This window comes from Nicotiana attenuata, unplaced genomic scaffold, assembly GCF_001879085.1.
Source record: "Nicotiana attenuata strain UT unplaced genomic scaffold, NIATTr2, whole genome shotgun sequence".
NCBI lineage: Eukaryota > Viridiplantae > Streptophyta > Magnoliopsida > Solanales > Solanaceae > Nicotiana > Nicotiana attenuata.
Window position 1 is genome coordinate 97,348 of NW_017672763.1, and position 72,089 is coordinate 169,436.

The window sequence follows — 72,089 nt, forward strand, 5'->3', positions numbered from 1 at the left end:
CAACTATCCAGATGAATTACTGCTATCACAACCAGCAAAGGATATAAGTTTCTGTATTTTTATTGGAAATTCATATTCCACTTGCATCATAAGAACAATGGATACATCAGGAATTATTGTCACCTTTTTATTGCATATTCGCATAGATATATTTAAACAACCTGACTTTGGGTCACCCAAAAAATATTTTGAATATGCTATTTCGAAAGTGGTTATCAAAGTAGTCAATCTCCATCTGAAATTAAATATAACTACATGTGCATCTCGGTGAGTGATTATAAACATAATTTGAATGGCAACATGTAGCTTATCTTATAACACAATATTTGACATGTCAGAAGAAAAGAGGATACTTTATAGCTATTCACCAAAACAAGTTTAATTAATTATCGCATTGTTCATTTTCCAAGCCATCACTGAAACATTGAATCTATCTATGAAGCTCTATTTAGAATTTATTTATTTGCGTACTTTGTTGATGCAGTTGTTGAAGTTCATTATCTACTAAACTCTATGACGAACTACTGTTCATGTGGTGGATTTTGTATCTCTCTTTTCAGTTGATAATAAGTTTTGTTAAGGCCAATCAATTCTTGGTAAAAAATTAAAAAAAAAATGCAATAGTTTGTATTTTCTACATTTGACCTTTTAACAGCTCTGTTTCACTGTTTGATTTATTAGTTCACAGTAATTCTTTGCGTCATTTGGCAGTGGCTGCTTAAAATGGTTTTAAAGTTCTTATGAACCATCATATTGCCTTATCTTGAGTAAGTGCAAGCCGCTCTCCCTCTTAATTTGTTCAAGCACTTTTGCCTACAAATTTTACTTATTGTTGGCACTAAATCACACTAGATTAAAATCTTTTTCAGGAAATCACACAGTTTTTTGTTTCATTAGAGGGGCACTTAATTCTCACTATCTGGGAAGAAGATAACATCATCTAGATTAAATAGCATCTCTTTCGCTTAAATTTTTCTTCGATCGCTTTTGAAATCGCATAATACAAAATATTGTATTTTTGATATAATACATATACTACTTTTCGCATACTTCTCTTAAAAAACCCTATTTCCTTTTGGCATGAATGTTATCTGCTCTAATTAACTTTGAATTTCTGCTGATCTCTCCCCCTATTACAAGATATTGCCATTGATAAACTTGTGATGCATAACAATGAAGTTGTAACGACCCGGCCGGTCGTTTTGAGAATTTAAGCTCCGTTCGGCAGCGCACGGTCTTGAACAGCTTCATAATACGAGTATCGACTTGCGTGCATGGTTGAATTCAGTTAATGGATGACTCAGAGTCAAATTGGAAGAAGGAATCTAGTTTGGAAGTTTGAACGGTGACAATTTGACCGGAACTGGACTTTTGAGTAAACGGCCCCATAATGGATTTTGGGTGATCTGAACAGCATCGTATGGTGATTTTGGACGTAGGCGTGCGTTCGGATTGTGTTTTGGAGGTCCGTAGCTAATTTAGGCTTGAAATGCTGAAAGTTGAATTTTTTTGAAGTTTCCGGTTCGATAGTAAGATTTTGATATCGGGGTCGGAATGGAATTTCGGAAGTTGGAATAGCTCCGTAGTGTTGAATGTGACGTGTGTGCAAAACTTCAGGTTATTTGGACGAGGTTTGATAGACTTTTTGATCAAAAGCGTAATTTGAGAGTTTTGGAATTCTTAGGTTTGAATCGGATGAAAAAGTGGTGTTTTGATGTTGTTTTGAGCGTTCTGAAGGTTGGAACAAGTTTGAATGATGTTTTAGGATTGGTTGGCATGTTTGGTTGAGGTTCCAGGGGCCTCGGGTGTGTTCCGGGTGGGTCACGGGTCATTTTTCCCTATATTTGAAATGTTGTTCTGCTATCTGGTGTTTCCTTCTATGCGATTGCATAGGCATAGCCGCGATCGCGTAGTACAATGTCAACCAGCCATATTTTCCTTCTATGTGATCGCATGGATTTGTTCAATCGCGCAGCACAAAATTTGGACAGTAGCATTTTTCCTTTTATGCGATTGCATCGATTTTCCCGCGATCGCATAGCACAAAAGTTGGACAGCAGCATTTTTCCTTCTATGCGATCGCATTGATTTGTTCGCGATCGCGTAGCACAAAATTTGGACAGTAGCATTTTTTCTTCTATGCGATTGCATTGATCTGTCAGTGATCGTATAGCACTAAATTTGGACAATAACATTTTTCCTTCTATGCGATTGCGCGTGTGGCGAGACAAGGTGGGAACATTATGATGCACGTGTGGCGAAACAAGGCGGGCACTTATTATGTTATTATTTGCATACGTGGTGAGACAAGGTGGGGTATGTCAGGGATCGATTGTGAGGATTTGTGATGGCCTGGGGGCATTCTTGTTTTTAAATATTGTGTTGTGGTACGCTTACCTGTATGAGCTTCATCTCGTGGATGTTGTGAGGAAACATCTTACGTGTTGTCTGTTCTTTTCCTTACGCTTATTAGCTGGTAGGAACTATGTTAAAGCACTTGCACAAGCATACACGTAGTTGAACACTCCTATTGGATGTGAAGTGCTCCTGATTTTGCTGAGTATAGATGTACACCTTTGTTTACTTGTTATATATGTGAGAGTGGCTCTAGTTAGGAAGTGAGTTGTCAGCATGACCATGAGGTTGATGGGGGCACAGGATGCCAAGTGTTAGATTTCAGGTACTGGGACTCGTGAGCTGTAATTTGTCCGAGATTCGGTACTTCGTGAAAATTCTTGGATAAAACCTGATGTGGACACTGTCGTAGTAACTGACTTATTGCATACCTTTACTGTATTGTGAATTTAGGATTTGGGTTTGTGTTTTTGCTCGCACTTCTATGTCATTATTCTTAGTATTTTCGTTGTTACTTGCTGTTTTCTTCCCTTATTGTGATTGTAGTATTGTTAGCCATTTCGTATAGTCTTTATATATATATCATGTTCTGTTGTTCCTATATTTGTACAGTTTATTGGACCGGTAGGTGTCTTGACTGTTCCTCGTCACTACTCCACCGAGGTTAGTCTTGATACTTAATGTGCACCGCTGTGGTGTGCTCATGCTACTCTTCTGCATATTTTTGTTGTGCAGATCCAGGTACTTCCACTCAGTCTTATCATCCTTGAGGCGAGGCGCTTCTGTAGAGACTTCGAGGTATATCTGCCGCGTTCGCAGACCGATGAGTCCCTTTCTACTTTTTTGTAATAGTATAGCCCTTCAGTAGTTTTCCTTTTGTTAGACATTTCTGGAGTTAGAGCTTCTTATGTATCTCTTTGCTTGTGATTCATGGAGTTCCGGATTTTGAGATTGTTAGGTTGAGATTTTGTACCGTTATGTGCCAGGCGGCGTCTTAAACACTATTTTATTTTACTATTTTGGTTTTTAAATTATTTCTTCTGCAACTGTGGTTTATAGTCCGCATTGTTAGGCTTACCTAGTCGCAGAGACTAGGTGACGTCACGATGGTTCACGGAGGGCGAACCGGGGTCGTGACAAGTTGGTATCAGAGCTCTAGGTTCATAGGAGTCATGAATCATAGGCCGGTTTATTAGAGTCTCGCGGATCGGTATGGAGACGTCTGTACTTATCTACGAGAGGCTATTTAACCGTTAGGAAAATTCAATTTCATTTGATTTCCCTGTCGTGCGAAATTTTTGACATCACAACCCTAAACCTCTGTCTTCCATTCTTTCACAGATGGTGAGGATACGTGCTGGCAGAGATGATCAGGCACCCGCGCCCCCTACTAGAACCGTCAGAGGTCGGGGCCGGGGTAGAGGTCGAGGATGCGTACGTGGTGTAGCCAGAGCACCCACACGAGCTGCCACCGAGGTACCACCAGCAGTTTCAGCCGGAGTCTAGGTACCTGATGCGCCTACTGCTACTACTACTCAAGCTGTTCAGGAGACTCTTGCGCAGTTCATGAGCATGTACACCACTTTGGCTCAGGCCGGGTTGATTCCCTTGCTACAGCCACATCTCAGGCCGGGGGAGGAGCATAGACTCCGCCCGCTCGCTCTCCTGAGTAGCGAGTGCATGTTGATCAGGCCCCAGAGATTATTCCTGTACAGCCTGTAGTCCCAAGTTAGCCCGAGGATGGGTCAGCGGCTTCAGAGGATGAGCAACGGAGACTTGAGAGGTTCAAGAAGTATGATCCTCCTGTATTCAGTGGGTTAGCAGCAAATGATGCCTTGGGATTTCTGGAGGAGTATCACCGTATCCTCCGCACTATGGGTATATCAGGATTGAGTGGGGTTTCTTTCACTACCTTGTCTTTGACGAGATCTGTGACTTATTTTGCGCACAAGGGAGAGGAACATCAATGTAGAATCTTCCCATGGTCTATTGGATTTGATCCCAAAGAAGAAACAACAAAGGCAGTGGTATGGATATCACTACCAAACCTTGCACCAGATCTGTTTGCAAAAAAGGCTATATTATCAATCGCATCAGCAGTTGGCTACCCTATTGCAATTGATAAAGCTACTCAAACAAGATCAAGACCTAGCACTGCTAGAGTTAAGGTAATTCTTGACCTCTCTGATAAGTTGCCGAAGAGGGTACATTTACAACTTGTTGATAATTCAACTGGTAAGGTTTTGGAGGTTTTCCAAGAGGTTATATATGATAACTTACCTGCATATTGCAATGTTTGCAAGCACCAAGTTCATGAAGAGGAGGTTTGTCGTTTAATTTTGAAAAAAATTTCAAGAGGAAAACAGTTGGAGGCTCCTGAAGTTGAATCTGTGGGAGATAAGTTTCAAGGAGACTTAAGGCAATTATTGAATGAAAAAAGAGGATTTGGTTCAACAAGTATGAGTTAGCATTCCTGGGAGTTGTATATATCCCACCACTGCAATTCAAAACCTCTGAATACTAGTGTCATCGATCAGAAGGCAGCATGTATGTTCTTTAATACTCTTGATTAGTCCTATTGTCCCACCAAAAGTATGTCAGGTTCCACTTTTTTCTTGATCTTCAAAAGTAGAATCTTTTTGTTTGGACACAACATTTCTAGAGTTGGATTAGAACTTGGTATGCCATCATATAATATTCAAACAGTATGTTAGGTTACAACCTCTTTATCAAATTATAGAGTTAGACTAAAACTTGGATAACAAAGAAAACAAGGGAACATCTTCTAATATTCATTAAATTTGACTTGAGATGAATAAGACAAGACATTGCAGGTGCAACTACTACAGGTTCTAAAGAAACTATTTCTAGGCTAGCACATAATGATACTGCTTCTAATTGTGCAACTACTGGAAAAGAACTACAGCAGGCCATGACTGAAGGTGCAAATTTTAAAGGGTTTACTGCTGATTGCATGATAAACGAAATGCTAGTGAAGTCCAACAAATTCGCAACAGAGTTTGTGAAGTCACTGGGAAGACTACTAGACAAGAGAAAGGGGCTAGAAATTGGTCAATAGTGTCACCTAGTAAAAAAGCTGCTACAGCTCATAGAAAACAGAAAAATACAGCAGAAAACAATATATTGCATATCAGAATAACCAACAAGACAGGGAACATCGAACATCGATAGCAAACATCGAATCTCATGGTTTCTAACACAAAATCAAAACCTAGCAAATAAATCCCCCAATTTCGCAAACTAAAAATCATAAAATATATCGCATAATACAAACAAAACAGAAGCAAAATAATGGGTTTATCAGAAATATTATCAAAGAAAGAAAATAGAACGAGCAATGAAATAATTTTTCAGACTAGGGAAGAAAAAAAGCAAAATCGAACAGTAACAACAAACATCGAACAGGTAAAAACCCGACAGCCTATCTTAGAGATTGTGGTATGTTAGCCGATAATGGTCGTCCTTCACCAGAAATAATCGTCCTTCGCCGGAGCTGGTCGACAGAGTTCGCCGGTATGTTCTAGGTTGATGAACAAAGAGAGGGGTGTTTGAGATTTTGGGGGAATCACTGTCTGAGAGTGAAGTCGATATCTTCTAGGTTAGTTTTGTGACAACCTAGTCTGAGAGTGAAGTCGATGAACAGAGAGAGGGGTGTTTGAGATTTTGGGGGAAGTCGATTTTGGGGGAATCGCTGTCTGTGTTTTAGAGTGGGGTGTTTGAGTCCATTATTTTTGTTTTTTAATAAATACCTAGGAGGGAAACTAAGGAGGGAAAATTAAACCGCCCCAATAGCTTTTTATTTCACAAAACCGTTCCCACAAACAACCCTATATGCATCGCATATCAAAACCGTCTCCATCCATATACTTATGGTGACAGTTAATACACTATTGGAACAGTTATTGTTCAGAAGTGTGGTGGAAGCCTTTTGACTTTATTGGGACGGTTGAAACCGTTCCAAAATATGATCTATTGTAACAGTTATAAGACCATTGCCCAAAAACCATTCCAATAAATTCGTTTTCTAGTAGTGAGCAGACCCTTCTCATCGCTTCCAAATCATATTGGTATATCTTGCAGTACCAACATACTCATCACACAGCCATCCAACCATCACTTCCACCAATAGGGACACTATCGAACATATAAGTTCAAAAACACTTGCTCACACAATCAGCACCTCGGCGCTCAAACTATAGGCAAAAATCCGGCCTCAAGTCCTCCAGACTGGCCCAACATCAACTCTCAGAGATCACATCTCGCCCCTCGATTAGGGAATCACCAGCCATCGATGCACATCTGATACTGAGAGCTCATGTGCGCATACGAACACGTGGAAGGAATTTCAAGAGTTACTTTTCAAACTGAATCGAGGACGCACGAAAAAATGAAAAGGTCCTTAGCTTCTAGATTGCTTGTGCTATTTAAGGATGAACTATATGACTTGAGTGATCAATTAAGTTATGAGAATAATCGGTCATATATATCTGAATGGCTTGTACTGAAGAACATGAGCGATCCATAATGAAGATGGGACTGTTCTTTTGCTACGACATAAACGAGTAATTACTTGCCCGTAGTCAAAATCAGATACAATGGCTCCAAGCAATTACTTGCCAGCTTTCTGCATTCTCTTGTTCGTTGTAGCAGCCACCAATATTGCTTCTGCAAACAACAATTATGGAAATGGACCTAATTTGCTTGTTCCTAAGCCGTAGTATGTTCAGTTGTTGGTTAGAATGTTGTTTTTTGTAATAGCATATTTTGTTGTCGTTTTGGTTCAATAGCTGTCAGACATAATACTGTTTATGTGATGTTGTTTTGGTTCAGTAGTTGTCAGCCGTAGTAGGTTCTGCATAAACGTATTTTCAAATGGTATTTTGAGCAGGTTGAAAATTTTGTGATAGTCATATTTACAAAGGAAATTTTGCCGAAATATTTAAGAATTTAGAGAGAGTGAAAATTTTTGAGTTATCAAATTGGTCATTCAATTACTTTGTGATTAAATTATTAGCAGTCATATTGTTAAGCATTCCTGGTGTCATGCCAAGATCGACACCCATGCCCACTTTTGCTAGTAAAGGCATATGAATATGTGGTTGCATTAGTCCTAGAGTAGACAGTACTGGAGGCGTCATCATTTGAGACTCCATCTTTCTTGTATTGCTTATCAACTGAATTTGTGCTTGAAGCTGCTTTAAGTACTTTATGACTCAATTATCCTAAAATTTTTGTTTAATTATTTCTCATTGTCTTTTGTAAGTGCAGTGATTGCGGATGAAAGCAGTGACAAAGACCTTACTTGAGTGTTGTTGATCGTTGTTAGACTTTCTATTATTATGTTTAAGGATATTTTAGTTTATAATTTTTTGTATGCAAACTCATCTATTTTGACTTTTGAACAGTTGACCAAACAATGTATCCATATTTTGTTTTTGTACATGGATAATGCTAGTTGGATATGGTGTAAACACTTTCATAGAATAGGAAAATATTTCTCAATTTGCTTCCATAAATTTTGGAAATTATAATTTGTTGCAATAGAAATATAACCGATCTAATAGACCTAGCAAATAATAAGAGCAGCCCTTAATAACCGTTCCAATTTGTCACAATATCTGTTGCAATAGTGTATTGATAAATGTTCCAATATATTACAAAAATTGTGGCAATATATCATGCAAAACCATTGCAATAGACTTAAAAAAATCAATTGTATTATTATACCGCGACGGTTTATAACCGTCCCAATGGAAAAGAAGACCGTTCCTATATATAGGACAATGGTGGCAGTCCAAACCGTTACAATATCCCTATCTATGAAGACGGTTTTCAAACCGTTGCAAATAACCGTTCCAATAGACCTATTGTAACGCCGAATCCCAGAAGGCGTCCAAATCCGTCCCAATAGATCTATAGGGACGGTTAGCGTATCTATTGCAGCGGGTTTCGAAGGGTTGCCATAGCTGTAATTTCTAGTAGTGGCTGGAGGTTAGAAGAACTATTAGGTGCTTGAATTCCATCTTGATTCGAGGTATAGCCCCGAGTTATGGGCGTGTGAAGAATCTTTTCATGTTTCCTAGTTGGGAGTGAAGCAAATATCACGTTGCGGTATGAATTCAGACTCAGGAAAGACTAAGTTACTGCGTAATAGTTATGACGCTGGAAGGTATTGATAACTAGGGATTTTGCCGTATTTTATGCCCCTTCTTGCTTACGCTTTGATTATAAATTGTTACAAATAGACCCAAAAGGCTCATAAGTTGTGCTTGATTGCAGGTTTGATCGACAAAGTGACGAAATGTCAAAGATCGGCTCAAAAGGAGTAAAATCTGCACAAGTACCAAAGACAAGGCAAACTTAGGACATACAAGCCTAGTGCGGCCGCACTACACTTTGTGCCGTCCGCACTAGGGAGATTCAGAGAACATGGATTCAAGGCAAAACACCTAGTGCGGACGCAGTCCATTCTGTGCAGTCCGCACTAGGTAGATTTAGAGAGTTGGCAAATTAAGATTCAAGGCAGTGCGGCCGCAGTCGATCTTGCGCGGTCCGCACTGAAGCCTCCGCGGACGCGCAACCATTTCATGCGGTCCGCGAAAGAGAACTTTAGAGAGTCGAAAATGCCAAGGTTCAAGCCCATGCGGTCCGCGGTCATGTTTGTGCGGACCGCGCTATCTGCCTCCACGGCCGCGGTCCATTCTGCGCGGTCCTCGGAGCCCAAGTTCAGAGAGCCAAGATTTGAAATTCAAGAGCCTAGTGCGGCCGCAGTCCATTTTGTGCGGCCGGTACTGACCCCGTAGGGGAATTTTTGTCCAGTTTTTCGAGCTTAGTATAAATAGAACATTTTTCCATTTTTAGGGCATCAATTATTTTCTTTCAGCTGCTGCGCTCGTGAGAATACCATTTGTAGCCATTTTTGGCATCTTAGCTTGGGATTAACGATAGATTCTTATATTTTAATTTAGTATTTAGTTAATATGCCGTTTTCTTCATCTATTTCTCTATTTTCTTGTTCAAGCATGAGTAGCCAAACCCATTAGCTAGGGTTGTGGCTCAACCCTAGTGTGGGTAATTGATGAGTGTTGTGATTTAAGGTTAGATTGACTATGGGTGTTTGTATTTGGGTCAATTTTATTGTTTAATTTATGAATTGGTGGTTGCAAACACTGATTTGTGCTAAGTTGACTTGGTTCTTCTTGAGAAAGAGAGCCCAAGTCTCCAAAATTGACCCAACAAGGAATTGGGCTGGACTCAAGAGAATTGATAGTCCCAATTAAAGGGTTAAACCTCGAGAGAGTAATTACCCAACTTGAACCCTAGTTGCTGGAGCTAATTTGCCTACCCATTTGATCTCGAGAGAGTTAATTGGGTAAAATCACTCTCTCTACCGAGAGGTGTGAGAGTGGGTAAAATTGTGCAACGGTTATACATATTTCCCCAATCGTGTCAATCAAGCCTTAGAAGCAATTACCCGTCAATTAGCCGCCTAGGTAGAAGTCACTACCCTAGTGCCCCTTAATCCATTAGATACAACTCTTAGCAATTATCTCTTAGCATAATCTAGTTTTAATCTTAATTTGTAGTTTGAAAATAGTAGTTTATAAAAGAAAACCCAAAAATGAAAAGAAGATCAATTAAGAGCATACACGCAATTCTAGTCTAAGTAGATACCCGACTCCTCTTCTAGCTCTCTGTGGATTCGATCCCGACCCTCATATCGGGTAAAAGCTATTGCGACCCTCTTCTCCTACTTTGTAGTAGTGTGGAGTTGGCTGCGATCACTTTTTGGCGCCGTTGCCGGGGAGCTAACGGTTTTGGCTATCTATTTAGTAGTTTTGTGTGTTGTTCTTCTTTACTTCTTTGTTACTAATTTGTTTGTGTGAATACAACAGGTACCAAATGGCTTTAAATGCTAATGACCCTCTTGAAAATGTGCTTGCAGGGGAGGAGGTAGATGAAATTGGAGAGGATGAGGTGCCTCTTCCACCTCCCGGACCACGACGAGGCCGCCAGGTCAATGCTAATGATAATATTCCAGACCCTCCTCCGCCACCTCCAAGAGCGGCTCCCAGAGTGCTACCGAATCAAGGATATGCAAGTGCTATTGTTCCTCCCCGAATCCGGGTGGGGAACTTTCAAATAACTAATGTGATTTTGACCTTACTTGAGCAGCGTGGGTATTTCACGGGCGCTGCGGATCAAAATGCCTACAAATATTTGAAAGGGTTCGTGGATACATGTTGGGGTAGCAAGCAAACAAACGTGTCCGAAGATGCTCTTAGGTTGAGACTTTTTCCGTTCTCACTTCAGGGAAAGGCATTGGATTGGTTAGAGAGACTCCCCAATCATTTCATCACAACTTGGGATGAGTTGGCGGATAAATTTATTGCTAAGTTCTTCTCACCCGGGCATATGGCGACACTTCGAGATGAGATTTTGGATTTCAAGCAAGAACCCACGGAACCTTTGCATGAGATTTGGGAGCGGTTTAGAACAATGGTGAAAGAATGCCCAAACAACGATATGACCGAGGCGATGATTCAACAAACCTTCTATCGGGGCATCAATACTACAAATCAATGCATAGTCAATCAATTGGCCGGGGGTAATTTGATGAAGTTGTCTTATGACGAAGCTTGCGATATTATTGATGAGATGGCCGACACTTCTTCGGCTTGGCAAAGTAGGGCCAATGTTCCTCAAGGCGACCCTACGATTATTCATTTGCATAACGAGTTACACGACCATGGGCAAGCTATAGCGGTGTTGACAACTACTATGAATCAATTGGCTAAGGCACAATTGCAACAAGTCCAAAACCTCGCCAAGTGAATGCTATGGAAGGTGTTAGTATGCTTACCAACAAGATAAGGCAAAGAGGGCAACAAAACCAAGGGAATTCCGAGCAATTTGGTGATGATTGTGATGGGTTTCAAAATGATGGCTATGATGAGCCAAATAAAGAGGTACAATATGTTAACAACTATCAAGTCAATAGAGGCAACTCTTCAAATCAACAATGGCGACCTCAAGGAAATTGGGGCAATCAACAACAAGGTGGTGGCAATTGGAACAATAACAACCAAGGCGGTAATTGGGGGAACAACAATCAAGGCAAACAAGGGAACTGGAATGGAAATAACAACAATTGGAACAATAATGGTCAAGACGGGTGGAACAACAATGGAAACCAAGGCAACCGGGGGAAAGGCTTTCAAAGGCCCCCGATGTACCAACAACCGAACAATCCGCCTCTGTTTCAATCTCAAGGATCTAGTTCTTCGGGTAATGATATGGGAAGAATAGAAATGATGTTCGAACAAATTATGAAGAAGAACCAAGATTCCGATGCTCAATTGGCTTCCCACAATACCTCTATCCAGAATTTGGAGGTGCAATTAGGCCAAATCTCTCAATCGTTGAATACTCTCCCTAAGGGTGCTCTACCAAGTGACACGGTAGTGAACCCGAAGGGAGGTAATAATCATGTGATGGCGGTGACAACAAGAAGTGGGAGAGGCGGTGATGTGCATGCCTCGAAAGATAAGCAAGTTGTGGATGATGATGTGGAGTTGCGAGAAAATGATGAACCTTTGATAGTTGAAGATGTGGTTGAGAATGAGGTAACCAATGATGTGAGGATTGACATTAATGAGGCCGAGGTGGAAACTCAAGATGCCGTGAACCCGTCTAGGGAACACGTGATTGACATGCCTGAGCCGGTGGTTCCCAAAGCCAAGGCAACTTGCCTAGCCACCTTCACCTTATCCTCAACGGTTAGCAAAGCAAAAGAGTGACAATCAATTCAAAAAGTTCATAGATATGATGAAAAGCCTTACAATCAATGTGTCTTTAGTGGAGGCACTTGAACAAATGCCGGGCTATGCAAAGTTCATGAAGGATTTGGTTACAAAGAAGCGTTCCATGGATTGTGAAAAAATAAAAATGACTCACCAAGTTAGTGCAATAGTGAATTCTATGGCCCCGAAACTTGAAGACCCCGGAGCTTTTACTATCCCCTGTACTATCGGTAGAGCGGATTTTGCCAAGGCCCTTTATGATTTGGGGGCTAGCGTAAATTTGATGCCTTATTTGGTCTTCAAGACTTTGGGAATTGGGCAACCTAGGCCAACCTAAATGAGACTTCAAATGGCGGACCGTTCGATGAAGCGACCTTTGGGCATAATTGATGATGTGCTTGTCCGGGTGGACAGGTTTATATTGCCGGCTGACTTTGTCATTTTGGATTGTGAGATGGACTTTGAAGTCCCAATTATTCTAGGGAGACCTTTCCTTGCAACGGGGAAGGCTTTGGTTGATGTTGAAGCGGGTGAGCTAACTTTCCGAGTGGGAGATGAGAAGGTGGTCTTCCATGTTGGCAAATCCATGAAGCAAACCAATAGCACCGAGGTGTGCTCTTTTGTGGACATTGTCACAGCTGTGATAGTGGATGACACAAGTTCTATGATCAACGTGGAGGATCCCCTTGAGGCCGTGCTTCCAAGTCTTGATGACAATGATAATGCAAGCAGAGTGGAGTGTGTCAATGCTCTACATGGGATGGGCTCTTATTCCTATGAGCCAAGAAAATTGTCCTTGGATCTTGAAAACCGGAAAACTACCCCAACAAAACCATCAATTGAGGAGCCACCGGTGTTGGAGTTGAAGCCACTTCCTCCACACCTCAGGTATGAATTCTTGGGCTCTAATTCAACTTTACCAGTTATTCTTTCTTCTTGCCTTACTAACATGCAGGTTGAGGCCACTTTGGAGGTGCTTCAAAGGCGAAAAAGGGCAATTGGATGGACTCTGGCGGACATTCGGGGAATAAGCCCCGCATTTTGCGTGCATAAAATTATCATGGAGGATGATGCAAGGCCTTCCTTAGAACATCAAAGGAGGCTCAATGAGGCAATGTAAGAGGTGGTGAAGAAAGAAGTGATCAAGTGGCTTGATGCGGGTGTGGTGTATCCAATCTCCGATAGCTCATGGACTTCTCCGGTGCAATGTGTGCCGAAGAAAGGTGGGATGACGGTGGTGACAAATGACAACAATGAGCTTATTCCCACTCGAACCATTACAGGGTGGAGAGTTTGCATGGACTACCGGAAGCTAAATAAAGTGACCCGCAAGGATCATTTTCCCTTGCCATTCCTCAATCAAATGCTTGACCGCCTTGCGGGGAGAGCTTTCTATTGCTTTTTGTATGGGTATTCGGGCTATAATCAAATCTTAATTGCCCCGGAGGACCAAGAAAAGACCACTTCCACATGCCCATATGGTACATTTGCTCTCTCCCGGATGCCATTCGGGTTGTGCAATGCTCCGGCGACCTTCCAACGTTGCATGATGGCTATTTTCACTGTGGAAGACATATTGGAGGTCTTTATGGATGATTTTAGTGTGGTTGGTGATTCCTCTGAAGAGTGTTTGAGAAATTTGGATAGAGTCTTGGCCCGATGTGAAGAAACTAATCTCGTTCTCAATTGGAAAAAATGCCATTTGATGGTTGAAGAAGGTATAGTGTTGGGTCACAAGATTTCTAAGCATGGGATTGAGGTAGACAAAGCTAAGATCGAGGTGATTTCGAGGCTTCCTCCCCCCACTTCTGTCAAAGGGGTGAGGAGTTTCCTTGGGCATGCCGGGTTCTACCGGCGATTTATCAAAGATTTCTCGAAGGTTGTGAATCCCCTTTGCAAGTTGCGAGAGAAAGATGCTAAGTTTGTGTTTGATGAAAAATGCATGGAGGCCTTTGAACTTCTTAAGCACAAGTTGACCACCACCCCGATCATTACCGCACCCAATTGGAGTTTGCCCTTCGAGCTAACGTGCGATGCAAGTGACGTTGCGGTTGGGGCGGTGTTGGGTCAACGAGTGAACAAAATGTTCCATCCCGTGTACTATGCAAGTAAGACTATGAATGAAGCTCAACGGAATTAAACGGTGACGGAGAAGGAATTATTGCCATTGTATTTTGCATGGAAAAATTTAGGCCATATCTTATGGGGGCCAAGGTAATTGTGCACACCGACCATGCCGCCCTTCAGTATTTGATGACCAAGAAAGATTCCAAGGCAAGATTGATGAGATGGGTGTTACTTCTTCAAGAGTTTGACTTAGAAATAGTGGACCGAAAGGGTTGTGAGAACCAAGTTGCGGACCATTTGTCCCGCTTGGAGGAGGAAGGAAGGCCATGTGACGGCCTAGAGATAAATGACACATTCCTCGATGAGCAACTACTCTCCGTGTCATTGTGTGACATGCCATGGTTCGCGGACATTGCCAATTTCATTGTAACTGGAATTGTCCCGTGTGAGCTCTCTTCTAACCAAAGGAAGAAGCTCAAACGGGATAGTTTGGATTTTGATTGGGATGATCCGTACTTGTTTAAAATTTGCACGGATGGTGTGAGACGAAGGTGTGTCCCGTAGGGTGAGCATTTGAGTATTTTGGAGGGGTGAGGACGGCTTCAAAAGTTTTGAGTTGTGGTTTCTATTGGCCGACCTTGTTCAAGGATGCGAGTGATTTAGTAAAAAGATGTGATCAATGTCAACGAGCGGGCTGGATTTCCAAGAAAGACGAGATGCCTCTAAACACAATTCTTGAAGTTGATATCTTTGATGTTTGGGGTATCGATTTTATGGGCCCTTTTGTTAGCTCGTGTGGGAACATTTACATTCTTGTAGCAGTTGATTATGCGTCAAAGTGGGTTGAGGCCGTGGCCTTGCCCAACAACGAAGCTAGGAGTGTGGTGGCATTTCTAAAAAAGAGCATTTTCACAAGGTTTGGTACACCCCGGGCAATCATTAGTGATGGAGGATCGCATTTTTGTAATAGAGCTTTTGATGCCTTGCTCTCCAAGTATAGTGTCAACCACAAAGTCTCTACACCTTATCATTGTGAGCACGTGATTTTTGCCTCGCTTGAACTATTCCTATAAAATTCTTAAAATTAGGATTATTCTTTATTATTTGAATTTCTGGGAATTAATTGCGGGATTTTGTATTTGTTTGCATTTTGTGTTCATTTTAAGTTAGTATAATTTATAAAAAATACAAAAATATAGCACCTTTGCATTTAGGACTCAACTATATATTTTTAGGTTTACTAGCTAATTAACATTGCAAAAATAAGAAGAAAATAACAAAAATGGTTCTTCTTGCATTTTTTTACTTTTAATTCTCAAATTGGTTTTAGTTTGTTCGAAATTAGGAATTAATTCTTGGGAAATTAATTAGTTTAGTTGTAGAAATAAATCAGGTCTTTATTTTTGATTTTGTATTAAACAAAAATTAAAAAAAAAGGAGATAGAAAGGAATTAATTGAAAAAATGAAATTAATAAAAAAGAGAAAAACAGGCTGCTTGTTTAAAGCATTTGGGCCATTATTCAAATTCATGAGGCTAGCCCAATTGAAACACCCATGAACCAACCCAATCCAGCCCAAATGCCCGGTCCGACTCCCCCAACCATCGAAACGACGTCGTTTTGACTTAAACAAATCCTAGCCGTCTATGTTTTGTTGATCCAACGGACCGCAACTCACCTATCCCAGATATATAACTGTCCAAAGACGCCCCCTACCCCCCTCCGTCGTCTCTCTCAAACCCCCCTTCCAAAACCCTAGAGAAGCCAGCCGCCCTAATATCCTCTGTCAAACCCGCCGGCGGCAAGTCTCCGATCTCAACCAAAATAACTTCACAAAATCGTCTTGACCTCCTCATCGCAAATACACCATCGTTGTTCCTCAAACATACCCATAATCCCTCGAATCTTCGCCCAAAAATGAAAACCCTAGCGCCGCCACAGTTCTTCGGTGGCGGCACCGCCTCCAAACCACCTAAAAATAATACCCCATAACCCCGTGCCTCCCTCACGCCTAATATGTCATTAGTTTCCTTCGAAACTATCCAGAATTATTCAAATCTTAGATCTGAGTTCGAGCTTTAACAGTTCAAAGCAATTTCCGTTGAACCTGGTGACCTGCATCGACCCAAGCCTTTGTTCTTCGTGATTTAGGAGTTGATTCACTACAAATTGATGATGTTCATTCGTTCCTAACGGAGAATAAGTGATTAGCATCAATTTCATGTGAATCAGAACATCAAGCGTAGTTTCGAGTTTAATCAGTGAGTGTTCTTAAATTTCTTTTCCTTTTTATTTGTAAATTTTCCCTTTAATGCATAGCTTTCTGATTTTGTTTTTCTTTCGTTCATCTTCAGTATTTCTTCTTATTTTTGTTTGANTTATAGATAGGAATCTTGTAACTCATACTTGATAGGCATAGCTATTGATATTCCTTTTTGGTGTAATAAGGAGGTTAGCAAGCAGTAGCAGCAGCAGTAAAATCACAGCCCCAGGTAGTCCCAGCTACCAAAACTTCCAGAACTACACTGACCTGATTCCTTTATAGCCAAGGATATGTAGGCAACCTTTGAAGCAGGGTTTGGTCAGACGGTTTTCAAAGATGCTTCTCACGGAGTGCCAAGCAGGCAAAAATCTCTCATGTTTGCTCATTTTTCTTTGCCCGAAAACCCTTCATGTCTCCGAGCAAAGAGGGGCAGCTGTGAGCACGTGATTTTTGCCTCGCTTGAACTATTCCTATAAAATTCTTAAAATTAGGATTTTTCTTTATTATTTGAATTTCAGGGAATTAATTGCGGGATTTTGTGTTTGTTTGCATTTTGTGTGCATTTTTAGTTGGTATAATTCATAAAAAATACAAATATATAGCACCTTTGCATTTAGGACTCAATTCTATATTTTTAGGTTTACTAGTTAATTAACATTGCAAAAATAAGAAGAAAATAACAAAAATGGTTCTTTTTGCATTTTTTTTACTTTTAATTCTCAAATTGGTTTTAGTTTGTTCGAAATTAGGAATTAATTCTTGGGAAATTAATTATTTTAGTTGTAGAATTAAATCAGGTATTTATTTTTGATTTTGTATTAAACAAAAATTAAAAAAAAAAGAGATAGAAAGGAATTAATTGAAAAAACGAAATTAATAAAAAAGAGAAAAATAGGCTGCTTGTTTAAAGCATTTGGGCCATTATTCAAATTCATGTGGCTAGCCCAATTGAAACACCCATGAACCAACCCAATCCAGCCCAAATATCCGGTCCAGACCCCTCCCATAAAACGACATCGTTTGGATTATAATCAATCCTAGCCGTCTAGGTATTTTGATCCAACGAACGAGAAGTGGCAATATTTTAATATATATGTCCAAACCTCACCCCACCCCCCATCCGGTCATCTCTCTCACACCCCTAGATACACCACCGTTAACCACCGTCCTCCGCCGTCCGCCGCCGGCCGGAAATCGCCTCCGCCAGCGGCAATTCTCCGATGACTCCCAAATTTTCACCCCTGCTTTCCCTTCACCTCCCCTTTCCAAATCCGACCTCCGTTTCTTTCAAATCTCAACCAAACGCGTCGAATAATTGAAACCCTAGCCCCCGCCTCCGCCGTGTCCGGCGGCGCCGCCCTCAAACCGCACAAAAATCACATCCTAGGGTCTCTTCACCTTCTTCTTTCCAAATCCCAAATCAATTTTCTTCAAATCTAACCAGAGTTGCTCGAATCCTAGATCTAGGGTTCCGATTTGGGGTCTTTGGGGATTTCAGCCTGCCTGGGTGTTTCTCAGTGGTTGCTTGATCCTTATATGATGTTATTTGCCTATTTTTGGCAAAGAATAGGCAAATAACATCATTTGGGTATCAAGTTCAAAGACAGTCGAGTTCGATTCTAACTTCGCGTAAGTTTTTCTTCTTGTATTCTCTTTTACTGTTTTGCTTATTTTTTTTAGCTTTTGTTCTTATTGAGTTTTCTCCGGTATATAATTTAGGAAATTTTTAGTAGAATTGATTCTGTCCTGCTCCTTGTTTGTTCTAGGATCTGAATTTTAGTGGTTTTAGTTTGGTATTAATTAGTATTTTTACTTGTCTCTTCGTATTTTGTTTGCTTAGTTTTGTTTTTAGAGTTTTTAGTTTCTGATCTCATGTCCTCTTCTGTTTACATTAACTCCATGTAATTTCATTTGTTCTTAATTTTGGCTTGATTGATATTAGAACTAATTCTGGTTGTTCAGGTTCAATTCTATAATTGGTTTTGATTTTGATACTTAAAATAGGATAATTAGACTATTAGTTCAATTTTAGGTTTTCTTTTATTATAATTGAAATTGTTTGGTTATAGCTAAATGATTCCAGCCCCTGGATAATTAACCATGGTTATTTGACCAAGGTAAGAGGGATGAGGGTCAGTTTGACTAGGTTATGTAATTTAGGGGTAAGGACAAGGGTAGTATATGTATTTCTAAATAGAGAATAATGCAGTAATTGAAATTGGAAACCACTAGAACCTTCTAGATGGGTCCTAATTTGAAATTCAGGAAGTTAGTAGTGTTACTTGGCCAACAAGCCAATAACTAAAGGATTAAATAGTCAAAAAACTGAAAATAAAAGAGGGACTTAGGATGTAAAAGGAAAATCTGATGCTGCCCTAGTTTTGCCTATAAAAAGGCATACCCCTTGCCTTGTTTCACAAGTTTAGAGTTTTAAAAATCTGAAAAAGTTTTAAAAAGTCTTAGAGATCCAAAACCCTAAAAAATTCAAATTCCAAATCTAGAGCTTATAGAAATCAGAAAATTCAAAATTCAGATCCAAAAACTACTGAAAAAAAACTATTGAAAATCCAAAAAAAAAATTCTGGTAGAAGTAGATAGTTTAGATACAAAACATTAGATCCTAGAAACCAAAATCCTGAAAAATCAACAAAAAATATAGTATAAAAATCCTTTCCAGATCTGGTTTTTGTTCAACTGCATTGGTTCCTCAAGGTGGTTTTCAAATCCTGCTGGTGTATTTGGTTAATTGAAGTTCCTTTGAAGTCAATTGCATCTTGTTCCTTTTCCTGGATTTTTGGCACTCAATTTGTGAGCTGTGTTGCTGCTGGTTTTAACTGCTGATTCTGCTCCGCTGATTCTCATTTCTTTCTCTTATTCACTCTCCAGGCACTCCTTGATCCTTTAGGAATTGCTACACAAGCATACAAGATGTAACTTGTTTGAATTTTTCTATGAAAGGAGGAGCTACTTTCCTTCACATTTTTCATGTTAAACACATGTTTAGAATTCCTGAAGAGTAATAGCTTAGTATAATAGTATTTAGCTCGACATAGCTTGTTTTAGCATGGTTATAATGTGTTGGCATTGATGACCCTTGTAAGCACGTGATTTTTGCCCTATATGAAATACTCCTACAAAATCCAAGAAAAACTGATGGACTATGTATATGGACTCTTTTATGGAAATGTCTAGCTTTACATTTTCATATGATTTTGCAATTGAAAGCTTCAATAGCGTCCTTCTTCATTTCAGTACATGAATCAATTCTAAAAATGTGTTAAATGAAGCTGGATTTTATTTTATTTTAGAGAGTAAAATTTCAGAAGCAAACATGTTGATGCGTCAGTATACATGTGACCTGGATATGAGCATAAGGTCCGGATTGAATTGAAATATGCATATCCCTGTCGGTTGGCCCATTTTTATTTGATTTACTTTAGCAGTAAATTCCTTGAATTAAAACCAAGTCTCTAATGTCATGTTCACTATGTTAGTCTTACCGCCTGGATTGCCTGGGTTCATAATCACTGGGCCTAATGTGGCCCAGCTGCATAATAACAAGCCAAACAATTTCAACCTTTTAATTAGTTTTACCCAATTGAGCCTGCGGGGCTCGATCTTGAGCCCCAAGTCCTGCCTGATGTCGATTTGGGCTTGCTCTAAGGCCCAGGCTTTGAATAACTTTACAAAAATAAAGCTGAACAGTCCTCTTTTTCTTGGGCTGGTTCTGAAGCCCAACATGCTGAAAGCCCTATTGGACTTATTGAAGTTATTGGATTTGATGATTTAAAATTGAATTACAGACCTTGGGCCTTCCACGATAAGTAGCAAGTTTGAATTAAGGGGGTCTTCAATAATGGAGGTTCTCTTGTTTAAATTTGGACTTGATCTTGAGGCCCGGACCTTTTAATACTTTCAATAATAATTAATTTGTAGTGCTAATTAATTAAGTTGTTTTAGAGACAATCATTAATAAAAAATAATAGTTCATTTTAGGATATCCTTAAAATAATTTGAGGTGTGCCGAGCCAAACAAAATCACAAATTGCCCGACCCTCTTTGATTACTTCATTAAAAATACTTAGAAATCGGGACGTGCCATTTAGCGAATTTTCATGGCCTCCCGCAAAGTTATTAACGCGTTAGCCACTTTAGGCGCGTTCTTTAATAAATCTACCTTTTTAAACTCGGGTGTGCATTTCATGTGACCCAAATCCAAATCCAAAAACGTTGATTAAAATGTGTCGCGGATCCGGGTGCATTTCATGTGACGTGATCCAAAAGCATGTTTTAAACGACGTTCAATTTCTTTAAAATTAAGTAAAAGCGGTAAGTAATTTTAAAATTTCACTGTAGGATGACATGTATTAAAATCAGATATCAAGACATTTATAATAGTTTAAGCGACCGTGCTAGAACCACGGGATCCGGGGGTGCCTAACACCTTCCCCCGGGTCAATAGAATTCCTTATTCAGAATTTCTGGTTCGCAGACTCCATCCGGGAAGTCGAAATTTCCTCGATTTGGGATTCAAGATAAACTGGTGACTTGGGACACCAAAAGCCAAACCTATCCCAAGTAGCGACTCTGAATAAATAAATAATTCCATTTCGAATAATGTCACATAAAATGGAAATACTCCCTTATACACTATCCTTCGGGGTAGGTGTGTAAAAAAGGAGGTGTGACAATCATCCTCAAGCAAGTGGCCAGGTGGAAGTGTCAAACAGGGAAATCAAGAACATCTTATCCAAAACTGTCAATGTGAATAGGACCGATTGGTCTAAAAAGTTGGATGATGCTCTATGGGCTTACCAGACCGCTTACAAGACCCCAATCGGCATGTCACCGTACCGGTTGGTATTTGGGAAAGCATGTCACCTACCAGTGGAATTGGAGCATAAAGCTATGTGGGCCTTGAGGAAGCTTAATCTTGAGTGGGATGTTACGGTCAATCTTCGTGTTGACAACTCAATGAACTTGATGAATTTCGTTTCCATGCATACTTTAGTTCGTCCTTGTATAAGGACAAGATGAAGTACCTTCATGACAAATATACTCGTGGAAAGGAGTTCAAAGTTGGTGATTTGGTCCTCTTGGTCAACTCTCGTCTAAGGTTGTTTCCGAGAAAGCTGGAATCTAAGTGGAGTGGACCATTTGAGGTTGTGTGTGTGACCCCATTTGGTGCTCTAGATTTGAAGAACAAAAGTGGTGAAGTCATTAGAGTGAATGGGCACCGTGTCAAGCATTATCTTGGGAAGTTTGATGATAGCCATGTGGTGGCTGTGGTTCATTTCAAATGATGTGATGGTAACCCGCGTCGTGCCACGACGAGGCGCTTCTTGGGAGGCAACCCGTGTGTTTTTCTTTTTGTTTTCTTTGATTTTCTTGGTAGTTAGGATTGATTTTTGGGCTAATTGGTTGTGAGATATTGCGGGGATTGAGTTAATGCAGTGCAGGACATAATTGCAAAAGTATTAAGTCTCTGAAGTTTCTGGTGCAGCCGCACTGGTGTGAGCAAAAATGAGGAATCTCTGAAATTTGCCACCGCGGCCGCATGGCATTTTTTGCGGACCGCGGTGGACCTCTGTGGCCGCGGTTAGTTTTGTGCGGACCGCAGAGGTTTCCTTCTCATACTTCTTTTGAACAAACAAAGTGCGGACCGCGGTCCGTTTTGTACGGCCGCGCTGGTAGGTGAGTATGGGTCCCACGGGCTTTTCTATAAATAGACCCCAGGGACCCCATTTTACCCTTTTCGCGAATTTCACTCTCAGAGACCTAAAACACTATTCATCCCTCTTCTTTGCTCATAAATTCTTGCTTGCATTGTGTTGACTCACTTCTTCTTAATATCTCGTAACACTTCACCCATTTAGTTTAGTTTTATTGTTTAATTTCATTTTACTTTCAATATTATTATCCTGTAGCTTCTTTTCCTTCCCGTATGTCTTCAATTTTTAGGGTAGTTAGTTTTAAATGTTAATTTTTGTAGACTTAGTAAGCATAATTGAACTGGGTAATTGAGTAGGGACCATATCTAGGTGAAATTTGAACTAAAATGCAAAATCCCAAAACCCTAACTCAGTGCCAGGTTTGGGCATTCACCGCGGACCGCGGTCGTGTTTGTGCGTCCGCGGTAATCTCATCCCGGCCGCATTACCACTTTCCGCGGGCCGCGGTGATGAGATTTAGAGAGCTGTGTTTGGGGGCTTTAAACCTGTGCGGACCGCGGTCATTTCTGTGCGGTCCGCGGTGGCCTCAGTGCGGCCGCACTGCCATTTTGTGCGGTCCGCACTGGCCTGTTCCTGCAATTGTGTCTGTAACTTTTTGCTTCTGTTCTGCAATTCATTATATACATCTATCTCACTGTCTCTGTTGATACTAACAAAGTTAGATGTTTGTGCTTGCAGACAATGGTTAGACAACGAGGAGGCAAAGGAACAAAACAACCCGGGAAAGGTGATTCCTCCCGAGGGGGCAAAGGAAAGAGAATAGTCAAACTCACTCCCCAAGCTCGGGAAAACATAAAACAAACCCGAAAGCTAATAGAAGCCGCAGATAGAGCTGCTTCCCATTCCTCGGGGAGTGAGTATGTGCCCTCTCAAGACATCTCTTCAGACACAATTCCAACTCATATAGTCACCAACCTCCAATTGACTGATGATACTCCTCCTCCATCACCCACTATCCAGAGGCCAGTCGTTCCTGATTCATCTGAGGGGTCAGCAGCCGGTAATGGAGGTGACTCAACCTCCCCCACAGCTTCATTATCTGGGGAGAGTGCAAGCGGAGATGAGGAGGAGGTACAGGGAGAGGAAGGTGGTGAGCCTCAGGTGGGAGGCATTGCCCGAACTAGAAGACCTGAGGAGTGGGAGGACAGATTTGTGAGCCAAGTTGCATATCATAAGTTTAGGGAGTGGTGGCCGCTGAGGCATTTGATACCGGAGCGGAGTTTTATTGACAATGACTTACTACCCCACAACCCTAACGTGCAAAGGGAATTCAGAACTAGAGTGGGCTGGGAGATATTTATGGAGAGGTGTGTAGGTGCCAATGAACACATGGTCAAGGAATTCTATTGTAATGTAGCCCACATCGTCAAGGGTTCCAAAGTGAAGGTTCGAAACAAAAAGGTGTTGTTCGACGGGAAGTCTCTGAATGACTATTTGGGCTTCAATGATGAGGACGAGACTCTCTATCTGGCAAAGTTGGAGATGGGAGAGGAGGTCCGTCCATGGTTAGCTCAGTACCTGGAAATCCCAGGTACCGTGCCTGAGTGGTTGACTGCGGGGGTAAAAATTCTGAGGGGGACCTTGAACTTTGAAGCTAAGGGTTGGGAGACCTTTGTTTGCAGCAGGTTGGACCCTACCACACATGACCAGACTCTTCCTATCCATCGGGCTGTGTTAGTTGCATCAATCATGGCGGGATACCCCATTAGTGTGGGAAATGTGATGTCCCTCATTATCTCATTGGTGGGTGCGGAGGCTAACCGGAACTACCCTTTCCCCAACACCCTCTCTATGTATTTCCGAGACTTGGAGGTGGAAAAGAAGAATTATGATGTCAAAGCCAAACCAGTAGCTCCATTCTCATGGTATAGTTTGAGGGGTCCAGACAACCCCAAGGACAAGAACTACAAGCCCCCTACTTCTGCTCCCATGGCCAGTGTGAAGAGCTAGTTGTGGTAGAGGCCTCCACTGAGCCTGCCTCCACAGTTGCTGACATGCCTCCCGGACCTTCCACTACTGCTGACTTGCCTCCTGCTCCGTCCACTTCAGCTGGCCCGGAGATTCCATCTTCCCGGGCCCATCCTATCACTGCCCACCGATTGAGCCAGACGCTTCAGAGCCTGAACAACTGGATGTTTACTGCTTCATCCAAGTTGTCCACCTTGACCTCCACCATTGCAGCTCAGTCGGCACCTCAGCCAGTTCAGGTCCCACAGTCTATAGAGGATGCCTAAAAGAAGATACTTGACAACGAGGAGAAGATCCTCAGTACCCAGGCTGAAATGGTGAAAGCAGTGGATTCACATGGCAAGGCTCTAAAAGAGCTTGCCAAGGAGCACAAGAAGTTGCGCAAGACACGGGCTTCCAAGGAGTCCGTGAAGGAGCTGAGGGCGGATGTGGGGAGACTGAAGGCAGACCAGCTGCCTTTAGACTTATTGTTTGAGGACCCAGCTTCAGCAGCAGTTCCAGTAGCAGCCATAGTTCCGGAGCAGACACAGAGGCCCCTGAATAGGAAGAGGACTATCCCGAGAGCAGATGATGCCATCATCCAGTTTGCAGACCCACCGGAGGCTTCCTCCAGTCAGCCATAGGATGTACCAGATCCACAGCCGGTCCAGGTCCAGTCCCAGGTCCCAGCAGCTGAGCAGCAGGATATCGGGAACCAGTCTGAGGTTCTCGAGCATACCGAGGACCCAAGGACCACTCATGATCCTATACAGACGAACGAGGCTTAGGTAGTTTTCATATCCTTTCATTATACTTTTTGGTGCTTATTTTGCTTTAGTTGGCATTGGGGACAATGCCAGCTTATATTTGAGGGGGTGCGCCCTACATTTTATCCTTGGATGATTGTATATATATATACTGATTTAGTTTATGCTTTCTTTGATTTTCATTTGGTCTGTATATAATCTTACATTTAGTTACTTTTATCGTACTCTTTATCTTTCCTTTGGTCTATATATAAAGTTACATCATTGTATATATTCATTCCCTGTTGTATATTTACTCCCCTATTGTACATATTCATTCTATTTTCTATTTTCGCAAAAATATTTCATTTTTAGCTTTTTATATACGTTCGTAGCCTTTTGTTTTGTTTTGGACGTTTTAATAAGCCTTTGGTTTTCTTAATGCCACGGTTCTTTCCAAAGGTGGAGTTTTGTGTGAACCGGGTGGCTCTTCCCAATGATAGATGGCGTGACAACCTTTTTAAGGGTTTGAGTCCGTTTTTTTTTTTGTTTTTGGTAGTTTGTAGTTAAAGGTACCTCAAGCAAAGCTTCACTTGGGCCTAGCACATTTGTCTTTGATCCCATGGTCAAAGACAAAATGTTGTGCTTAGGATGGTGAAAGTCGTGGTGTCACGACCCTAGTTCACCAACCGTGAACATGTCATGACGGCACCTGGTCCCCATGACCAGGTAAGCCTAACATTTGCGGAAATATAATAATTGCGGAAAAATAGAGAAAATCAAATCAAATATCTAAAGGAAACAGTACTAAATGCCGCTTGGCAAGTACAACTCAATATCACAAGTCTAAAACAATTCCCAAAACCCGGAAACTCACGGGCAACACAGGCTATAGAAGTGTATAGTAAAGGTTCCAAACTCCATAATTTCTAACAACCGAATGAAGGAAAACTAAGTACTAAAGATAGAGTAAGAGGGAGACTCGTCGGTCTGCGGACGCAGCAGATCTACCTCGAAGTCTCCATAGTCCTCCTGCCTCACTGATAGTGCGCCTGAGTGGAGGTACCTGGATGATCTGCACATGAAAAACATGCGCAGGAAGGGCATGAGTACACCACAGCGATTCTCAGTAAGTGCCAAGCCTAACCTCGGTTGGGTAGTGACGAGGAAGGTCAGGGCCCTACTGAGACAAAATATAATAATAATAATAATTTAACAATATAAAAATCTGACAGATATAATAAGTACAGCAGCGAGATAGGACAAGTCAATGAGGTAATAACAACTACAAAAGATAGAGTAAACACAGAGTAAATACAGCTCAATGTCAATGATACCAATGAGGGTCTTCCAGGATACCGTCCTGTAGCCCTTTTCTCAACTGTCCAGTGGATCTCCCGGGATACCGACACGTAGTCCAACCATTAATGTGCAGGGGGATCTATCGGGAATCTAACCCGCAGTCCAAAAGTAAAAGTGCAGGGGGATCTATCGGGAATCTAACCCGCAATCCCAAAGTAAAAGTGAAGGGGGATCTATCGGGAATCGAACCCGCAGTCCCAAAGTAAACAAAACAAGGGGGGGGGGGGGGAGGGGGGACTACCGGAATCCCCCATCCGTGTCCCAGATGTAGAATGTGCAAATCACAACTAGAAGGTACCGAAACGACAGTACAAAAAACAAGCACAACAGGTTAGTAATGCCTGCATGCTTTCACGTGTACAGATAAGGCAACTTAAGTAATTAGGCAAGTTAGATCAACTAAACATGCTTCTAATCTAGCACAGGTTATAATTGCAAGTAGAATAAAGCAAATATGAAAGGAACTCAATCTCAATATCCTAAAAAATCGGATTTTCAACGATTGGCTCAAGTACGCGCCTTCACCTCGCGTACAGGCACTCAAATCAACAAATAACAAATCTGGAAAGGTCCGCCACACAAAGTTAGACAAGCCACTTATTCTCGAACCGGCTCAATATCACTAGGGACCGCGCCTTTGCACTGGTATCCGACTCCAAATTGGCCCAAATCTATTCAATTCAATTATATCGTAATAATATTGCAAACAACTGATTCCATATTAAGTTAAAGGCTAGGGCGCGGAAATAGATATAAATTGACAAAATGCCCCTCAAGACAAGTCTCAGAATCGAGATTATTTTCACATTTTTAGAACCCTCGTACTCTCACGAGTCTAACATATAAATATCCAAAGCGGAGGTCAAATCGTCCCACTCAAAATCAATAGTTAGCCATAGTTTTACCCCAAATTCTTCCAATTTTGATCCCAAATTCGAATTTTAATGATGGATTTAACTACAAAATGATGAAATATAACTAGAAGGGATTAAAGAAACGTTACCCAATAATTTCCTCTTCAAAATGCTCTGGAAATCGCCCTTACCCGAGCTCAAATTAATTTTTCTAACTTATGAAATCAAACCCTCAAAATTTCTATATCTGCACAGGTATTCCCGCTTCTGCGGACAAGGGACCGCATCTGCAGTCCCGCTTCTGCGGACCAATATACCGCTTCTGCGGTTTTCATTAAAGGGGACAGGGCCGCATCTGCGATGGCTGGGTCGCTTCTGCGATGCCTAAGCCGCTTCTGCGGCTTCTGAGGGAAAAGGGGACAAGCCGCTTCTGCGGCCACATAGCCGCTTCTGCGGCGCCGCATTTGCGGTTCCCAAGCCGCAAATGCGAAAATACCAGAAGAGGGACATTCAGCTGCTGCATTAACTTCAAAATTCCTCCGTTAACCACCCGAAATCATCCCGAGGCCCCCGGGACCTCAACCAAAAGCACCAATAACTACCTCATTCAAACTTGTACCAATCCTTAAACCACCTAAAATAACGTCGGAAACTCGATAAATTCAAGGATTTGAGCCTAAGAACTTCAAATTCCATCAGAATACATTTTCGATCAAAAACCTAACCAAAACACGTCCAAATGACCTAAAATTTTGCACACACATCCCAAATGACATGACGGAGCTACTGCAACTTCCGAAATTCCAATCCGACCCTCGGATCAAAAACTCACTATCGAACCGGAAACTTCAAAAATTCAAACTTCGGCATTTCAAGCCTAAATGAGCTACGAGCTCCCAAAATACATTCCGAACACGCTCCCAACCCCGAAATCACCTAACGGAGCTAACGGAACCATCAGATTTCCATTCCGAGATCGTCTTCATACTGTTCCGACTACGGACCACTTTTCAACACTTAAGCTCTCATTTAGGGACTAAGTGTCCCAAAACTTTCCAAAACTCAACACCGAACGTCCCGGCAAACCAAAATAGCAGAAATGAACTTAGGGGAAGCAGTTAATGGGGGATCGGGGCGTAAATTCCAAAAACGACCGGCTGGGTCGTTACATCCTCCTACACTTAAACATTCGTTCGTCCTCGAATGAGCATAGAGACATACCTGAAGTAGTGAAAAGATGAGGGTACTGGCTGCGCATATCCTGCTCGTTCTCCCAAGTCGCCTCCTCGGCCGGCTGACCCCGCCACTGAACCTTTACTGAAGCTATGTTCTTTGACCTCAACTTTCTGATCTGCCTGTCCAAAATAGCCACTGGCTCCTCAACATAGGATAGATCCTTGTCCAACTGGACTGAACTGAAATCCAACACGTGTGACGGATCACCGTGATACCTCCGGAGCATCGAAACATGAAATACCGGATGAACTCCGGCCAAGCTGGGAGGTAAGGCAAGCTCATAGGCAACCTCCCCAACTCGCCTCAAGATCTCAAAAGGGCCAATAAACCTCGGACTCAGCTTCCCTTTCTTTCCAAACCTCATGACGCCCTTCGTAGGCGAGACCCGAAGCAGAACCCGCTCACCAACCATATATGAAACATCACGAACCTTCCTGTCCGCGTAACTCTTCTGTCTAGACTGGGCTGTACGGAGTCTGTCCTGAATCACTTGACCTTCTCCAATGCATCCTGAACCATCTCTGTACCCAATAGCCTGGCCTCACCCGGCTCAAACCAACCCACCGGAGATCTACACCTCCTGCCATATAAAGCCTCATACGGCGCCATCTGAATGCTGGACTGATAAGTGTTGTTATAAGCAAACTCAGCCAATGGCAGAAAATGATCCCAAGACCCTCCAAACTCAATCACGCACCCACGGAGCATGTCCTCAAGAATCTTAATAGTGCGCTCGGACTGTCCGTCCGTCTGGGGGTGAAATGCTGTGCTTAACTCCACCCGAGTGCCTAACTCCTGCTGCACAGCTCTCCAGAACCGCGATGTAAACTGAGTACCTCTGTCCGAAATGATAGAAACTGGAATACCATGCAGACGGACGATCTCCCTGATATAAATCTCCGCCAATCGCTCCGATGAATAAGTGGTACACACAGGAATGAAATGAGCGGACTTGGTCAGCCGGTCCACAATAACCCAAATGGAATCGAACTTCTTCAAGGTCCGTGGAAGTCCAGATACAAAATCCATGGTGATGCGCTCCCATTTCCACTCTGGAATCTCTATTTGCTGGAGCAACCCACCCGGGCGCTGGTGCTCATACTTCACCTGCTGGCAGTTGAGGCATCTAGACACATAACCAACTATATCCTTCTTCATTCGCCTCCACCTATAGTGCTGCCTCAGGTCCTGATACATCTTCGCGGCACCCGGATGGATGGAATACCGCGAACTATGGGCCTCTGCTAGAATCAACTCTCAAAGACCATCAACATTGGGCACACAAATCCGGCCCTACATCCCCATTACTCTATCATATCCAATGGTCACATCTCTGACATCCCCACGCTGGACTCTATCCTGAAGGACAAGCAAATGAGGGTCATCATACTGCCGCTCCCTGATACGGTCAAATAGGGAAGACCGGGAAACCACACAGGCTAGAACCCGACTGGGCTCCGAAAGATCCAATCTCACGAACTGGCTGGCTAAGGCCTGAACATCCATCGCCATAGGCCTCTCTGAAGCTGGTAAATATGCCAAACTCCCCAAACTCTCCGCCCGGCGACTCAAGGCATCCGCCACCACATTGGCCTTGCCCGGGTGATATAGGATAGTGATGTCATAATCCTTCAGCAGCTCTAACCACCTCCTCTGACGCATATTGAGATCCTTTTGCTTGAGCAAGTGCTGCAAACTCCGATGATCAGTATAGATCTCACAAGGCACACCATACAGGTAATGACGCCAGATCTTCAAGGCATGAACAATGGCAGCTAATTCAAGGTCGTGGACAAGGTAATTCTTTTCATGTATCTTCAACTGTCTGGACGCGTAGGCAATCACCCTACCGTCCTGCATCAACACTGCTCCAAGGCCAACTCTCGAGGCGTCACAATAGACAGTATAAGACCCCGAACCGGTAGGCAACATCAAGATTGGGGCTGTAGTCAAAGCTGTCTTGAGCTTCTGAAAGCTCGCCTCACACTCCTCTGTCCACTGAAATGGGGAACCCTTCTGGGTCAATCTAGTCATAGGGGCAGCAATCGATGAAAATCCCTCCACGAAACGACGGTAGTAACCCGCCAAGCCAAGGAAACTGCGAATCTCTGTAGCTGAGGATGGCCTGGGCCAACTTTGCACGGCCTCTACCTTCCTCGGATCCACCCGAATACCCTCACTAGAAATCACATGGCCTAAGAATGCCACAGAACTCAGCCAAAGTTCACATTTTGAGAACTTTGCATATAATTTCTTCTCTCTCAAGGTCTGAAGCACGGTCCTCAGGTGCTGCTCATGATCTTCCCGACTTCGGAAATACACCAGAATATCATCAATAAAAACAATCACGAACGAGTCAAGATATGGCCTGAATACGCTGTGCATCAAGTGCATGAAAGCTGCAGGGGCATTGGTCAACCCAAATGACATGACAAGGAACTCATAATGGCCATATCAAGTCCCGAAGGCAGTCTTCGGGATATCTGGCTCCCGAATCTTCAACTGATGGTAACCTGAGCGCAAGTCAATCTTAGAAAACACCTGTGCGCCCTGAAGCTGGTCAAACAGATCATCAATGCGAGGCAAAGGATAACGGTTCTTCANAGTGGCTTGTCTAACCTTGTGTGGGGGATCTTTGCCCTTAGGATTGTTTTCCTTGGTATTTGAGTGCCTTGTACGTGAGGTGACGAGTGCGTACTTGAGCCGATTGATGAAAAATCTGGTTTTTACTTAAATTATTGAGATTTAGTTTCTTTCTTACTTGCCTTATTCTACTTGAATTTATAACTTGTGCTAGATTAGGAAAAGCATGTTTAGCTGACTTGACTGCCTAATTGCTTAAGTTGTTTTGACTGTCCTACGTGAAGCATGCTAGGCTAGTTCTATCTGTGTTTGTATTTCGTACATCATTCTTGGTATATTTCTGGCTGTGATTGCGCATTTACATTGGGACTACGGATGTGGGATTCCGGTAGCTCCCCCCTTTGTTTGTTTACTTTGGAACTGCGGGTTAGATTCCCGATAGATCCCCCTGCACTTTTACTTTGGGACTGCGGGTTAGATTCCCGATAGATCCCCCTGCACATTGATGATTGGACTACGGGACGGTATCCCGGGAGATCTTTTGGTATTGGAACATGAATTGGACTACGGGACGGTATCCCGGGAGATCCACTGGACAATTGAGGAAAGGGCTACAGGACGGTATCCTGGGAGACCCTCATCGGTATCATTGACATTGAGCTGTATTTATTCTATGTTACTCTGTCTTTTGTAGTCGTTATTGTCTCATTGACCTGCCTTATTTCACTACTGTATTTGTTATATCTGTCAGATTATCATACTGTTAATTATTGCTGCTATTATATTTTGTCTCAGTAGGGCCCTGACCTTCCTCGTCACTACCCAACCGAGGTTAGGCTTGGCACTTACTGAGTACCGCTGTGGTGTACTCATGCCCTTCCTGCGCATGTTTTTTCATGTGCAGATCATCCAGGTACCTCCACTCAGGCGCACTATCAGTGAGGCAGGAGGACTACGGAGACTTCGAGGTAGATCTGCTGCGTCCGCAGACCGATGAGTCTCCCTCTTACTCTATCTTTAGTACTTAGTTTTCCTTCTTTCGGTTGTTAGAAATTCTGGAGTTTGGAACCTTTACTATGCACTTCTGTAGCCTGTGTTGCCCGTGAGTTTCCGGGTTTTGGGAATTATTTTAGACTCGTGATATTGAGTTGTACTTGCCAGGCGGCATTCAGCACAGTTTCCTTTAGATATTTGATTTGATTTTCTCTATTTTTTCGCAATTATTATATTTCCGCAAATGTTAGGCTTACCTGGTCATGGGGACCAGGTGCCGTCATGACATGTTCACGGTTGGTGAACTAGGGTCGTGACAAGTTGGTATCAGAGCTCTAGGTTCATAGGAGTCACGGAACACAGGCCGGTTTATAAGAATCTCGCTGATCGGCACGGAGACGTCTGTACTTAACTACGAGGGGCTATGTAACTGTTTAGGAAAAAATCTTCGTTTCATTTGAATTCCTTGTCGTGCGATATTTTGACATCAATTCTAAACTTCTGACTAGTTCATAGCTTAAGGTAGTAAGATAATATTCTTTCTTGTGATATCTTTGGTTTCTTTTGATATTCTTCGAAGGCGACTAGTTTCTTTTACTAGTTGTTGTCGTAAGTTATTCAAACTAGAAGTCAAGAGTGCGGACGGCGGGGGTCTGTGCTCCTCTCTCGGCCTGGGATGTGGCTGCAGCAAGGGGAAGCAACCCCGCCTGAGCCAAGGTGGTGTACATGCTCATGAACTGAGCCAAAGTCTCCTGGAGCGCTGGAGTAGTAGTGGCAGTAGTAGGTGTGCCAGGTGCCTGGGCTCCGGCTGGATCTGCTGGTGGTACCTCGGCGGCAGCTCGCGCAGGTGCTCTGGCTGCACCAGGTGCGCGTCCTCGACCTCTCCCCCGGCCCCGGCCTCTGACGGCTGCAGTAGGGGGCGCGGGTGCCTGATCATCTCGAGTGGCACGTGTCCTCACCATCTGTGAGAGAATAGAAGTCAGAAGTTTAGAATTGATGTCAAAATATCGCACGACAAGGAATTCAAATAAAACGAAGATTTTTCCTAAACAGTTACATAGCCCCTCGTAGATAAGTACAGACGTCTCCGTATCGATCAGCGAGACTCTAATAAACCGGCCTGTGTTCCGTGACTCCTACGAACCTAGAGCTCTGATACCAACTTGTCACGACCCTAGTTCACCAACCGTGAACATGTCATGACGGCACCTGGTCCCCATGACTAGGTAAGCCTAACATTTGCGGAAATATAATAATTGCGGAAAAATAGATCGGTCTGCGGACGCAGCAGATCTACCTCGAAGTCTCCGTAGTCCTCCTGCCTCACTGATAGTGCGCCTGAGTGGAGGTATCTGGATGATCTGCACATGAAAAACATGCGCAAGAAGGGCATGAGTACACCACAGCGGTTCTCAGTAAGTGTCAAGCCTAACCTCGGTTGGGTAGTGACGAGGAAGGTCAGGGCCCTACTGAGAAAAAAATTTAATAATAAAAATAATTTAACAATATAAAAATCTGACAGATATAATAAGTACAGCAGTGAGATAAGACAAGTCAACGAGGTAATAACAACTACAAAAGACAGAGTAACCACAGAGTAAATACAGCTCAATGTCAATGATACCAATGAGGGTCTCCCAGGATACCGTCCTGTAGCCCTTTTCTCAACTGTCCAGTGGATCTCCCGGGATACTGAGCCGTAGTCCAACCATCAATGTGCAGGGGGATCTATCAGGAATCTGACCCGCAGTCCCAAAGTAAAAGTGCAGGGGGATCTATCGGGAATCGAACCCACAGTCCCAAAGTAAACAAACAAGGGGGGGAGCTACCGGAATCCCACATCCGTAGTCCTAATGTAAATGCGCAATCACAACCAGAAGGTACACGGAAACGAAGTACAAAAGACAAGCAACAGGTAGTACTGGCCTAGCATGCTTCACGTAGTACAGTTACGGCAACTTAAGCAGTTAGGCAAGTTAGATCAACTAAACATGCTTTCCTAATCTAGCACAGGTTATAATTGCAAGTAGAATAAAGCAAATATGAAAAAAACTCAATCTCAATATCTTAAGAAAACTGGATTTTCAGCGATTGGCTCAAGTACGTGCCCGTCACCTCGCGTACAAGGCACTCAAATCAACAAATAACAAATCCTAAAGGCAAAGGTCCCCCACACAAGGTTAGACAAGCCACTTACCTCGAACCGGCTCAATATCACTAGAAATCGCGCCTTTGCCACGAGTATCCGACTTCAAATGGCCCAAATCTATTCAATTCAATTACATATCGTAAATAATATTGCAAACAATTGATTCCACTATTAAAGTTAAAGCTAGGGCGCGAAAATAGATAAAATGACCAAAATGCCCCTCAAGACAACGTCTCGGAATCGAATAATTTTCACATTTTTAGAACCCTCGTACTCTCACGAGTCTAACCATATAAAAATCTCCCAAATCGGAGGTCAAATGCCCACTCAAAACTCAATAGTCTAGCCAATGAAGTTTTACCCCAAATTATCCAATTTTTGGTCAAAAATTCGAATTTCAATGATGTATTTAGCTGTATAATGATGAAATATAATGAAAAGGGATCAAGGAAACGTTACCCAATGATTTTGTCTTCAAAACCCACTCAAAATCGCCTTAAACCGAGCTTTCAATTGATTTTGCAACTTATGAACTCAAACCCTCGACATCTCTATTTTTGTCCAGGGGTTTCCGCTTCTGCGGACAAGGGACCGCTTCTGCGGTCCCGCTTCTGCGGACCACGAGCCGCTTCTGCGGTTCTTCATTAAAGTCAAGATTTCCGCTTCTGCGGCCCTTCACCGCACCTGCGGTTGCCGCTTATGCGGATTCATTATCGCTTCTGCGGTTTCAAACAAAATCCAAGGGCCCCATCTGCGACTACTATCTCGCAGGTGCGTAACCGCTTCTGCGGTTAAACTTCCGCACCTGCGGAAACTGAAGAAGCACTCGAATTTCGCTCCTGCGGTGGTCTAGCCGCTTATGCAGCTCCGCTTCTGCGCTTCCCAAGCCGCAGAAGCGGAAATACCAGATGACAGAACCTTCAGCAATTCATTCAACTTCAAAATTTTCGTCAACCACCCGAAATCATCCCGAGGCCCCCGGGACCTCAACCAAAAGCACCAATACCACCTAATACCTTATTCAAACTTGTACCAATCCTTAAAACACCTAAAACAACACCGGAAACCTGATTAAATCAAAGATTCAAGCCTAAGAACTACAAGTTTCTTCCAAATACGCTTTCGATCAAAAACCTAACCAAAACACGTCCGAATGACCTGAAACTTTTCACACACATCCCAAATGACATGACTGAGCTACTGCATCTTCCGGAATTCCAATCCGACCCTCGGATCAAAAACTCACTATCGAACCGGAAACTTCAAAAATTCAAACTTCGGCATTTCAAGCCTAAATGAGCTACGAGCTCCCAAAATACATTCCGAACACGCTCCCAACCCCGAAATCACCTGACGGAGCTAACAGAACCATCAGATTTCCATTCCGAGGTCGTCTTCATATTGTTCCGAGTACGGACCACTTTTCAACACTTAAGCTCTCATTTAGGGACTAAGTATCCCAAAACTTTCCAAAACTCAACACCGAACGTCCAGGCAAACCAAAATAGCAGAAATGAACTTAGGGGAAGCAGTTAATGGGGGATCGGGGCGTAAATTCCAAAAACGACCGGCCGTGTCGTTACACGTGGCCTTGAGACTCTTGCGTTGGCCAATAATTATCAAGTGGTTTTTCAGGACCATTGTGTGCTCAAATCATATCTAAGGTCGTTGTGGGCCCCCGACTCGATGTATTTAGCAATCCCTTAGCTTGTGTCATGAGAAATCGAATTGCGAGTCCAAGTCCCGAGCCATTGGTCTAGAACTTGCCCTGAATGTTTGTTGAGGCGAAATCTTAAGTGAAATTTGACTTGAGAAGTGATTATAGGCTCTCCTTGATCCAAATGATAGTTGAAAAAATTCCATATCCATCCCTAATCAACCCTTTTGAGCCTTAGACCTTTTTCTTTCAAGAACCAAGTTACAAGCCCATACCCGTTCTAAAAGATACCCTCTCTTAGCACCCGATCTTTCCTTGAGCAAATGGCAAAAGTATAAGTTTGGGGGAGAGACGAGGATGACCACAAAGTGGTATAAGGCACAAAAAATGAAGAAAAGTAAAGGCAATGAAAAGGAAAGAAAAGCAAAAGACAAAAAGAATGCTCACATGTGAGAAAGAATAAAAAGGGATTCAAGAAAAGCAAAAGAAAGAAAGATGTGGAAAGTTTGAAAAGGAGAAATGGTTTGAATTGCACAAGAAAGAGTGACAATTGTCTCTCTAACCCCTTAGAAAGAAGGTGATGACTCAAAGAGTCAAGAGAATGTGTGCCAAATGAATCAAAAGAAGTGCTTAAGGGAAGATAGAACCCACTTAGAACAAAACATTTCCTACCCTAAACCAAAAGCCTTCACAATGACTCCACAACCCTATATGATCTTAAGTTGAATGAAGCTTACATTAGTGGATACTTACATAAGGGGCAAGCATATGGTACCTAGAGCCGGACTTGTGACCTTTACTTGAGAGAGATGAGTGAATTCCCATTAACCTCGATTTGTGTGTCAATACTCTAAAAAGGTGAGGTTTTCCTAGGGAGAGTTGAGGATGTGCGAGTTTGGGTTCCACAATGACCAAAGTAATTGAGAGAGTTCTTTGATGTAATGAGTCAACTCTTGATGCTCTTGTGTCACACTTGATCCATGGTTTTCCAAAGGTTAAAAATTGTTAATGATTCATTCGTATTGAGGGCAATTGTTAGTCCCAATTGATGCTTGTTGAGGATACTTTAGGATAGCTGAAAATTCTTGGATTTTCCCTTAAGCGGTGGGTCTTATTTTGTTTGCTTGAGGACAAGCAAAAGCTTAAGTTTGGGGGAGTTAATAACTAGGGATTTTGCCGTGTTTTATGCCCCTTCTTGCTTACGTATTGATTATAAATTGTTACAAATAGACCCAAAAGGTTCATAAGTTGTGCTTGATTGCAGGTTTGATCGACAAAGTGACGAAATGTCAAAGATAAGCTCAAAAGGAGTGAAATTTGCACAAGTACCAAAGACAAGGCAACCTCAGGACATACAAGCCTAGTGCGGCCGCACTACACTTTGTGCGGTCCGCACTAGGAAGATTCAGAGAACATGAATTCAAGGCAAAACACCTAGTGCGGCCGCAGTCCATTCTATACAGTCCGCACTAGGTAGATTCAGAGAGTTGGCAAATTAAGATTCAAGGCAGTGCGGCCGCAGTCGATCTTGCGCGGTCCGCACTGAAGCCTCCGCGGCCGCGCAACCATTTCATGCGGTCCGCGGAAGAGAACTTCAGAGAGTTAAAAATGCCAAGGTTCAAGCCCATGCGGTCCGCGATCATGTTTGTGCGGACCGCGCTATCTGCCTCCGCGGTCGCGGTCCATTCTGCGCGGTCCGCGAAGCCCAAGTTCAGAGAGCCAAGATTGAAATTCAAGAGCCTAGTGCGACCGCAGTCCATTTTATGCGGCCCGCACTGACCCCGCAGTGGCATTTTTGTCTAGTTTTTCCAGCTTAGTATAAATAGAACCTTTTTCCATTTTTAGGGCATCAGTTATTTTGTTTCAGCTGCTGCGCTCGTGAGAATACCATTTATAGCTACTTTTGGCATCTAAGCTTGGATTTAACGATAGATTCTTGTATTTTAATTTAGTATTTAGTTAATATGCCTTTTTCTTCATCTATTTCTCTATTTTCTTGTTCAAGCATGAGTAGTTAAACTCATTAGCTAGGGTTGTGGCTCAACCCTAGTGTGGGTAATTGATGGGTGTTGTGATTTAAGGTTAGATTGACTACGGGTGTTTGTATTTGGGTCAATTTTATGGTTTAATTTATGAATTGGTGGTCGAAAATACTGATTTGTGCTAAGCTGACTTGGTTCTTCTTGAGAAAGAGAGCCTAAGTCTCCAAAATTTACCCAACAAGGAATTGGGATGGACTCAAGAGAATTGATAGTCCCAATTAAAGGGTTAAACCTCGAGAGAGTAATTACCCGACTTGAACCCTAGTTGTTTGAGCTAATTTGCCTACCCATTTGGTCTCGAGAGAGTTAATTGGGCAAAATCACTCTCTCTACCGAGAGGTGTGAGAGTGGGTAAAATTGTCCAATGGTTATACATATTTCCCCAATCATTTCAATCAAGCCTTAGAAGCAATTACCCGTCAATTAGCCGCCTAGGTAGAAGTCACTACCCTAGTGCCCCTTAATCCATTAGATACAACTCTTAGCAATTATCTCTTAGCATAATCTAGTTTTAATCTTAATCTGTAGTTTGAAAATAGTAGTTTATAAAAGAAAACCCAAAAATGAAAAAGAAGATCAATTAAGAGCATACATGCAATTCTAGTCTAAGTAGATACCCGACTCCCCTTCTAGCTCTCTGTGGATTCGATCCCGACCCTCATATCGGGTAAAAGCTATTGCCACCCTCTTCTCCTACTTTGTAGTAGTGTGGAGTTGGCTGCGATCAGGTGTACATAAATGTTAGTTTAAGACGAAGCATGTGGGTTATCTCCTGTGAAGTGTTCTGGAGTTGTGTGATCCTTATGTTGTCTGTTAGAAGATCCCATTTACAAGTGAAATATATGTGATGAAATTTAATTTGGGTTGCCTAAGAGAGTAGGTTTAATTGTTACAAGAGTAAATGCGAGATTTGCAGAAGATATGAAGTACCAGATGGTCTGTGTTCCACGAGCTTATGAAGGATTGAGTAAATCTCACTATGGTATTATGGAAGCAACAAAGTATATGCGTTATGAGTTATGGTGTGTGTTTTGATCTATGGCTTCGAGCCAAGTGGGGAAGTCTGCTATTGAATAGTTGATTGCATGGTTATGTGCTATAATGGTTCCAGTTCGAGGCGTATTTGTGAACAGTTATGGCTCGAGTAAAGGGAATTTCAATAAAGGTTATGCTATGCTTAATGGGTGTATGAGAATCGGGGAACGACTTGAGTTGTTGTTGGTAAGGATTGCTCGGTGCATAGGGCAGGAAATTGCTTGGTTATATTGGAATGAGGTTACATTCTGCAGTGTCGGAGTGCTAATGAAGCAGAGGTTGTTCGGTTCGTTTAATCAATCTAACTGCGGTTTGAGTAGAGTGGGTGACTCTAGAGACTGGTTTCATTGTGTTCCAAATTTTACATGCAATGATTGGAGGCTTTCAAGTTGTACTTGTGGCTAGAAACTAAGTTTTTAATGGAAGATGGCAAGACTTTTGGTATTTTCTATATTAATTATGGGATTCTATATATCAGTATCGGGAAGGTGAAGGTAATGGCTTTGGATTCGCAGTAAGTCCTTTCGGGGTAGGTATTTGGAATGTGGTGCTTTTGGGAATATTTAAAAGAGTATTCAGCTAGTTGTGAGCCTTATGCTGTGTGGAAGTATGCTTGGGTCTCGTGTGGTGAGTTTGGGGTTGAGGAATTGTGATGTTACAGCAAAAAGGAGAATCAAGTGAAGGTAAATCAGAAGGGAGCTCGGATAGATGGTATAGCTTGGTAGCAGGCCAGATCGGTATGGTAAGGATATGATTAGTTCTTTGGGTGTTACGAGGTAATGAGTTTCTACAGGTATTTTGCGATAATGCTCTTGGGTTTTAGTGGCCCGCGTAGGTTGGTTGAGTTAGGAGGATTCAGTCCTGACAGGCTTGTTTGTGCAAAGGGGAGTCGGAGAATTCTTGTTGTTTTCTACCGCGGCTAGAGATGTATATTTTCTTCTGGCATAAGGAGTAGGGGACGTGTAGTGATTTCTTCTGAATGGGATCAATGGAAAGTTCTTGGTTGGTTGAGTACATAGTTGCTTGTGGCTCGGAGGGGATATGAAATTCTCATGTTATTTTAGGATGGATTGGTATATGAGGTATGTGTGGAGGATTGAGATTTGCGTGTAAGGTTACGGTTCAGTTCCGAACGGAAGGCCATAAAATTCTTAGGTAGCACGGGCAGTTTCAGATGATTAGGGAAATGATTTTCAGATGATTAAGGAAATAGTATTGCTAGTTGGAGGTAATTTGACGAGGGTATATGTTTCAGAAAAGGCAATGTGATTAAGTTAATGGTACTTCGGTAGTATTGCGGCACTTTCTCGTAGATCGACTGCTAATATCCAAGTTTGCTTGGAGGCACAGAAGAATGTTAGAGTATCTCTCGTGGAATGATTGGGTGTTAAAGATGTGGTATGTATTCGGACGGCGGAACTGGGATCAGGTATGGTGATCCGTGTGCTATATGGAGTTGGAGACTGGAAGTTCTCATATTCAGGCTATGTTGTGATTGTGGGTCGTGTGTATTGGCACTGTTTAGTGACTATCGGGATTTGGAGACCCGAGGAGACCTTTTGCTACATGGTATGCTAGATTTTGGATGTGATATTGGGTATGGACTGGTTGTCTCAGTGTTGTGTCATTCTGAGCTATTGCGCTAAGGCAGAGATGTTGGCAATGCCGGGAACGCCACGTATAGAGTGGCGAGGTTCGGCAGATTATGTTCTTGGTAGGGTGGTTTTATATTCCGAAGACCCAGCGGGTGGCTGGGAAGGATTGTTTTTTGTATTTAGACTCTCGTGATGGATGTCAGCGCAGAGGCTCCTCACATTGAATCAGTTCCGGTGGTGAGGGGCTTTTCGGATGTGTTTCTTGTGGCCGGGTATGTCGCCGGGCAAGGTAGTTGATTTCGGTATGGATTTGATGCCGGGCACCGTATCGTATGACACCGGCAGAGTTAAAAGAGTTGAAGGAGCAGCTTCAGGATTTCCTTGATAAAGAGTTCGTTGGCAGGCCAATGTGGATGCGTGTTCTAACTTGAGTCGGCTTGGTTGGCTCCGAATTGTATTATTGAGGGATGTGTTGATTCGATTGTTATTGAGCATATTAGTAATCTGGGGAGATCTATGAGTTACCTTTCCATGTTGCGAGGTGTTATGATTTGTTGATTACAGGCACATATAGTGCGGTTCTATTGCGGTTTCATAATGGAAGTCGAGCGGGAAGAGTAATTTGGGTGTTGCTCGGTGAATGGCGTATCGGTTATGTCCTTTCGGGTTTGTGTGGTGTATGTTATTTTCTTCGCCGTGGGTATGACGATTTGCTTTGGTTCCAGACATCAAACTGCACGCGGTTGTTGGTTTCGAGCATGGTGAGCTTGAGGTACAGCTCTTTCAATTGAGTCATTTTCATGATTTGAGTATGTTCGGACTGTTGCTTATTGGTGTGCGTATTGCGCAAGTTGTGGCTTTAGTCTGTATTGAGGTGTCATGTCACCAGAGTAGTTGGGTTGGATTAGATGAGATCGTTGGGATCTTTAATGAATACAACGGATTCGATTTCAGCAGGTTGGAAGGATAATATCGAGGTTTGGCTCGGAAATTCGCTATGTTCCTTGCCAAGGGAAAAGTGACTTCATGAATGGTCGATCAGAGGAATGGTTATGGTTTATTGCGTGTTTTATTTATCATTGGCAGTATATAAAAGTGTTGGGATGAAACTTTAGTTGATGAGAGGTTTTCTATCGGTATTCGGTTGTTGTGTGCAGCTGCTGTGATTAGAAGTTATCGCTGCAAGCGTTTGAGTTATGTGGTGTTTCATGTAGTTGCACCTGAGGTTGCAGATATGGTTTGTTGCAGCTTGTTCGGACTTATTCACAGTATAAATGTGTGATTCTGATCGTATTGATGATTTCAGAAGTGGAAATGTGGTTCTATGGTTTATGGGCTAGACTGGATTGTGAAATTTCAGTTACAATGTGTTATCAGACCTATACGAGATAGGGTGACGTGGGATCACCCCCGGGTATATGCATGGTAAGGTTATTCGACGATTGGTTGGCCTTTGGAACAACTCTGGGCACGTTCGCGGACGAATGTATGTTAAGTGCGGGAGGATGTAACGACCCGACCGGTCGTTTTGAGCTTTTGCACATGGCTCGTCAGTTCTCAGGCATGACCTGCCCTGTATGATGCATTAAGACTTATGTAAATTGTTGGTTTTAGCTTTCAGGGTAATCGGAATGAATTTGGAAGAACAGTTCTTAGTTTGAAGCTAGCATTTGAAAGTTTTGACCAAGATTTGACTTGTTTGTATATGATATCGGATCGGAATTTTTATGATTTGGTTAGCTCCGCTAGGTGATTTGGGACTTGGGAATGTGATCGGAATGCATTTTGGAAGTCTGTGGGAGGTTTAGGCTTGAATTGGCGAAATTAAGATTTTGGCGTTTTCCGGTTGATAGGTGAGATTTTGATATAGAGGTCGGAATGGAATTTCGGAAGTTGCAGTAGCTCCGTTGTGTCAATTTTGACGTGTGTGCAAAATTTCAGGTCATTCGGACGTGGTTTGGTTGGGTTGTTTTTTTATCAAAAGCGTAATTTGGAAGTTCTTGAAATTCTTAGGGTTGAGTCCGATGTGATTTTGGTGTTTTGATGTTGTTTTGAGCATTCCGAAGGTTGGAACAAGTTTGAATGAAGTTATGGGGTATGTTGGCATGTTTGGTTGAGGTCCCGAGGGCCTCGAATTAGTTTCGGGTGGTTAAACGGATCAATTTTGGACCTTGGACGGCAGTTTTGCTGGTTTTGTGTTGCAGACAATTTGTTCTTCGCGTTCGCGGTCGGGGACTCGCATTCGTGAAGGGTGTTTTCTGAGACGGCTAATTTTGCCTTCGCGTTATTATCTGTTGTTTAGTATTATTAAATCATGTTTTAGCCAGTTTTATTGTTGTTTAGCTGTTTAACTTCGAATTGGAAATGTGTCGGCTGGCCTTATCTTCACGAGAGGCTCCATCACGATAGGGCTGGGTTTAGGGTTGTGACAATAATTCCAAACTAAAAATCCATATGAAGTGGAATAATGCGAACTCCATTTCTAACTCAGTTATCCTCAGTCAATCTCTCTTGATTGCCCCATCAAAATAGAGTAGACAACGGACCTTGATTTCCTGACCTTTAATGTGGTAAATAATCCATAACTTAAAGTGCATAATATAATAAAAATTTCTAGCAACATGACATATAAAATTCATATCGATCTAGTAAAAGTCTATAAAATCCTCAATAGCTAAAGCACAAAAAATATTTAGTCTAACTCAACTGCCAGGTGACGACATCAAGGTCAGTAAATAAACTCTTCTTCATAGAACACATTATGAAGTATGAAGGGGAATTCAGATACATACTAGTCGGATTGTACAAAAAAGAGAACTCTAATCAAATATTTCATCACATTACACTAAACTAATTAAGTAAACAAAAAAATATATATAAGCAAAGTTATTTGTTACAACAGAAGCCACACATAATTCATGTTTTATATTTTTTGTCGGCTTTGACTGTATCAAACTAATAACTTGATGCTACACTTTAAATCATTATATTAACTTGATAAATTATATCACCAGAACATATAGCTTGAAAATATCATAGATGAACTAACCAGAAAAAATACACAAGAAAAGAGATGGAAAACTAACGTATTGTCTGAGAAAAAGTGCTATTAATAAATTATGGAGAAAACAAGGTACGAATCTTGATTAAGCAGAAGAAACTGAATACACATTTAGAAAATGTCAGTACCCGAATTTTCCACCCTCGGGAGTCGTGATGGCGCCTACTCGTAGAAGCTAGGCAAGCCACACATTTAGAATCCATAATACTTTTGTTTTAAATCCATGTTTGCCAATTAAATCAACAGGAGATAAATAACTAAACAACAGCGGAATTTACAATTTAGCGGAAGACTTAAACGAAGTAAACCAAATTAACAAGGAAAATCCACATATGTCCCTACCCAAGACTGGTGTCACAACATTCACGGACTATTTAAAATTACTACATACAACTGTTTGAATCAAGGAATAAAGTCTGTCTCGGATACAAAAGGAAACAAATCATAATTAGAGATAGGGGAGATGCCGGGCCTGTGGACGCCTGCAGGAATACCTCGGGAATCTCGTGGACTGAAGACTAGCTCCCGATCTACCACTGCGCACCGTATGCTGCTCCGATACCTGGATCTGTGCAAAAGAGCACAGACTGTAGCATCAGCACAACCGACCCCACGTGCTGGTAAGTGTCTGGCCTAACCCCGGCGAGGTAGTGACGAGGCTAGGACCAGACCACCAAATAAACCTGTACAGTGATATGATATACAACGGAAAATAAAGCAAGAATAAACAAGTAGAGGTGGGAGGGGGAAACATGCTCCGGGGAATAACAGGTAAAAACAGAATATCAAGAGAACTATAAAGTAAACAAAATCCAACCACTACCAAGAATAAAGAAAACAAAGCATCGAGGTAAGTGTTCGGTCTAACCTTAGCTTGAGGGATTAGGAGTTGAGTCCTATTTGCTATGTGGTAATTGTCGAGTACGACGTATGGGCAAGGTGACGAGTATCTATACGTTGGTGTCAAGCATGACCGTGAGTCCTATATTGTGATTTTCATGACTTCGTTGTATTATTCATGCCTTGGTGAGTATTTCTATTTGTTGTGCAAAGTTGTGGAAAGATCGTGACTTATAATATTGAGGAGGATTGGCTCCCGTCGTAGAACGCATTGCGAAAGTATAAGTGATAATTGAACCTCTAGAGCATTGGCTCGAGTTGTGAAGTGAATTGTGAAGTAAAAGTGAGAAGAGAAAAGATCATTATGATGTTCCTTGGCGGGCTATTGTCGAGTTGTGGTTCCCTTGTATTGTGTTCTTAATTGATATTATGGATGCTTAGTTTAATGATTTCTTGTGTTGTGTAAGGACTAAAGTTATAGCTAAGGTAGTTAGGTGTTGTAATAGGTTTGGTTATAGCTGAGGTGGTTAGGTGTAGTAACAAGTTTGATTATAGTTGTGGTAGTTAGATGTTGTAACAAGATTGATCATAGTTGTGGCAGTTAGATGTTGTAACAGGATCGGTTATAGTTGCGGTAGTTAGATGTTTCTCCCTTGCCGGGACGTAATTACTCATGCTATCGAATCCTTTGTTGGAAAGAGACTAACCTGTAAAAATTTTGTTGGAAAGAGACGAACGTCGTTGACTTGTTGCACGGCAGAAAGAAGATGGAGACAAAGTACTTATTCGTTTGGTGAATATAATATAAATAATAGGGTAAAATTAATATATAGAATAATAAGTGTGGGCATAATTGGAAAGAAAAATACGGAACAATTCCACCACACCGATTTGGTGTTTCATAAAATGGGGTTTTTCATTGTTCCGAAACAATAAATTTAACAATACGATACAATCAGTTTTATATTAACAATTAATTCAAACATTGTTTCTGGGGTAACAATACAATACAACCGGAAACAACCATCCAAACAACGCGTTAATGTGCCTAAGAAAATTATTAGGAAGTGACTAAATGGAGTCGCTCTTGTTTCTGGTCCATCCACGGGAAGTAAGATTTAAACCAGCTAAGCTGGAACCTGTCAATCCTTCTTGTAAAAATTAGGATGATATCATCATTTTTGATTAAAATTACAATGTACAATAGACACTTGTTTTGCTTTTTCTTGCTCGTTGTATTAATTTTATATTACAAAGTTCAATTTCACATTTTTCAATTAATATCTAATTAATGCACTTTATTGTAGCTCATATTAAAACTTTTGGTCATGTTGGCCAAAATAAACATCAAAGTTGGCTAAAAAAGATTCACCTATTATCCTTCAAAAGATTCTACACATCGCTGATCATTTTTCATCCCAAATTACATATGTTAGTTACTAAATTTTAAAATTAGAATAAGTATGATATATTTTCTTTTAAAAAGGTGGACTCACTCTCTCCCTCTCTCTCTCTCCCTCCCTAATTGTGTTTTGAACTCTAAAAATTAATTTTTGCAACTACTCAACATATTTTACTTGGATGTAGCTATCAGTCGTTGAAGTTATATTAATTTTCGGCAATTAGAAAATTCATTTCATCTCTTTTGCACAGATTGGCACATGATTTATAGTGTTATATTGAACTAAAATTAGATATTGGTTAGTCCATTTTATGTGTAAAAATTTGTCTTAAGAAATGTGAAAAGTTTTTATCAAATTTTTATCTTTATGTTTAATAGTATGTTTAGCCAAGAGAATTTCAAATTGTTCGCATTAATAATTTGTACAAAGAACTAATGTACCAAATTTTACATGCAAATTATTGATCCAGTCAATACTTTATGTATAACAATACCCTATGCACATTATAGTCCATATTTGTTCCTAAGATTACCTAATCATCTGTTATAAATTTTCAAGAAAAATTTAAAAGCTAATATTAACACCTGTCACACAAGGAAGGAGTGGACTCGCGTAATTTTAGAGATGCACGCGTCAATCCTATAAATGTTAGATGCAAAAGGAATTAGACGAAAAGAATTTCGAATTTTATAACAGAGGGGTAATTTGCCAATACAATCAAAAGTTTTGATAGGAGTTACCGTAAAGTGCATATTTGGTTAACTACATGTGTGTCAGATTTTGTGTAACTACATGTGTGTCAGATTTTTTCGGTTATTTATTCTTGTTTCTGGGGTTTGTTTGATTGAACTCTTGCATTTTCTTATTATAGAAATTGTTCAACAGCGAAATAAAACAAATCAATCAATTAACTATACCTCAATCTTAAAACTAGTTGGATTTTAGTATTACATACTATATATACCATAAAATGTCTAAAGGATTCAGCATATTTATGACTTAGCAAGCTTATTTAAATCTTGTTTAGTTATATCGTATTGTCACATAACTTATGACAATTGTCTAAATGCTAGCCGTTCTGTATATGTATATTAGAATTATATGTATACTCCCTTGTGATTCTATTTTTGATGGAATGAACTATTATGACAACGATGACGACGACCCAGTAAAATCTCACAAGTGGGGTTTGGGGAGGTTAGTGTGTACCAAAACCTTACCCTTACCCCGAAGGTGTAGAGAAGCTGTTTCCGATAGACCCTCGACTCAAGAAGACGAAAAGAGACAATATATCAGCACCATCAACAACAACCATAAAAATAATAACATCTTAAGAACCAGGAAATAAATGAAAAGCATAAACGATAAAATAATACATATTGTTTAAGCATAAGATTGATTTTCATTCTCATCAATTATGCGGTCTCTTGGATGAAAGAATTGATGAAGAATTATCCCCTATTGCTTATACGGAAAAGGATCTGATCTGTCCCTCTACTATGGTAAATTATTTAAAATTGTCCCCTATTATACTATTGGGCTATAAAAGTCCCTGCCGTCTTATTATCCTACCAAATCTGCCCTTAGTTAGACGAAGGTGCCACGTGGCATCCATCCGTGCCCTTTTTACATCTGGGCACATATGAGACGACCCGCTCCATGAAACTCACCAAACCCATAACCTGCGACCCGCCATTTATAAACCAAATAATATCCATTTTGTCCATTTCATTTTCCCCCGTTTCATTTTCTTCTCTCACTATCTAGAACATGAAAAACCTCTCACAGCTTTGTTGATAGCCGATTTGAAGTCAAGAAATTCCATAAAGGTAAGTAATACCTTCCTCCATGAAAATCATTCGTCTTTGCTATATTATTTATGTTAGTATTGCAATTTTCTTTTTCCCGTATTTTAGGGTTTTATGCTAGGGTTTCAATTTCTTAGATTTTATCTACATCCAACTAAAGTTTCTGCAATTTCAATGATATATCCTTATTTCTTGTCTGTTTCTAGTGTTTGCATAGGTGCAGAGTGCCGGTATGCTTAAAATTAAAAAAAAAAGTTTTTTTTTCTTTAAGTGTATTTCTTTGTTAATTACAAATGTCAAATTTTTTTTAGTTACAAATTATACGTGTCATTATTTAATTGGTTCATTTGACACGTTGTAACGACACGGCCGGTTGTTTTTAGAATTTATGCCCTGATCCCCTATTAACTGCTTTTCCGTGTTTATTTCTGCTATTTTGACTTGCCGGGATGTTCGATTTTGAGTTTCAGAGAGTTTTGGGATACTTAGTCCCTAAATGAGAGCTTAAGTTTTGGAAATTTGACTATAGTCAGAACAGTGTGAAGACGGCCTCGGAATGGGATTTCGATAGTTTCATTAGCTCCGTTGGGTGATTTCGGGCGTAGGGACGTGATCGGATTATGTTTTGGAGGTCTGTAGCTAATTTAGGCTTGAAATGCCGAAAGATGGATTTTTGAATTTTCCGGTTCGATAGTGAGATTTTGATCCGAGGGTCGGAATGAAACTCCGAAAGTTGGAGTAGCTCCGTCATGTTGAATGTGACGTGTGTGCAAAATTTCAGGTCATTCGAACGAGGTTTGATAGACTTTATGATGGAAAGCGTATTTTGAGAATTTTGGAGTTCTTAGGCTTGAATCCATGGTTAATTCGAGGTTTTGATGTTGTTTTAGGTGTTTTAAGGATTGGTACAAGTTTGGATAGTGGTATTAGACTTGTTGGTGCCTTTGGTTGTGGTCCCGGGGGCCTCGGGATGATTTCGAAGGGTTGACGGAAGAAATTTTGGAGTTAGAGTTGCAGCTTCAGCTACTGGTTTTCTGTCATAACCGCACCTGCGGTTTGGGTCCCGCAGGTGCGGCGCCGCAGAAGCGGCCTTGTGGTCGCAGAAGCGGAATTTGGAGAGCTCAGCAGGAACCGCAGAAGCGGTGGAATTTCCGCAGGAGCGGTACCGCATTTGCGGATGGGGAATCGCAAATGCGGAATCTGGGCCTTACGTGAAAAGTCGCAAATGCGACCATTGTTCCGCAAATGAGGGACCATAGATGCGGAAATAGCTGGGCAGAAATATGAGATTTCGAGGGTTTAGTTTCAAATGTTGGAAATTCGTTTTGGAGCTCGGGAGAGGGCGATTTTGGGAGGAAATTGAAGAGGAGATTAGTGGGTAACAATTCTTTAAACCTTTCTAGTTATATTCCATCAATCTATAGTTAGTTTCATCATTTAAATTCGGATTGGAGATGAAAATCGGGGAAAAGTTGGAAGAAAGTTCTTAGACCTAAAATTTGACTTTTGATTGGGGATTTGACCTTAGATTTGGATAATTTTGGTATGCATGAACTCGTGAGAGTATGAGAGTTCTGAAAATATAAATTTTACCCGATTCCGAGACGTGGGCCCGAGGGGCATTTTGGTCATTTTACCTAACTTCGCGTATTAGCTTAGAATTTCTTTGTAAAATCAGTTACTTGAAGTGTTATTAACATTATGAAATTGAATTGAATAGAATTGAGCCATTTGGAGTCGAGTACTCGTGGCAAGAACGTAGTTTCGGGTTGATTATTGAGCTGGTTCGAGGTAAGTGGTCTGCCTAACCTTGTGTAGAGGACCTTCCCCTTAGGATTTGGATATTTGGTAATTGAAATGCCTTGTACGTAAGGTGACGAGTGCGTACTTGTGTTAATTGTTGAAAAATTCGGTTTCCATTAAGTACTTAGAACTGTGTTTTCTTTTCCTGTTTACACTACTTGCAAGTTGAGCCTGTTGTTAGCTTAGGGAAGTATGTCTAATTGATTTAACTGCTTATTTGTTCTACTTCCCTGCTTGAACTATGTGCAGCATGCTAGGTTAGGAATACCTGCTTTACCTTGGTGTGAAATTGATTGATTTGGGTATCTTGTTGCTGCTGTGTGTTTATTTTGGGACTACGGGACGGTATCCCGGGAGCTCCCCTGTAGGTTTACTTTGGGACTACGGATTTGTATTCCGGGAGATCCCCCTGCACTTTTACATTGGAACTACGGGATTGCACCCGGTAGTTTTCCCAGTACTGAGTATTTAAATTTGGGACTACGGACTTGTATTCCGGGAGATCCCCCTGCACGTTTATGAGTTGGACTGCGGGACTGCACCCGAGAGATCCACCGAATATTATATTCGGGGACTACAGGACGGTATCCGGGGAGATCCCCCGGTTGTTATCTTTGCGTTGAGCTGTATTTGTTTACCGTGATCACTTGTTTTCTGTTTCTTTACATCCTGTGTTGCCCTTACTGCTACACTCATTTATATTGTTCTATTTTACACTATCGAATTTATATTATATTAAATCTCAGTAGGGCCCTGACCTTCCTCGTCACTACCCGACCGAGGTTAGGCTTGGCACTTACTGAGTACCGTTGTGCTGTACTCATGCCCTTCCTGCGCATGTTTTTCATGTGCAGATCCAAGTACCTCTACTCAGACTTACCATCCTTGAGGCGAGGCGATCTTTCGGAGACTTGGAGGTATATCTGCCGCGTCCGCAGACCGAAGAGTCTCTCTCCATTCTCTTTTGTAGTTACCGTCCTTCTCTATTTACTTTGTTGACATTCTGGAGTTAGAGCACTATGTAGTATTCTTAGCTTGTGATTCATGGATTTCCGGATTTTGGGAGAGTTGTATTGGTTTTGAGAGTAATATTGTGTATGCCGAGTGGCACTTTTACACGCTTTTTTCATTACCTTATTTCTGTTTTACTTATTTATTTCCGCAAATTGGTTTATTTTCCGCGTTTTAGGCTTATCTAGTCGTAGGGACTAGGTGCCGTCACGATGGTTCACGAAGGGCGAACCGGGGTCGTGAACACGTCATTGGCAAGTGTTACTCACGCATATGGTCTGCTGCACTCGGGTGTCTATTTGATATACTTATTAGTCAGTTGAAGTGTTTAAATGATGAAAGGGCCAATTGAGGTGTCTGGTTGATCGTTGAGGACGACTTAAAGGAGCGGTATATGTATTTCGCCTTTTATTTTCTTTTGCTATAAAAATTGATTCTGTCCATTCATGATGTGAATGTGACATCATCTTATTTATGAATACATATTCATTCTTGGAAGAATATGAATGTGCTAGTGGTAGCGAATATACCACGCTCGCCTCAAAAGGAGGCTTGAGATGATATAAGAAAATAATGTCATTATTATGGCATGAATGGTCATTGGTCACGTACCTATTGTACTCCAAAATATTTTTATGTGATTACTAAAGGACAACAATAATGCAAGAAACATATCTTGCATATAATTTTGACCATGGCCATAATGATATAACTTTCTCCTTGAAAGAGATATATGACCATATGGATGTTGATGAATATGTGGTAGTACAAAATTAATTGAGAGCTCTGGAAGAGCCAATTATCACTATTTTGGAGAAATAATATTGATTATCAATAAGATATTGTGTTGTAGCAAGTCTCAACGAAACTTATTTAGTTTCTAAAGTAATCGCGAAAGCGGTTGGTTATATTGAGACTATAAATAAAGAAAAGATTTAATATATTTTATTACTACAACTTGTAGCGTGGTAATATATATGTGAAATGTTACTCGCTTTATTCTCAAGTTTATACTACACATATAAAAGAATACCACAATAAAGTAGAAGTTTATTGATATAAAACTCATATCATAATAAACTTGGAGGTTATTGATATCCAGTTGGCATAGCTGGTTTAGTCATATCAATTTAAGTATGATATGACTAAATAAAATTGAGTTAGTCATATCATAAATTAATTATTTCCAAATTTTTAATTAAATACCTATAAGAATAGTGAAATTTAAGAGTTTATTTGCGCAAGCTAAATCACTTCGTAAAGTTAAAGAGGGCAAGGGAGTGAGTCCAGGAAACAACAATACAATTCCAATACCAATAACCGATAACAGTTCAGAATATAAACGTTAAACCGTAGAAATAGTAGCTCAATAATATCAAGTTCAGCTTGTTCACATTTCAGTAACTTAGGCATGCTTTCAAATATAACAGTTTAAGCCCAACACAGACAAAGCAGGTCAAATATCGCCTTCTAATCCCTAAAATGTACAATTGAAGAACTGTAATTTAAAAGGACAAAAGCTTCAATTCCAGACCACACATGGCGGACCCTTGCAGAAAGATAACGACGGGGCCAAGGAAGGGCCGGTAGGTTCACCATTCCCGGCACAAAAGAGTGACAGAGCCCTACATTTGTGCTCTTCTTCTCACCTCTACTCCTAGAAGAAAGAATGAGTCATAAATATGTACGCATCAATGTCACACCCTGAACCTGGGCCTGGACGTAACACGGAACTCGGTGCCTAACTACATGTGATCGAGCGAACCAACTGGTTGGCTGAATCAACACGTGATATCATAACATACTGAATGCGGAAGATAAACTAACACATGCTGATATACTGAAAGTCTGGATGATATAAATCAAAGTGCAGAAATACTAAAACAAGTCTGAAATATAAGATGTTGGGAAATTGAAATTAACTTATCTGAATAAGCTACGGCCTCGGGCCCAATATATATGTGCACAAGCTATGGCCTCAGGCCCAAGTATACATATACATAACTACGGCCTCAGGCCCAAAAATGCATAAAGCATAAACTACGGCCTCAGACCCAAACTTGCATAAAGCATAAACTACGGCCTCAGGCCCAAGTATGCATAAAGCATATAAACTACGGCCTCAGGCCCAAATACAAGTGTTCAACATTCAGGAACTGAGAATCAAACTGCAATACATGATAGTGAAATACTAAATCACACTGAGTTACATGATACTGGAATATTGGATCACACTAAGTTACATAATACTGGAATACTGAATAGGACTAGACTAAGACATGTATTCTTGAACTGATTATGAACACTGAAACTTCAACTGTTTATGGCATACTGAGTAATCTATACTAAGACTCGGGGGCATCAAACCCAAGTCTATATTGAATACGTACTGAGCTCACAACGCTCAAAATGAAAGTGGTGAACGAGTTATGAAGCTAGAGAATAGAAGTTCTACAACTATTCAAGGAACTAGGCTTAACTATATTTCTGAGGCAATTGGTAACGTCGTAAAAGAAACGTACTGTAGGGAGAATCATTAGAATTCCCAAACATAGAGAGTTAGCATCACATACCTAAACTTCCTGCTCTTGAGCGTAATAGAACATTCGCCAACCCTTTCAACTTTAATCTATATCAATACAAGTCAAACGGATTCCATATTAGCAATAATTCTCATGTTTTGGTCACTTAAGCATTTTCTCAAACACTTGGTGACATAAAACGTCATAGTCCTTATTAATGGTGTCTCTGCACCCAATAGCCCATTCTCTTGCTCCTAGATAAATTCTTAAGTCTCAAATTGTTATAATCAACATCATTCTTTATCACCCATAAGGTAAACAACACCCTTAACCAATAATCAATAATCAACACCCCAAACCTATAACTGTTCATGCTTTTCTATCAAACCCATCAACTCATATCTCATGAACTAGAGTCTATAATCATTAATACAATAGTATAATAAATTAGAGGGTGAAGACATTGCCTTTTTGAAGTTCAATCCTCTTGAATTCGAGTTCTAGGGTTTCTTCTCTCAATTATGATGTCCCAATCGAATATCTAATGATATGGAGGGTTTACCCATGTTAATAAGATGTTGAGAAATTGAAATTAACTTAGAATCACCATAAGAACATACCTGGGATGGTGGAGGGACCCATAAGGAGTTAGGTTTTTGAGAGTTCCCCTTTCTAGAGCAAGTTTTTATTTTTTGGGGCTGTGGGGGAGGAAGTGGGGCTTTAAAATGACCCCCCATGAGCGCCCCCGCGCACCTAGTAGGCCTGACCGCACTACTGACTGCGCAAAATGGAAGTAACACTGCCTCAAAAGAAAAGCGGCCGCTCTCGGGGCGCGCTCAGGGCACGCATACGCATACCGTTCAGTAAAACGCGCATATATTTTTTCACATATCTCCTTTTTAGCTCCACAATATATCGTTGGAAAGATATTTCAAAGGCCTACAACTTTCATGCTTTGAGGTTTCCCAAATTCCTTACACATTTTCACTAAACCCTTCTGGAAGATAGACCTTCTGCAAACTAAGTTGATTTTCCCAAACTTATGCACCTCACTCTCCGTCTTGATTCCAAAACAAATATTTTTACCCATACTCATCCCGCTAGGACTTCATATGTCTAAAATATCAAACTAATACCCATTTATCATATCCACACCTAGTCCGAATGTACGGGGTGTTACATTATCTCCCCCTTGGGATCATTCGTTCTTGAATGATTGTCCTGACTGTAACTTCGGACCTTAAATGGGTCTGGTGGAGACATGAACTTTCATTTACACTGGCATACTAAACTGAATGAATACATGACTACTGAACTATTGAGATAGTGAACTGAATGACTACCGCATTGACTCAATATTGGTCTGCCATGGATACGTGAATACTGAACTAACATAGGTATATGAATATTGAACTGGCACGAATATTTGAGAATTGAACTAACATCAATATCAGAGTACTAAGCTAGCATGAATATCTAAGTATTGGACTGACATGAGTAGCTGGGTATTAAACTGACATGAGTATCTGAATATTGAAATGACATGAGTATTTGAATATTGAACTGACATGAGTATCTGAGTACTGAACTAACATGAGTATCTGAGTACTGGAAACTTGAACGTTATAACATGACACGTGAAATAATGGTTGTACCACCACTAATTATGGTGACAACTCCAACTCATAAGCTAATTCACCGATCCTTCGCAAGACTCTATGTGGCCCAATATAGCAGGGACTATGCTTCCCCTTCTTCCCAAATCTCATAACGCCTTTCATATGCAAAAATTTCAGAAACACCCAATCATCAACTTGAAACTCTAGGTCTCTATGTCGCGCGCTCGAATAGGATTTTTGGCGGCTCTAAGTCGTCTTCAAACACTCTTGAATCAACTTAACTTTCTCTATAGTCTGATAGACCAAATTTGGTCCCAACAACTCCTCTTCACCAACTTTGAACCAACCAATTGGCGATCTACACCTTCGCCCATACAGAGTCTCTCACAATGCTATCTTGATACTAGAATGATAGGTGTTATTATTATCAAGGTCAATGATAGGTATGTGATCATCCCAATTACTTTTAACAACAAGGACATATACTCAAATGTTTGAACAATGCGCTCTGCCTGGCCATCTTTCTGAGGATGAAAAATGTGTGCCTAATCATTTCTGAAAGTACTTCTAAAAGTTCATTTTAAACTGAGCACCACAATCCGAAATGACGGATACATCAGACGATTTTCTGAATGTACAACTTGGTATAATCTTCTACTGAATCTGTAGTTTTTACTGGCAAGAAGTGTGCTGCTTGGTAAGTCGATTTACAATCATCCAATCAAATCATGCTTTTAAAATGAGAAAGATAATCCCGTTATAAATTTCATATTTACCATATCCACTCAAAATATGTGTATTCGGTGATAAAACACTAGGCTTTCTGCTGCTCGACTTTCACTTGCTGACAATTCGGACAATTGGCCACAAAGTCTGCGACGTTCTTTTTCATGTCGTTCAACCAATAAATCTCCTTGGTCATGATGCATATTTTAGGAACCTGGATGGAAAGAATACTTGGAATTATGGGCTTCTAACATGATCTTCCCTCACTAAGTCCATCTATGTCTGGAACACACAATCCGTCTTGGTACCTCAAAGTACCATCATCTTATACTTGTGAATCTTCTCTTTCAACAACAACATGTAGGGATCATCAAATTGTTTCTCCTTCTCTTCGCCTACTAAGGGGGAACAAGTCCTGTTCTAGACAACAACTCCGTCATATTCGGAGTCCGAAGTTGAACTCCAATCTTGGCCGGTGAACTTCTTTCACCAGAGTTCTCTTATCTACCTCAATCATGAGTTATACCTCCCATACTTGGTTATATTTTTAAGATACTTCCTGAAAACACTTGTAGAATGATTGTGAACTAATTCTTTGACATGTACTCTGAATTTTAGAGTCCCGTGCAATGGCACTACCCTCCTGACACATAAATAGGCATGCTTTTATAGCTTTTCTGTGATCACTTTATCATCAATAACTAAGCTCGGTGACCATTCTACTCATTTTGTGTTTCTTACACATGCTAGACATATTCCTTGTGGTAGTTATACAATTTTCCCTCATTACCGAACTGATTTTCTTTTTCATATCCCATGCTAACTATTCGGGTTTCAAATCTCTAACTGGACTTACTGAATTTCACATCACCCCTTAGACCAAAGGTCTTATACGTACAGATCCTTCTTTTTTTGGGGGATCCAAAAAAACTTTTCTTATTTTCTGCAATTCTTTGCACTCTACGTCAATGACGACTCATCTTCCAACTTACTTCTAAGCTAGGAAAAACTAAATTACTCACATAACGGAAAGTTAATATATTCACCACTATCATACACAATCTTAATAGTTTAACTTTGCTCACACTATCAGTCTTGGAGAAACCACATTTCGATAATTCCTAAAGGCTATTCTTCTATAGTTTGCTCTCTTATTGCTAGCTGATTGTTTTTCCCACTATCACTGTACTTCGGATTTAACTTAAACTCTTTGGGTTCTAACACACGTTCGGTATTTCAAACTGTCATCCACTCACTAGAGTTAACCTGGCTAAGTGAAATCTTACCTCTACTAGCCATGTTGAGCTAATTCACAGTATCTACTCAAAACTTACTTACTATTCTTTTACTAACACCTGCTAGCATCATATTTCCTGCTTTGTATAACTAAAGTGAAATAGAAGATTATTCCTAAAATCCCTCACCATCCAACCCTATTCTACGGTCGCATACTATCCCTTTTTTTCCTTCTAAACTATGTGCATGGATCACACTTAGGGAATTCATCTGTTTTAAAGGAAATAGAAATATCTAACCCTAAAATCTCTATACAACACAAAATCATATCATACTATAAACATCTGCGGTAATCACTTGGTCACAAAACCTAAGGGGAAACTGTCATATCTCTTATTTACATCAATAGCTACTTCTTATAGTAGCTTACTAGTGTGGTACTTCTAGCTCTGATTTGAATAAATCTAAACAACTTAAAATCATTCCCTGAAATTCAATATTGGTTGCTCTTGGTTCTCATTGCATACATCATATCTTCTAGTCATTTGCATGAGTTGTACGAAATCACATCTTTGGTAATAACAAACGTTTCTAACTCCTCGGTATTTTACCCTTAGGCTATTTTCTGTCCAAAACTATAGTGACCAATGTTAGGGTTTGACATCTGAACTATCATCATCCAACTTGTGGATCGATTTCCAAGAGTTAAATAAAGTTGTTCTAGGAGGTAAAACACATACGAATATATTACCATGCACAAACTTATCTTTCAAAGTATACCATCATCTGACAAATCACTTCCTGCGCCCTCCGGTGGTCCTGGCCTTAATCCGGACCTAAAATATGCGAAGATTTCGCTATGATCACTGTTACTTACATTTTCTCTTAGCACCCATAGGCATCATTGTATACTCACCAGTCACCAGAATTTTGATCCACTAAAAATTAGATATTTGGTAAGCACATAACTGAATACTGGAGTACTGAATAACCACAACATGCTAACTGAAAGACTGTATAACTGGTAACTGAGGTAAACTGATAACCATAAGACATGGTAATTGCTTTTGTACTTTCTGATAAGGTTATGCTCTAATCTGTACTACTATCCATTGTATCCCACTTTTAACATCCTCTCAAGTCTCATATTTACCAACCTGTACTCCATAATTATACCCCAATGGCAAATTATCCTCTCTAGGACCTTAGGTTTCTCCTGCGCGTCGCTTGGGACGTTTGGAATTAGATAGGAAGGGAAGGTTAACTATTGCTCTAAACTTCATGGCACGATCTAGAGTAGAAAGAAATGAGACAATCCTGGATGTCTTGGTAGTTAACCGTTTATATGAGTGGCCGGCACACACATGCAAAGGAAACTCCACTGGAAACGGCTTCATAGACTCCCTAGGACACTTGAACCTAGTGCTCTGATACCAAGCTTTATCACGCCCCGAACCTAGGCCTGGACGTAACACGGCACTCAGTGCCATGTGACCGAGCGAACCAACTGGCTGGCTAAATCAACACGTGATATCATAACATACTGAATGTGAAAGATAAACTGACACATGCTGATATATTGAAAGTCTGGATGATATAAATCAAAGTGCGAAAATGCTGAAACAAGTCTGAAACATATATGTAGCTAACATTGCTTAACATGAAAAGCCTGAAACTCTGTCTAAGCTAGTCTATGAAGCCTCTAATGATGTACTAAAAACACTGATTGTCAGAAAATACTGAAAAATGTAAGGTAATGATAATGCCCTGGAATAACTGGGATCACCAAATAGCTGGTACGAGAATCCTAGCGCTCTGAATCATTAACCTGTAAATCATTACCTGCATCGTGATATGCAGGCCCTGGGCAAAAGGGACGTCAGTATATTTGAATTGCACTGGTATGTAAAGCAACTGAAAGAAAGAATTATAAATGTTGAAACTAAAACCAAGGTGATAACAGAGAATTTATAATTAGTAACTGAAATGATAACTATTGAAACAGAAACAGAAATGATAACTGATAGCTGATAACTGAAATGACAACTGATAACTGAAATGATAGCTGATAACTGAACTGAACAAAGGAAGTAAGGATATGAATACTCCCTCTTCTGAATAATGAACAACCTGTTTATCTGAATAAGCTACGGCCTCGGGCCCAATATATATGTGCACAAGCTACGACCTCAGGCTCAAGTATACGTATACATAACTACGGCCTCAGGCCAAAAAATGCTTAAAGAATAAACTACAGCCTCAGGCCCAAACATGCATAAAGCATAAAATACGGCCTCAGGCCCATGTATGCATAAAGAATATAAACTACGACCTCCTGCCCAAATATAGGTATTCAACATTCAGGAACTGAGAATCAAACTGCAATACATGATAGTGAAATACTGAATAACACTGTGACGACCCGACCCGTCGTCTCATGTGTTACCGCCCCGTTTTCCCCATTTATTGCTTCTTCATGTTTCGTTATCGGCATTTGGTGAGTTAGAGTTGAATTGGTTTGGTTTTGGTGGAGAATGAGACATTTAGTCTCCTTAAGGAAGGCTTGTGTTGGAATGGTCAACCGGATGTTGACTTATGAGTTAGAGAGCTCGGATTGGAGTTCCGGTGATTCGGGTAGCTTCGGGAGGTGATTTGTGACTTAGGAGTGCGATCGGAATTGATTTTGGAGGTCCGGTGCAGAATTAGGCTTGAATTGGCGAAGTTAGTATTTTGGCGTATTCCGGTTGACAGGTGAGATTTTGATCCGAGGGTCGGAATAGAATTCCGAGAGTTGCAGTAGTTCTGTTAGGTGATTTTGGATGTGTGTGCAAAATTTCGGGTCATTCGGAGGTGTTTTGGTCGGGTTTTTGATCGAATGCGTAATTCGGAAGTTTTTAAGAAACTTAGGCTTGAATCCGATGTGATTTAATGGTTTTAGCATTGTTAGATGTGTTTTGAGGATTGGAACAAGTTTGAACGAGGTGTTAGGATGTGTTGGTGTTTTTGGTTGAGGTCCCGGGGTCCTCGGGGTGAATTCGAGTGGTTAAACGAGGGTTTTTGGAAGTTGCTTCAGGTCTGAGATTTCTGTCATCAGGTATTTCCGCTTCTGCGGAAATGGACCGCAGAAGCGGGTGGATAAGCGCAGAAGCGATCTTTTGTTGAATTGATGAGTTCCGCATAAGCGGACCCCTTTTCCCATCAGCGGGTCCGCAGGTGCGAGTGAATAACCGCAGAAGCGGTCTTGGGTAATCCGCAGAAGCGGAGAGTATGTCGCAAAGGCGGAAGTGGTAAGTTAAGTGAGAAACCGCATAAGCGGAAATTTGGCCGCAGAAGCGGTCCCGCATAAGCGGAAGCGGAACCGCAGAAGCGAAAGTCGACTGGGCAGAAGGGTTAAAATATCATATTTCATCCACGAGCTTGGGGTATTTTCCACCATTGTTGAGCGACGTTGAGAGCTTTGGGCGAAGATTTTTGAGAGTTTCGACTGGGAATCGATTGGAGGTAAGTCCCTTGGCCTAATTATTCGAGTTTATGGTAGATTTAACATGAAAATTAGTGGAAATTCATCAAAAGGGGGTAAGTTAGGGCTTGAGAAATTATAAGTTAAAAATAGAATTTGGAAGGTCAAATGGACTCCGATTTTGATAAATTTGATATGCATGGACTCGTGGCGAGACGAGGAATCCGATGATGTGAATTTTATAATTTTTCGAGAAGTGGGCCCGGGGCTCGGGTTTTGCCAACTTCGTGATTTTTGATGTTTTTCGAGTCTTTTCGATTGGGTTACATCCCCTTAGCCTATTGTAATGTATTCCTTGTGGTCTTGATCAGATTTGACGCGCGAGGAGGTCAATTCGAGAGGAAAAGGCATAGGGAGCTAGACTTTGGGCCGGCTTGAGGTGAGTAATGGGTGTAAATGATGTACTGAGGGTTTGAGACCCCGGAATTTCACATCGTACCGCTATATTGAGGCGAGGCACGCGCTCTATGACGAGTGCGGGGCTGTTGGTTATTGGGGATTGTGACTTGGTCCGTCCCGATGATGTCTTACTGTATTTTTCTACTAGAACTTGTTAGAAATCATCGTTATTTGGATTTGACTGTTATATTTGGGCTTCGTGCCGGTTATTTGAATCCTTCAGGGATTGATTTCACTGATTTGCATACTTTGCACTTTGTTTATCCTCATACTAAGGTTTTCAGTACTATTTTGCAAACTCAGCCCCTTTTTCTAAACTTGAAAATTCAAAGGATATTTTAAATGATATTTTGGGCTGTGGATTACTGATTTAAAAGTGCCCGAGGGGCTTATTGTGATTTCTGGATTTATGGATGGCTCGGGCTGCACGCTGCAGCAGTACTATGTGATATTAAGGCCGAGGGTCTGGTTGGTGCCACGAGATGGCTTATTTGTGGTTGGGCTGTAGGAGCCCCTCCGAAGTCTGTACATACCCCCAATGAGCGCCGTCGAAGTTAAAATATATGGTTGGCTCGGACTGCACGCCGCAGTGGGTACCTGAAAGTACCGATATTTGCATTGCATTGCATTATAGCATTTTTCCTTACCTATTACCTGTCATGGTTCTTTCTGTACTATTACTTTATTGACTTGTCGGTTTTACTGTTAAGGTTTGGTACTGCATGGTATAGTGGCCTTTGGTTTTTCAGTGATTTCTTATCTTCAGTTGTTATTTATTCTTATTACTCACTAAGTCGGAGTACTCACTTTACTCCCTGCACTTTGTGTGCAGATTTAGGTGCATCACAGTCTGAGGGAGGAGCTGTTTAGCTGGGCAGCATTTCACCGGGAGCATCGAGGTAGCTGCATGGCGTTCGCAGCCTTGATCCTTCCCTCCTATCCCTATCTTTCATTATTCCGTTTCCTAGACAGTCTTGTTGTAGTATGACACTCTGTATTAGAGGCTCGTAATCGTGACACCGGATCCTGTTATGGGTTATGTTCTAGTATTTTCATTGGTTTTCAGTGTACTACTCCGTGCTCATAGTAGTTTGATAAGATGGTTTAGTAATTTAGTATCTGTGCTCGAATTCCTGAATTATCATACGTTGAGATTTGTTGTTGAATGGTCGGGCTTGCTTAACAATGTGTTGAGCGCCATCACGACCGGGGTTTTGGGTCGTGACAAACACTGAGTTACATGATACTGGAATACTAGATCACATTGAGTTACATAATACTGGAGTTCTGAATAGGACTAGACTGAGACATATATTCTTGAACTGATTATGAACACTGAAACTTCAACTGTTTATGGCATACTGAGTAATCTATTCAAAGACTCGGGGGCATCAAACCCAAGTCTATATTGAATACGCACTAAGCTCACAACGTTCAGAATGAAAGTGGTGAACGAGTTATGAAGCTAGAGAATAGAAGTTCTACAACTATTCAAGGAACTAGGCTTAACTATATTTCTGAGGCAATTGGTAACGTCATAAAAGAAACGTACTGTAGGGAGAATCATTAAAATGCCCAAACATAGAGAGTTAGCATCAATACCTTAACTTCCTGCTATTGAGCGTAATAGAACATTCGTCAACCCTTTCAACTTTATCAATACAAGTCAAACGGTTTCCATATTAGCAATAATTCTCATGTTTTGGTCACTTAAGCATTTTCTCAAACACTTGGTGACATAAAGAGTCATAGTCCTTATTAATGGTGTCTCTACACTCAATAGCCCATTCTCTTGCTCCTAGATAAATTCTAAAGTCTCAAATTGTTATAATCAACATCATTCTTTATCACCCATAAGGTAAACAACACCCTTAACCAATAATCAACAATCAACACCCCAAACCTATAACTGTTCATGCTTTTCTATCAAACCCATCAACTCATATCTCATGAACTAGAGTCTATAATCATTAATCCAATAGTATAATCAATTAGAGGGTGGAAGACATTACCTTTTTGAAGTTTAATCCTCTTGAATTCGAGTTCTAGGGTTTCTTCTCTCAACAATGATGTCCCAATCGAATATCTAATGATATGGAGGGTTTACCCATGTTAATAAGCTTGGAAAATTGAAATTAACTTAGAATCACCATAAGAACATACATTGGATGGTGGAGGGACCCTTAAGGAGTTAGGTTTTTTAGAGTTCCCCTTTCTAGAGCAAGTTTTTATGTTTTGGGGCTGTGGGGTACGAAGTAGGGCTTTAAAATGACCCCCATGAGCGCCCCCGTGCACCTGGTAGGCCTGACCGCGCAAAATGGCAGTAACACTGCCTCAAACGAAGCGCGGCCGCGCTCGGGGTGCGCTCTCGGTGCATATCGCATATTGTTCTGTAAAATGCACATAACATTTTGTACACAGCTCCGTTTGGGCTCCACAATATATCGTTGGAAAGCTATTTCAACGGCCTACAACTTCCTCGCTTTGAGTTTTCCCAAATTCCTTACATATTTTCACTATTCCCTGCTGGAAGACAGACCTTCTGCAAACTTTGTCGATTTTGCCAAATCATATGCACCTCACTCTCCGTCTTGATTCCAAAATAACTATTTTTACCCATACTCATCCCGCTATGACTTCATATGTCTAAAATATCAAATTAATACCCAATTATCATATCCACACCTAGTCCGAATGTACGGGGTGTTACAATCACATCTCTTATATTACGTTATATTGAACCTAAAAACGCGTGTATAGCAAGTATTTGTATATAATTTTTTTATCTCTTTTCAATGTGAAATTTGTCTAATGTGTAATATCCATCCTTTTCTTTAGAAGTGGAGTTAGTTTTACCCATGGTCATTGAACTTTTGTGTTTGTTACCCTAACGTCACTTTTTTTTTTTTTTTTGTTACGTAAAAATCATTGAACTTTGTGTTCGTAGAAATGTAGAAAAAGGCTTAATTCATTCAAGAATTGCCTCAAACATCTAAAGAGCAAAGCCGATAGAAGTAACAACCCGACCGGCCGTTTTGAGACCCAGCGCGTCGTTCAGCAGTTCGAGGCCATTAGCAGCTTCAATTCAGGTATTATGACATGTACGCATGGTCGGAACTAAATTTCGGGAGGTTCGGAGTTGATTTGGAAAGAGAATTCTCATTTCGGAAGCTTTAAGTTGAAAGAATTGGCTAAGATTGGATTTTTGAGTAAACGACCTCGGAATTAGGATTGGAAGGTTTCAGCAGATTTGTATGATGATTTCGGACTTAGGCGTATATCGGGGTCGGGTTTTGGATTACCCGGGAGCGTTTTGGCGCCTATTATTGAAGTTAGCATTTTGGAAATAATTTTATAAGTTTGGGTTGAAGTGCATATCAGTGTTATCGATGTCCGTTTGGGATTCCGAGTTAGGGAGTAGCTCGGTATGGTAATTCTGGAGTTGGGAGAGCGATCGGAAGTGAATTCGGAGGTCCGTGGGTCATTTTGGAGTCATTTGGCTAAAGATAGAAGTTGAAGGTTTTCAAAGAGTTTGACCGGAAGTTGACTTTTGATATCAGGGTCGGATTTTTATTCCGGAAGTTGGAATAGGTCCGTGATGTCAAATATGACTTGTGTGCAAATTTGGGGTCAATCGGATGTGATTTCATAGGTTTAAACATCGGGAGTAGAAGTTTGAAGTTCTAAAGTTCATAAAGCTTGGATTGGAGGTCGATTCGTGGTTTTAGCGTTGTTTGATGGGATTTGAGGCCTCGAGCAAGTCCGTAACGTGTTTTGGGACTGGTTGGTATGATTGGTTGGGGTCCCCGTGGCCTCGGGTGGATTCCGGGTGGTTAACGGATCGAAGATGGAATTTTGGAAAAGGCTGAAGTTGCTGGTATCTGATATAACCGCACCTGTGAAATAGGGCCGCAGGTGCGAAGCCGCAGAAGCGGCCGAATAGTCGCAGATGCGGTTTTGGCAAAGGAAAGCTGGGACCGCAGATGCGGTCATTTGGCCGGAGAAGCGGGACCGCGTGTGCGGGAATGGAAGCGCAGAAGCAAAAAATGGGAGCCTGGAGGAAACCGCAGAAGCGGTGGTTTGGCTCACACCTGCGGAACCGCAGAAGCGGTCGAGGGACCGCAGGTGCGGAAAGTGCTGGAGGCGGAGGCTCTTTTAAAAGTCGGGGGTTTGGTCATTTGCCCCTATTTTTCATTTGGTGTGGGCGATTTTGGTGAGCTTCAAGTGGGATTTTTCATCATCAACGATAAGGTAAGCTAATCCCATCCATCTTGAGTTAAATACATCGATTTTGTATGGATTTTAGCATGTAAATTGGTAGAACTTTGGGGTTTTGGTAGGAAGACCTAGAAATTTATATTCTTGGAATTTGGCCATGATTTTGGGTATGGAATTCAGATAAAATTAGATATTTGAGTTCGTGAGGCTATGGGTAAACTTATTCTTCGAAAATTTTGGAAATCCGGGCACGTGGGCCCGAGGGCGTTTTTGTCAACTTTTCGATCGGGGTTAGGAATTGTTATAAATTGGATTAATATGAGTAGCTTGTCGTATATTAATAGATTTGCATAACTATTGGCTAGTTTTGGAGCGTTATGTATCAATTTGAGTTTTCGGAATGGCGTGGAATGCCGGTTATGGATCTTCGGAGCGAGGTGAGTCTCCTTTCTAACCTTGTGAGAGGAAATTGTCCCCGTAGGTGAAATAATTGGTTATGTGCTCCTATTTGTGGGGGCTACGTACGCACGAGGTGACGAGAGGCCGTGCGTAGCTGCCATTATGTTATTGTCCGGGTAGTCTAGGACCCAAAAGCATGTTGTACTTGAAATACTTGTAATGTTATTGACTGTATGAATTGCTGAAATCCTATTGAATTGGTAAATAAATTTCTAATAGAATTAAACTTTATTCCATAAATCATTAAAAGAGGATTGGCTTCTAATGGGATGAATATTCCCCGTAAAATTCTTAATTTGCTGTTGAGCATGTGTTTCTATGTGTACCTGCGTCGCATGCATGGTACGCGAGCAGGGTGATTGTTTATTTAAATTTGACCGCGTCGCATGTATGATTCGCGAGCGGGGTAATAGATGCATCTATGGTTCGGGCCGTTCGACCCTCGGCAGTGCACATTTTAAATATTGTTGGATCGGGCCGTACGACCTCGGCATGAGTTGCGCATGCTTGCATTGCTTGCTTTGATGTTTGTTGATACTAGTACCTGCTCTCCCGACTTGAGATAATTGTTAATTAATGGATTATGAATCCGGAAACTTTTAATAAAGAGGAACTTTTACCTATTTAGTAATTTACTGAAATCTACTGTTGTTCTTAATAAATCCGTGAGTCATCGCGTTAATATTACTATTACTGGACCTTTAGTAAGTGTCGAAGATGCCATCTCGTCTTTATTTTTTTGAGATTAGGCGGGATACTTACTGAGTACACGTTGTTTTTGTACTCATACTACACTTCTGTGCATTTTTATTTCACAGGCACGGGTACTACTAGTGGCCTACTGGGCGTAGCAGCGTGGATGATACTGGGACTAGGTGAGTTGCATTACTCGAGGCGGCCCGCAGCTAGTATAGTCCCTTTCAGTATATTATATCTATTTTCTGTCCATTTGTATTCCGGACGGATGTTGTACTGTATTGTTTCTTAGAAATAGCTCACGCACTTGTGCACCAGGTTCTGGGGATGTCTTTGGGTTTATTCAGAAACTTTAAAAAGTTGTTAAATGTTTCACTATTTATTTAGTGGAATTTATTATGTATTGTTTTAACGTATAAAAGAAGCGGTTTTGGAAATATTTAAAGTAAGAATTTAATTAAGTATTTTGGTTGGCTTGCCTGACAGCGGTGTCCGGCGCCATCACGACCCTTAGTGGATTTTGGGTCGTGACAACATGGTATCACAGCACTAGGTTTCCGTAGGTCTCATGAGTCATGAGCAAGTCTAGTAGAGTCTCGTAGATCGGTACGGAGACGTCTGTACTTATCCTCGGGAGGCTGCAGGACTGTTAGTGTGAGCACGTGATTTTTGCCCTAAGCAGTAATTCCTAAAATTTCAAACAAAATAATTTTTTCTAGTATTCTATAATTTTTTGTGAATTTTTTGGCATTCTTTGGTAATTGTTGCATTTTTATTTGTGCATTTTAATCCATATGAAAATACCAAAAATATGCATTGGCATTTAGGGATTTAATTTCACAATTTTAGTAATTAGTTTTAGAATAAAATGCAAAGAAAATTGCAAGAAAATAGTTTCTTTGCATTGTTAATTATTACATTTATCTTTAAATAGAGTTTTAAATAATAATTTTAGGAGTTAGATAGTTTAATTAGGTCTTTTGCTTTGTTTTAGCATTTTATAAAATAAATACAAAATACAAAAAATATAAAATACAAAAACGCAAAGTGATTAAAATACAAGAAAACAAACAAAAGAACAAAGAAAGGAAATGACTGGCAAGAACTGGGCCAAGTTGCCCAGGCCCAAACAAAAACACCCCACCCCAACCTAGCCCAAACGCCCCTGCCCGGTCCAGTCCCCCCCATAACAAAAACGACGTCGTTTGGCAAATCGATCGTAACCGTCCATACCCCCAAATCTGATGGTCTAGATCCGATCTTCCATTATTAATAAAACTGTAATAACCTTTATACAAAAATCAACGACAATTCCCATCCTCCTCGTACAAACCTTAACCCCACCTTCCTCCGCCGTCCTCCGCCCTAGCGCCGCCGGCCGGAAATCGCCGCCGCTGGCGGCGATGCTCCGAACGACCCCAAAAACACACCACAACACCTCCTCCTTCTCCTCATTCCCAGTCTGGGATCAGTTTTCTTCGACTCCCATCCAAGCTTCTCGAATCTTCAAAACAGTAGCCGCCGCCTCCGCCGTGTACGGCGGCGCCACCTCCAAATCTCACCCAAATTACACCCCGGGGTCTCCTCACTTCCCTCTTCCTAATTCCCCAAGTGGTTTCCTCCAAATCTCATTAGATCTCTTCGAATTTTAAATCGAAGTGCCGCCCAAAAACCCTAACTCCGCCAAATAGCTAAAAATTGCACCCTATACGCTCCTAATTTCCTTCTTCCTGAATCCCAACTGGTTCCCTTCTTACATCGTTGGAGTTGCTCGAATGTTAAGTCACAGAATTAGCAGAACCCTAAAATTGCATAGGTAAGTTTCTCTTTGTTTTTTGGGTCAGTTCCTCCTCCATGACTGTCACTTCTTCGTGATCAACTGACTTGAGTCTTATTTGTTCTTCTCCGTGTTGATTTGTTCATTTTCTTATAATAATTAGTAGCATGAACTTGTTCTTTTCATTTTCTCTAGTAAAGTAGCTTAAGCATGTTTTCTTTTGATCTGTAAGTAGAGGTCTAGGTCTGAAATTTTGATTAGTTTAGTTTGATTAATAATTCTGACTGTTTGGATTTTCCTGTGTTTGATTCTTCCTTTCATACTGATTCTATTGTTGTCAATTTCTTAGTTTGTTGATCGCTAATAGATGTTAGTAGTTGTTAATCCGAAAATCAGTAGTTATTTGAATTTAGGATTTGCGATTGGATTGGTGGGCTGGTTAATTTGCAGAAATAGTTATTTGGACCATGGTTAGTTAGAAAGGTTAGTGTAGTTAACGTAGGCTAGTAATTTCAGGAGGTTCAAAGGGTAGTTTAGGCATGGGAAAAGGGTACTTTCATCAGATTTGGTAATATTTTGAAGGGGGGTAAGGATAGAATAGGATTGTAATAGCATAGAACTTTCTAGGAGGACTATAGTGTAGGTTCTAATAAACTTAAGTTAGTTGCTTGTGTAACAAGTCAGAAATAATGGGTAAACACTGAAATTAGAATAGGACTAAGGGGGTAAAAGGAAAATCTGAAATTGGACCCTAAGTTTATCTATAAATAGGCATTCATTTGCCTTGAAAAAAAAAAAGAAAAAAGTTTTTGGGCAGTCCTCTAAACCCCTTCAAAAGGCATAAAACAGAGTTTCTAAAAATCATAAAATTCCTTCAAAACAATACTGATCTCAGCATTGAGATCAGAAATAAGCTGGTTGTCGAGTATACTGTTCTATATGTGAAAGTAGCTGCCAAAAGAGTTGTTAAGGTCTATTTGAATTGCTGTAAATTGAATCTGAGAATCAATTTGGTTTTGGACTGCATTGGTGCTTGAAATTGTTGATGTTTTGGTTCATTGCTGGAGTTTCAAACCTATTCCTGAACTTGCTGTGTTGATTGAGTTTATTACTGGATTTCAACTTCTTCCTGGGTGCTGTTGCAAACTGTCACTGCTACTGATCTTTTCCTTTTCTTATTTGCAATTACCAGGTACATATTTGAATCTGCCCTGCTGTAACATTAAGCTTGAAATGGAATACAAATGTTCATCTGTTTGATCTTAGTGTGCTGCTCGGACTGTGGTGTATTGATAGTTAAATAGGCGTTAGATTTAATCAGCACAGTGTCGAAATCAATTTGTATGTGTGTAAATACTGGACTTGTAACTGGACTGTAATACTGGACTATTCGTATGGACTGTGCAATGAGATTTAAATTCTGAGTATAGCAGTTCACATGTTAGAATCTAATGTCTACTTTCTGCAATGAGATTTATGATTGGACTGTTTCGATTTTTGTTTCATGTCAATAGGACTGCCTATTGCAGTTATTTGTATGAACAAGTGTAATAAGGTAATGTAACACATTAGCCTGATAAGTTGAAGTCAGAATAGAATAAGGACTTGAACCTCTTAAGTTTGATACCTCCATATTATTAGTAATCACCTTAGTCTAGTTATCCCGTGTATATTTCTGAAATTAGTTGCAGCCAGTAGTGGATACAATTGAACAACTTGAAATATATTCAGTAGTATTTTTCCATGTGAATTTGCTTAAGCTCCAGTTCTGATTGGGGCCTGTCAACGGATCGAGGCTTAACAGCCTATTTTTGAATAACGTGGGCATTAGTCTCTACTGATATGTGACCCCATCCATTAGCCCCTCACTTGGGCTGGCGTTAGCCCTGGGTTTAAGTGGCCTCTCAGGACCTGGGCTGATTTTAGGCCCAACATTTGGTTTATTGTGGAAATTTTGTCCAGTCTGCCAGTCCCGTGTGGATTGGTCTGTTTAGGCCCAAGGCTAGGAAGACAATTGACTCGATATTGCCCAATTGGTAAGATGTGTACACTTTCACAATAATAATCAACTAGACTTCTTCCTTTATTAGAGACAAATCAAAAATAGAAAAATCTTATTCATTTTTAGTTTGGCCTTTTAATGAATGATGAGACGAGCCTCGCCGAATAAAACACACAAATTGCGGGGCCCTCATTAATTGCTTATATCAAAATATTTAGACTTCGGGATGTGCCATTTAGCGAATTTCATGGCTCCCCACACAGTTAATAAACGCGTAGCTACTTTAGGCGCGCATTTTAAATAAAATCACCTTCCTAAACACGGGTGCACATTTATGTGACCCAAATCCAAATCTCAACGAAGTCGAAATGTGTTAACAATCACGGGTGCACTGGTGCGACGTGGTTTGAGGCGCATTTCCACGACGTTGCAATTCGTTTAAAAATCGAGTAAATAAAAATAAAAGCGGTTTACTAATAAAAGCACATAAGCTAGAACATATTCCAAAATCAGATAAAATCAAATACAACAGTTGAGCGAGCGTGCTAGAACCACGGAACCCGGAAATGCCTAACACCTTCTCCCGGGTTAACATAATTCCTTACTCGGATTTCTGGTTCGCTGACTATTAACAGAGTCATAATTTCCTCGGTTCGGGATTCAACTGGTGACTTGGGGCACCCTTAATCTCCCAAGTGGCGACTCTGAAATCTTAATAATAAGTCCCGTTCCGATTGTCACTTCAAGTTGGAAATAACTCCCTTTATTATACCCTTCCGGGGTGTAGTGTGAAAAAGGAGGTGTGACAGCTCTGGCGACTCTGCTGGGGAAAAGAACCCAGAATCTCTGGTTTAGGGTTCAGAATTCGAGCTTAGATATATTGTTGTATTTGGCTTTATCTGATTTTCCTACATGTTTCATGCTAAATGTGCAAAATGTTGCTTTTTACTGCTTCGATATTATCTGAATTGTATATAAACTGTGCCGAAACCTTTCTCTTCTCACCTCCGGGGATGTGCTTACTGGTTGAGACTCCCTATTCTGTTAGTGTCAATACCCTGAAATAAGAAAGAGGCCGGACAAGTTACTAAGCCGGATGGCCTTTTGGTTCCCGGTACGTAGCCCCCTCCTCGACTCGAGTTGTCCGCTCGGGTACACAGTCTAGAACACATACCCAGGTTTTGAACCTAGAAGAACTTGACTTCATGCCGGATCCCTAGTAGGAACGCTTATCTGCATCACGTGCATTTTGACTTAGGGGACTCAACACAGGGGTTGGGTCCGCCTAGGACAGGTGTACCCGGAAAAATGGACCATCCTGATGCATACTACTTGTGCATTTATCTGTTTTGGACTCGCATGCTGACCGGCTTTGAATATCTGGGCAATGTTGAATAAAAGAGAGAGAAAAAGCGAAGTAGCAGTGGGGAGAATTAATTATTTATACCAGAAAAAAACCAATGGCCAAGTAGTGCCGAAATGCTGCCGGATTTTTGAAATTGAAAAAAAAAAAAGTAGTTTGTTTTTTTGGCCAATGGAAAAGAAAAACAAAAGAGTTTTGTTTTCAAATTAGTTCGTTTTATTTGCCACTAAAAAAGAAAAATATAAAAAGAATCTTGCTTTCAGAAAAGTGAATTTGCCAACAAAAACAACAAAAAAAAAGAGGTTATTTTTTCAAATTAGGGGTGTTTTCAAAATAGTTAGATTTATTTGCCCGAACTACGCAGGTTTGATTCTCATCGGATGTGAGATACGTAGGCAACCCTCATCGGGTCCAACCACCCTTTTGCAAAAATAGCCAAAAAATGTCAGTCTTTATTTTTGTCATAAATAAATCAGGGGGTGTCGTTTTGTCAAAAAATAGCCGAATGTCCCCAAACAGGCACCGGAAGGTTGTTTGTGCAAAAATGGCCATCTTGAGTCATTTCCCAACGGTCAACGGGTACAGCCTTAAAATCTTCTCCCCGAAGTGCTGAAAGGCCGTAACTGCAAAACCGGCCGTTTGTTAAATTGGAAATTTGAACGAAAATAGTGTTATTTGTTTTTTGTTTAGGTCAAATAAGTTATTAAATCACCTTAATAAATGTGCAGGATGAGCACGACTCAAAATGAACCCTTTTCAATCATGCATAAAGTCCCTTTGGAGTTGCGTCTATGGTGGAACGATTTGGGCAAAGAAGGGCAAGATGCGGTCAAGAAACATTTGAAAGGGCTTACCGGTTTGCTTGATATTGCGCCTCGGGGAGATATTATTAGAGCACTGGTTACATGTTGGGACCCAGCACATAATGTGTTCCATTTTTCGGATTTTGAGCTTATCCCGACATTGGAGGAAATAGCCGGCTACATTGGAAAGGCTGAGGTTCCGTTGAGGCACAAATACTTGGTTGCTCCCAGAATTGTAGCTGTACACAAGTTTTTAGACTCCTTGAAAATAGTCAGGGCCGTCCATAACACAGACCTGGTGAATGGCTTTTGTACTCTAAGCTTCATATATCATCGCTATGGTCATATCGGGGGGTTCAACAACCCAGAAAGTAAGATATGTA